The 62,052-nt window shown below is 35.2% G+C and overlaps 2 protein-coding genes across 2 annotated transcripts; both read left to right on the forward strand.

Annotated features, from left to right (window-relative positions):
- Positions 1 to 8,533: 8,533 nt before the first annotated feature.
- Positions 8,534 to 25,628, forward strand: LOC121408087 (cytosolic iron-sulfur assembly component 2B-like). The gene is made up of 5 exons (XM_041599426.1): positions 8,534 to 8,868; positions 16,168 to 16,247; positions 16,652 to 16,777; positions 21,142 to 21,187; positions 24,766 to 25,628. The coding sequence occupies exons 1-5, from the start codon at positions 8,742 to 8,744 to the stop codon at positions 24,861 to 24,863; spliced, it is 477 nt and encodes a 158-aa protein (XP_041455360.1). The 5' UTR covers positions 8,534 to 8,741; the 3' UTR covers positions 24,864 to 25,628.
- Positions 25,629 to 31,460: 5,832 nt separating this feature from the next.
- On the forward strand, positions 31,461 to 60,197 carry LOC121408088 (DDB1- and CUL4-associated factor 11-like). Its single transcript, XM_041599427.1, has 15 exons — positions 31,461 to 31,713; positions 33,532 to 33,617; positions 34,085 to 34,116; positions 34,590 to 34,682; positions 36,007 to 36,071; positions 37,602 to 37,805; positions 39,477 to 39,520; positions 40,401 to 40,527; positions 42,854 to 42,911; positions 52,898 to 53,083; positions 54,380 to 54,533; positions 55,360 to 55,472; positions 56,319 to 56,358; positions 57,712 to 57,818; positions 58,755 to 60,197. The coding sequence occupies exons 1-15, from the start codon at positions 31,619 to 31,621 to the stop codon at positions 58,962 to 58,964; spliced, it is 1,614 nt and encodes a 537-aa protein (XP_041455361.1). The 5' UTR covers positions 31,461 to 31,618; the 3' UTR covers positions 58,965 to 60,197.
- Positions 60,198 to 62,052: the final 1,855 nt, after the last annotated feature.

A 62,052-nucleotide genomic window follows, 5' to 3' on the forward strand; every position in this document is an offset into this window, starting at 1 on the left:
CACTTTAGCCATGATCAGGCCGAAATCGGGGTTTCATGCCATTTTCAAAGTGCCCCCAATAAGTTCAGTCACCTTTAAAGAGGCTCAAACTCCAGGAATACCAAGTTCTAATAAATCCAAAGCGATACAGGTGGCACAAAAATTTTTAATCCAGGGGTTAATTGTCAGGCGTCCATTAAAGACCCATGCTAATTGCGGCACTTTAGCCATGATCAGGCCGAAATCGGGGTTTCATGCCATTTTCAAAGTGCCCCCAATAAGTTCAGTCACCTTTAAAGAGGCTCAAACTCCAGGAATACCAAGTTCTAATAAATCCAAAGCGATACAGGTGGCACAAAAATTTTTAATCCAGGGGTTAATTGTCAGGCGTCCATTAAAGACCCATGCTAATTGCGGCACTTTAGCCATGATCAGGCCGAAATCGGGGTTTCATGCCATTTTCAAAGTGCCCCCAATAAGTTCAGTCACCTTTAAAGAGGCTCAAACTCCAGGAATACCAAGTTCTAATAAATCAAAAGCGATACAGGTGGCACAAAAATTTTTAATCCAGGGGTTAATTGTCAGGCGTCCATTAAAGACCCATGCTAATTGCGGCACTTTAGCCATGATCAGGCCGAAATCGGGGTTTCATGCCATTTTCAAAGTGCCCCCAATAAGTTCAGTCACCTTTAAAGAGGCTCAAACTCCAGGAATACCAAGTTCTAATAAATCAAAAGCGATACAGGTGGCACAAAAATTTTTAATCCAGGGGTTAATTGTCAGGCGTCCATTAAAGACCCATGCTAATTGCGGCACTTTAGCCATGATCAGGCCGAAATCGGGGTTTCATGCCATTTTCAAAGTGCCCCCAATAAGTTCAGTCACCTTTAAAGAGGCTCAAACTCCAGGAATACCAAGTTCTAATAAATCCAAAGCGATACAGGTGGCACAAAAATTTTTAATCCAGGGGTTAATTGTCAGGCGTCCATTAAAGACCCATGCTAATTGCGGCACTTTAGCCATGATCAGGCCGAAATCGGGGTTTCATGCCATTTTCAAAGTGCCCCCAATAAGTTCAGTCACCTTTAAAGAGGCTCAAACTCCAGGAATACCAAGTTCTAATAAATCCAAAGCGATACAGGTGGCACAAAAATTTTTAATCCAGGGGTTAATTGTCAGGCGTCCATTAAAGACCCATGCTAATTGCGGCACTTTAGCCATGATCAGGCCGAAATCGGGGTTTCATGCCATTTTCAAAGTGCCCCCAATAAGTTCAGTCACCTTTAAAGAGGCTCAAACTCCAGGAATACCAAGTTCTAATAAATCCAAAGCGATACAGGTGGCACAAAAATTTTTAATCCAGGGGTTAATTGTCAGGCGTCCATTAAAGACCCATGCTAATTGCGGCACTTTAGCCATGATCAGGCCGAAATCGGGGTTTCATGCCATTTTCAAAGTGCCCCCAATAAGTTCAGTCACCTTTAAAGAGGCTCAAACTCCAGGAATACCAAGTTCTAATAAATCCAAAGCGATACAGGTGGCACAAAAATTTTTAATCCAGGGGTTAATTGTCAGGCGTCCATTAAAGACCCATGCTAATTGCGGCACTTTAGCCATGATCAGGCCGAAATCGGGGTTTCATGCCATTTTCAAAGTGCCCCCAATAAGTTCAGTCACCTTTAAAGAGGCTCAAACTCCAGGAATACCAAGTTCTAATAAATCCAAAGCGATACAGGTGGCACAAAAATTTTTAATCCAGGGGTTAATTGTCAGGCGTCCATTAAAGACCCATGCTAATTGCGGCACTTTAGCCATGATCAGGCCGAAATCGGGGTTTCATGCCATTTTCAAAGTGCCCCCAATAAGTTCAGTCACCTTTAAAGAGGCTCAAACTCCAGGAATACCAAGTTCTAATAAATCCAAAGCGATACAGGTGGCACAAAAATTTTTAATCCAGGGGTTAATTGTCAGGCGTCCATTAAAGACCCATGCTAATTGCGGCACTTTAGCCATGATCAGGCCGAAATCGGGGTTTCATGCCATTTTCAAAGTGCCCCCAATAAGTTCAGTCACCTTTAAAGAGGCTCAAACTCCAGGAATACCAAGTTCTAATAAATCCAAAGCGATACAGGTGGCACAAAAATTTTTAATCCAGGGGTTAATTGTCAGGCGTCCATTAAAGACCCATGCTAATTGCGGCACTTTAGCCATGATCAGGCCGAAATCGGGGTTTCATGCCATTTTCAAAGTGCCCCCAATAAGTTCAGTCACCTTTAAAGAGGCTCAAACTCCAGGAATACCAAGTTCTAATAAATCCAAAGCGATACAGGTGGCACAAAAATTTTTAATCCAGGGGTTAATTGTCAGGCGTCCATTAAAGACCCATGCTAATTGCGGCACTTTAGCCATGATCAGGCCGAAATCGGGGTTTCATGCCATTTTCAAAGTGCCCCCAATAAGTTCAGTCACCTTTAAAGAGGCTCAAACTCCAGGAATACCAAGTTCTAATAAATCCAAAGCGATACAGGTGGCACAAAAATTTTTAATCCAGGGGTTAATTGTCAGGCGTCCATTAAAGACCCATGCTAATTGCGGCACTTTAGCCATGATCAGGCCGAAATCGGGGTTTCATGCCATTTTCAAAGTGCCCCCAATAAGTTCAGTCACCTTTAAAGAGGCTCAAACTCCAGGAATACCAAGTTCTAATAAATCCAAAGCGATACAGGTGGCACAAAAATTTTTAATCCAGGGGTTAATTGTCAGGCGTCCATTAAAGACCCATGCTAATTGCGGCACTTTAGCCATGATCAGGCCGAAATCGGGGTTTCATGCCATTTTCAAAGTGCCCCCAATAAGTTCAGTCACCTTTAAAGAGGCTCAAACTCCAGGAATACCAAGTTCTAATAAATCAAAAGCGATACAGGTGGCACAAAAATTTTTAATCCAGGGGTTAATTGTCAGGCGTCCATTAAAGACCCATGCTAATTGCGGCACTTTAGCCATGATCAGGCCGAAATCGGGGTTTCATGCCATTTTCAAAGTGCCCCCAATAAGTTCAGTCACCTTTAAAGAGGCTCAAACTCCAGGAATACCAAGTTCTAATAAATCCAAAGCGATACAGGTGGCACAAAAATTTTTAATCCAGGGGTTAATTGTCAGGCGTCCATTAAAGACCCATGCTAATTGCGGCACTTTAGCCATGATCAGGCCGAAATCGGGGTTTCATGCCATTTTCAAAGTGCCCCCAATAAGTTCAGTCACCTTTAAAGAGGCTCAAACTCCAGGAATACCAAGTTCTAATAAATCCAAAGCGATACAGGTGGCACAAAAATTTTTAATCCAGGGGTTAATTGTCAGGCGTCCATTAAAGACCCATGCTAATTGCGGCACTTTAGCCATGATCAGGCCGAAATCGGGGTTTCATGCCATTTTCAAAGTGCCCCCAATAAGTTCAGTCACCTTTAAAGAGGCTCAAACTCCAGGAATACCAAGTTCTAATAAATCCAAAGCGATACAGGTGGCACAAAAATTTTTAATCCAGGGGTTAATTGTCAGGCGTCCATTAAAGACCCATGCTAATTGCGGCACTTTAGCCATGATCAGGCCGAAATCGGGGTTTCATGCCATTTTCAAAGTGCCCCCAATAAGTTCAGTCACCTTTAAAGAGGCTCAAACTCCAGGAATACCAAGTTCTAATAAATCCAAAGCGATACAGGTGGCACAAAAATTTTTAATCCAGGGGTTAATTGTCAGGCGTCCATTAAAGACCCATGCTAATTGCGGCACTTTAGCCATGATCAGGCCGAAATCGGGGTTTCATGCCATTTTCAAAGTGCCCCCAATAAGTTCAGTCACCTTTAAAGAGGCTCAAACTCCAGGAATACCAAGTTCTAATAAATCCAAAGCGATACAGGTGGCACAAAAATTTTTAATCCAGGGGTTAATTGTCAGGCGTCCATTAAAGACCCATGCTAATTGCGGCACTTTAGCCATGATCAGGCCGAAATCGGGGTTTCATGCCATTTTCAAAGTGCCCCCAATAAGTTCAGTCACCTTTAAAGAGGCTCAAACTCCAGGAATACCAAGTTCTAATAAATCCAAAGCGATACAGGTGGCACAAAAATTTTTAATCCAGGGGTTAATTGTCAGGCGTCCATTACTCTCTTATCCAGTGTTTATTTTTCCAACCATTACGTCATTTTAGGTACGGGTCTAAAGGGGATTCCCGAAATTCCTGGATCCCATTAGACGCGCGCTTCCTAATACACGTAATATGAGGACCCTACGTAGACGGCGGTATTCCACAATGGAGCCACTACGGAAATTAAAATACAAGGAGCAAAATACCACAATCGTGTAAAAAAGTAAAAAAGGTAATGAGTGGAAACGTGAAATACCATCATGAAAATTCAGGCATGTCAGGAGCGTGTTAGGATTTTTTTCACCCATAAAATTAATTTTCCCGATCTGCCCCTCAAATTTGATTTTTGTTTGCTTTTTGGAAGGCGTTTTCTTAGTAGCGTAATGAGCCAAAAATTTTGAGGGGGTTCAACATGGAATATTGCCTAAATTTGATAAAAAGTTGCGAGCGGGCGCAGCGAGATAGCAAAATTTTGACATTTCAATCACAAAATCAAAGTTTGTGTGACTTTGAAGTAACATTTGAAAAATTATAGGCCTATATTTTTTACTTATTCCTTTTCTTTTCTCCCCATTTACTTTGGGGGGGGGGGCAAAACGCCGATGTCATGTCTTAGCTTTGTTCTTAAAAAAACAACTTGAAAAAACATGTAATAATCTCATAGCCCTATTTAAAAAGTGCGAGCACGAAGCACGAGCTGAACATTTTGTGACCTTCATGATTGTTGTTCTCAAAATTGAATATAATAATTGGGCAATGTTTGCGAACCTGAATAACATGCGTATGTAGAAAGATAATTACTGTGAGCGCGAAGCGCAAGCAGACATTATTTTAATATGGGTTCTGGCTTGATCGAAAAATAACCTGTGGAGGACGATTTGCACTTAGTCATAAGACGATACAACTTTCAACTTGTAGTTCAAATTTTTTGACATTGTGACTTAATAGATTGTCATTCTAAGCAATTTTAGAAATAAACGGTAAATTAGGTTTAAAAAAATACAACAATTATTATTGATGCGAGCGCGAAAAATTTGTGATTTCAGATCTAAAACTGGGACGCTTTCTTCATGTTTGTTAAATCATAAAAGGGATGTTCAAACATTAATGCCAGCGCCAACGCCATATTATTTTAGCACGTTTTGAATAAATAATGAAGCTGCGTAACTCAAATCACTCTAATCTTCCTTTTCCTCTTTCTAAGCGCGAAGCGTCGATATTCCTTTCTGAAGAGCGAGCGGGGACAATTTAGTTATTAGACATTCTTGTACATTACGAATGAAAATGTAATTAGCCTTATGATTGAGTGAAATTTGTTGATAGTTATTATGAGGCAAGTCAACTGGATGCTTTAAGCACTTTTGAAATTATGAATAGATTCATGAGTTGATATATTTCTAACTATTAACGCGAGCGCAAGTTGCGAGATGATTTTCTTTTCATAAACGTAATAAAAGTGATTTTAAGATTGTTTGTTACAGAATAATTGATATAAAGAATATTTTGAAATAAACTAAGACAATTATGTAGACCCGACTTGGCAAATCAAATAATACCAGGACCCATCACAAAAAGTTGCAAATGAAATTCACATCATAAAAAAAGAAAATTTTACAGAGCACTCTTGACAAAAATCAATTGTAAATTAAACAAATTAATAAAAGCTCGATGTCCAAGATGAAAAATGTTTCGTATATTGACTTCAAAACCAGATAAAGCAATATATTATATCAGCCTATTTAGCAAGATATGTATCTCAACGAACAGGCCGTGCGAGCGCGAGTGAAACTTGTTTACATTAAACTTTGAATCAGTTTCCAAGTCTTCCCTTACCTTATCTTATTCCACTGGCGTAAATCCGTATTGATGGGTGGGGGGGGGGGGTGACTGAAATATTTTGGCATTTTTTGCAATCATGTATTTAGATATGCAAGGAATTGTCAATAATATGTCCACAGTGGTGTACCTTGGGTCACGGCATTGTGGGGGCACCAGCAAAATATTTGAATCACTGAGCGCACGAAGGGCGCTCATTTGACAGTTATACTGACCTAATTGAGAAATTTTAAGGACAATGTCATTAAACGGATATGTATCTCACTGATCAAATAATGCGAGCGCGAAGCGCGAGATGAATTTTTTATATTCACACCTAAAAAGGGACATTATAATCAAATTTGGTTCTCACGATAGGTACCTGTCTTGTTAAATAAAGCGAGCGCGAAGCGTGAGCTGAAATTTTCGCATATTTTGACCCCAAACAGCGAGATTTTAAAGAATATATTTTAGAAATCCATTAAGAGTATGCATATCTCACCATAGTCATTTAATGCGAGTGCCAAGCGCTTGCTGACTTTATTAGAATTACATCTGAACTCATCAAACACTTTTTGTAGTCATTGCAATCATGATTATCATACGCATCTCACTAATCAAATATTGCGAGCGCGAAGCGCGAGCTGAAAATTTAGACATTTTTGATATTCAGATCAGAAGAAGGGACATTTTAAGGACTGATTTTAGAAATTCATGAAGAGCAGACATATCTCACCAATCCACTAATGCGAACGAAATCAGGGACAGGAAATGTATTATGTACGAAGATCTTAATCACTTTTTGAGTCATGTAAAAAAAACATATGTCACTACATAAAACAATGATAACTCAAGTGCTAGGAAATATATTTGGTTTATATTGACTTGAAAATAGGATGTTTTAGTACTTCAGGATTATATATCTCGTTAAACAGACAATGCGAGCACCAGGAACAATGGAGACGTAGGCCCTGGGCAAATTATGTTTCATAAAGTTATGATAAAAATGTTTCTTATGTAATGTAACATAACATAATTATAATATAATGTAACATAACATTATAATGAATAATATTTTACGTTTCTCTTCCTTTCTCCCTCTTTTCTCATTTTCCCCCTTTTTTTTGGGGGGGGGGGGGTCAGCCAATGGAGAGGGGGGGTATGTGCCCCCCGTAGTTACGCCACTGTATGTCCATATGGCAAATACCCCTCCAATATTATTATTTTTCTTACCCCATGATGGTTCAATGGTTTTATTAGAGATTACATAAAAAAAAATTGACTTTCCATCTTAATCCCTTCCCAAAGACCCCAACATTGATGAAACGGAAGAAACGAGAGCTTCTCTTCAATGTTATAATAAGGGCATAAGTATTTCGTTTGGAAATCGTGAACTAGCTCTTTATTGGCATTTTATGATTCAATAATATTGTTTTATTTGTTAAGCGGTATTGAAGGATTTTTACCATAAATAAAGCAACAATCTCTTGTGATTTTTTTTTCATTTTCTTTCGTAAAAAGTGGGGGATGTTTGTACAAGCCATCCCCCCCTCCTCGAAAAGTGGGGGGATATATTCCCCATCCCCCCGGGATTTACGCCAGTGTCTTATTCACTCGTCTCCTTCTATTTTCTCCTTCTTTCTTCCCTCCTTTCTTTCCCCTTTTCTTTTTTCTTTCTTTTCCTGTTTTGTTTCTTTTTTTCGGGGAGGGGGGGGGGGCGCCTCGGGTTTCCCCGCCCCTTAGATCCCCCTATGAAAATTGTGCAACTATACCGGACAATTAAAGTTATGAGGTCACGTTACTTTATTATTGCTTATTAGTTTTATTGCAATTACAATCACAAGCATAATCACAATTTTAAAATGTCTTTGGTAAAATTAATGGACTGAAATCAGGTAGCAAAAATGGATTAGAAGGGGTGGTAATTGGGCCTTCCATTATTCATATCATTTTCCTGGGTAGGTCCAATTAATTCGTATTACATACATATTTCAATAGCACATCATATTCAATACATTTTTAAAACTTTTCTTATCTACCAAATAACAGTAAAAGAAAATCCTGCTTATCCGCATTTACATATTAATATTATAAGGGTTGAGATTTCAACACATTTCCCCATTAGTGGCATATTTTTTAATGCTAACAGCCTCAGTACTAAAATTAATAATCTAAATACGATGCTTTCATTCGAGTATGCAAAGATGTATTCTCTAAACAAATCAATCTTAAATCATGAAGAGTTCTCAAAAGTTCGGGCATCCACTTATTGCTTCTTCTTTCACGGCAAAATGTTTCTTCTTCCTGCCGGTATTTCGCCGACAAGCCATGTTCGGTTGGATGTTTGAATCTGTAATAAAAGAAAAAAAAGGTAGCAACTAACAATATTGGTATTATAAGGGTTAAGAGACAACTTCAATTGAAAATAGAAATAAGGGTCTGCGAAAGAGAGACTACACAATATTAGGACGGGAAATCGCCGTGTGTTCACATCGGCGGAAATTGGACAATCTGTGATATCGCGATCTCAAAGTGTCTGCTGAGTCTGTCCGCTCGCTTCAGGTTGGTGTCCGTTCGCGTGTACGTGTGCATCATGTGGAGCTTGATTTTCCCGCGGGTTGGAGCTCACAGGGCCGGCGCGCCGGCCACGGCATGCATGCAACATGCAGCACATGATGCAGCAGCGACCGGTATACGGTAGAGCAGCTAGTACACCGCCGGTGCACCGGCAGCGAGCCGTACCGTGCATGCATACCGGGTATGGTATACCGTACGTGAGTCTCGTTCATTCAAGTAAGTTCTCAAGATGTCGGGGCGTGAACAACTGGATAATGTCAACCCCACGATTCATGGAAAGCTTGATGAAAGACACATTCTACCAGCCGAAGAAGATGATGATATCGACGATGCCATCGACACAAGAGAAGTGTTTGATATCCTTTAATTTACGTCAATATCATATGATTAAAATTTACAGAACTTAGTCTTTGAAGGCCGATTGAAGGCCTATTGGCATCCATCATGTCCATTCATGAGCCCTGGGCTGGGGCCCGTTTCTCAACACCTGACTTGGATATAAGTTAGTAATATCAACCAACCACGGAGTTAGTTCTAATCTTACTAAACCCGTTTCACGAAAGGCTTCCTAACTAAAATACCGGCCAAATCGTGGTTTTGGAAACCACTCATAGATTTATGTACGCGCATTTGTGTACAAAGTGAATGGAGGTGGAAATAGGGAACCGTGCGTGCGACTGAATAAAGCGCTGCTGTATGAAGTGAATGGTGGTTACCTATATCACGATAATGCCAAAATACCTTGGTATCGATACTATCGGTAAAGAGAACAGACAAGACGTAGCCTTAGACTTAGTCACAAAAAATAGCATAGGCCCTAAAAAGAACAATTAGGACCTATGACAAAATTGCTAATTTTGATGAATTGGGACATACCGGTACATCTTTTCAAAATAATAGCAGAAGAAAATTATATATTATATACTAAACCATGAAGATTGGAACATTCAATTACTGAGAAAATGAAATTATGAATTCATTTCATGACTAAAAAATCACATGATGCAGATGTTGAGATGGGTGTATACCCCCGGGATATCAAATTTTGATAGTTTACGGAAGTAAACCATGATGGTTTTCTTTGTATAAATAAATGATGATGATTATACAATCTTTTTTATGATTCCAAACATCACCAAAATATAGTTTAAGTTGTTTAGATCTTTAGATACCAAAATTATATATGCATGAAATAGAGATAGAACTTATCCAAATGTTATTACGGGTCTGAAAACAACAAATACGAGTCCAGTTATTGATGGCCTGATGTGATGGGATCTTTATTGATTCAATTATTTTACTTTTTCAAGATGGATGGAATTGTGACATTTTAACAACAGTTTTTATAGTTTTTTTCTTTGTATTTCAATTATAATTGAATGATCTATCCCACTTGTTTGGTGATGTAATTTCAACTTTTATGATCGATTACATAAGATTATAATTGTCAAAGTTCGAGGCAATTATGCATGGCATAGTCTACCCACATGATGCCACTACGTCATTGAGAAAGAAGTTATGACAGGTTCGGAGGTGTCATAAATATTTAGTGAGGTTGTTGTACCTGATCTTGGCAAAGAGGGCTTCGTGAAACGGTTTGCGAAAAGGTAGCTCACTATCTCCGATTTAGTCAAGAAGTTAGACTTATCACTGTGTTGAGAAACAGGCCCCAGGGAGCTCCGGCCCGTTTCGCGGGCTGGAGCCCGGGAGTTGACCGTGCAAAACGAGGGAGACACTGGGGTAGATCATTAGGGTCTCAATAGTAATCTTAATAAAATGTGGAAACAGAAATTATGCACTTACCACAATTATATGGATGAAGGTCTATCGTGACACACAAATACTTACATCGAGGTAAGATTACAGTACATCGAGGCACAGACTTGAACCTCAAAAAACAAAAAGTTCTGTCGCGATACCTCTCCTTAACAAAATGCCCGATCGAGACCGAGGCTATATTTTTTTTTTTTAGGTTCCAGTATTTCTTCTTCCAGGCTGGTACAGTCCGCCACTGGCGTATTATCGTACCTTTTGCCTGGATGTCAGGGTTTATTTGACGATAGAGCTTCATCCTTAATTGTGGTACATGCATAATTTCTGTTTCCACATTTTAAGATTACTATGGAGACCCCAATCTACCCCAGTCCCGTGTCTCCCTCCTTTTGCACGGTCGACTCCTGGGCTCCAGCCTGCTTCGCTGGGTTAGATTCATGGGGTGTCCTAGACCTAGGCTAGACCAAAAGCTTCAGTCTCTGTTAGTGTTATGTTGGCTGTTCCGCTGAACTCCGTTGGCTTCACTCACCCAATACATGTACATACTGAAGTTCTAGCTCGATCTTTACAGGGACTCAATCAGTCAATGGCCATATATTTATAGTTCGGATCATAAAACAGGGAAGTGAAGTTGCGCAACGGCCGAAGTAAGCCACTATTTTTTCCCCTTTTTAATTTTTTCCCCGTTTTGGTGCATTTCAGGCCAAAAACGGAATAATAATCTTTGGTTTGATAGTTCTTTTTATACATTTTTATGAAATATAGACAAAAATCGATGAGCCCTGTCTGGGGGATATTGCATGGTTAACCCCCTAATGGCTGCCTGCTCGATAGAGAGCCATCTGTGTACCAGGAGAAATAAAAAAAAATTTAAAAATGTTTTAAAATTCCTTGAAACAGACAGCTGCCAGCTGTCAAGGGGTGTCCTAGACCAAAAGCTTCGGTCTCTGTTATGTTGGCTGTTCCGCTGAACTCTGATGGCTCCACTCACCAAATAGAGAGGAGAAATAAAAATAACAAAATGTTTAAAAACTCCTCGAAATAAACTCTGCGGATATATTTAACTTGTTTCTTGTTAGTGTTACAAATGCTAGGCTAAAATTTGTAAAAAAATTCACATTTTATTAAAAAAACAATTGAAATAATATCAAATTGACGACAAGATCTTAAACTTTAAAATTATTGACAAAAAATGTCTCAACTAGGAATATTGCCGGTGTCATGATCTCAAAATTCTTTTATCCGATGGACGATTGCTCGCTGTGCTGGAAATCCATTCTGAAAAAGTGTGACCTAACTTCGCAGACCAAAGTTTTACATAAGGTTCAGTTCTGGACGCAGGATCTTCTGTTCTTCTATGTCCAGCTCCTGCCTCCTGGTGATAAACAGTGATTCTGAAGAATTTGTCCTGAGGAAACTTAATGTAATTGAATTTAAATACAAAGTTAAGTTTCTGAAACGTCATCGTACCTTTCGAAGTATAGGGATCTAGCTCATGAAACTTAGACGTAAGGGTAATACAGCATGCTCAAAGGTCATTTAAGGTCAATGTGCTTTCGTGATGTTGGGGGTACATGTACCTGTTGAATTGCCATCATAATTTTGAAAGTGTATGAATCTATGTAATGAAACTTGGACATAAAGTTAACCAAGTATCACTGATCGTCTTGCATGAATGTTAGGTCACATGATCAATGTCGAAAGTCATTTAGGGTCAATGAACATATAATTTTATCATCATATGGGCATATAAGTAGCCTTTTTTTGTGAATAATAATACAGTAGTTTTTGTCTCGCATGTGAAGCAGAATGAGACTAAAGGCACCGCTTTTCTGACAGCGTCAACACCAAATCTTAACCAAAGGTTAAGTTTTTGAAATGACAGCATGACTTAGAAAGTATATGGATCTAGTTCATGAAACTTGGACATAAAGTTAATCAAGTATTAGTTTCAAGTCACATGACCAAGGTCAAAGGTCATTTAAGGTCAATGAACTTTGACCTAGTTGGGGGTGTTTGTTGAATTACTATCATAACTTCGAAAGTTTATGGATCTGATTAAAGCTTGCTCACTTCTGTTCAAAATAATGAGGTATCACTGAACATTCTGTGCAAGTTTTTAGGTCACATGACTGAGGTCAATTAACTTTGACCATGTTGGAGGTACGGTATTTGTTGAATTACCATCACAACTCTGAAAGTGTATTGTTCTAGTTCGTAAAACTTGGACATAAGGTTAACCAAGTATCACTGAACATCCTGTGCGAGTTTCAGGTCACATAACCAAGGTCAAAGGTTGTTTAAGGTCAATGAACTTTGGCCATGTGGAGGTATTTGTTGAATAACCATAACTCTGAAAGTTTATGGATCTATGTTCATAATACTTGGACATAAGAGTAATCAAGTATCACTGAACATCTCATGAGAGTTTCAGGTCACATGACAAAAGTCATAGGTCATTTCAATTCAATGAACTTCGGTCATGTTGGAGGTAATTATTAAGTGGCTGTCGTAACTTTCAAAGTTTATGGTTATAGTTTATGAAATGTGGACATAGGGGTAATCAAGTATCACTGACAAGTCTTAGGTCACATGAGCAAGGAAAAATATCATTCAGGGTCAATGAACGTAGTTTTGTATCACTATATAAAAAGTGTTTTTTTGTGAATAACTATTTTATAGAAGTTTTCAAAGTCAGCACTGCTGCTATATTGAATCACGTAATTGAATCATGCAATTTCACTCGCCACTTTTTACGTCGCCATATCAGTTGAGCGGATTTTCGTGACCACTGAATTTGGAGACCAAATACAATATCGTAAAAAAACATCAAAATAACCCTCCCTGAGTCGTCAGACTCTTGTAAAAAAAAATAAATGTAATATATTTGGAAAACAGACGTTTCCCTTTTGAATTTTGACGGTGGTTTATTCTGTGATTCGATTTTAAGGCGCGCGAGAGCGATCGCGCGCTACATGCGCGCCTTAATCCTTTTTTGGTAGCGCGATTAATAGCGCGCCTCGCAATCGTTGACCTGCGCGGAAATGCCTAAAGTCGCCCTCGAAATCACCCAAAATCATGCTTATTGCCGAGTGAATAACAACTCAATATGCTCGAGCTCCACTTACCATTTAAAAATAATCCAAAAACCAACACTCAAAGTCATGAATAATCCTTAAAAATAGCGCGAGTAGCGCAGTTTCAATTGCCGACGTTGCGTTATTTTTTCTGTACCACGTATTTCCATACACATGGTACCAACTACGGAAAAAAAATCAATGCAACGGTCGGGAAACAGTTGCATGTATAGGGGTCCATTATGACTACCACCATGTGCAATTTCAAATGCACATGTTTCCCCTACAGATATCACGATTCTGTGATTAAATAATTCGAATTACACAGGAAATAAATCCCTGAGACTTGTAACCTAGCATTGGTGAGTTGTCATTCGGCTTTGCTTTTCAAAACGGCTTAGGCCTATTAACTTCCAAAATAAGTTACCTTATTTATTAATTATGACTAAAAAATCATTTATTTTCTTTTCTAGGGGATGAGGTATTATATCAGATAATAAATCATCAAACAAAGGTCCATCTATTTTACAAGGCTGGCGGCAGGCTCACGCATTGGCGCTTTTACTAGCTAGCCAGTTAGAGCTCTGTCTCTGGGGACAATTCACTCAGTAAAGGCCTCAATGATGGTGATTTTCTGTTTCAGACAGAGTTTACATTTCATGAATATTATTCAAAACTGCCAATAAAGTTTGATGATTTCTTCATTGTCATGTATATTTAAGTTCTTAATGAATACATTCTCACCGAATTTAGACTCCCCAATAGAGAAATGAAATTTTCATGGAGATCTGCGTTTTCAAAGAACTTCAGGAAAAGTTAGGGGATGTGGGCCTTTATTACATGTACATGGCTGAGTACAAGGTATTGTACTGGAATAGATGGAGTAGAAATTAGATATTGAATTCATTTATATCCAAGTCCAACTCACAGTCACACACACACGCACTCACCCACATCCACCCACACACACCCACATCCAAGATTCTAAGCATGAAAAATAACTTTAAAAATCATACAATATTGAACAAAAAGTAATAATTCATTAACAAGTGAACAGGTATATCCAAGTCACACACACACACACCCACATCCAAGATTCTAAGCATGAAAAATAACTTTAAAAATCATACAATATTGAACAAAAAGTAATAATTCATTAATAAGTGAACAGGTATATCCAAGTCCAACTCACAGTCACACACACACGCACTCACCCACACACACCCACATCCAAGATTCTAAGCATGAAAAATAACTTTAAAAATCATACAATATTGAACAAAAAGTAATAATTCATTAATAAGTGAACAGGTATTCTCAAAATACAAAAAAGTAGCATTTAAAAAGAGCCCCCGAAATGCAAAAGTAGCCCCCGAAATTTGCCAAAAAAATTAAAATGGAGCCCCTGAAAAAAAAATTGTTAGTTACTTAACTTTAAGCCAAAGTCAAACCTAACTCAAACAGGTTTTGATAACACACAATCTAATTACAAAACATTGTAAAACGATTACAAATACTTCCTTTGGTTGTTGATTGTAACTTTATAGTACATACATTTCCTCCATCTGTTTTGTTAATTGGACAAAAAGCTCCCCTTGTATGTTGAAGAAGAGCTTTTTGCAGTGCTCCTCTACCGCTCTCCTTAAAAGATCTAGGAGAGCTATTTATTGCTCCCCTCATAATTATAAAACTGAGTCCCTGTGGTTTATTAAAAGCTAAAAATGTCGATTTTTTTGCATATGCATACATATATATGTTTCATATGGTTACCATGCTCTTTCCAAATTCTTTGCTGCAGTCCTTCACGTTTATAATTTTGTGGAGCTCAATCAATCGCTCTCCTTATTTTTTTGAGGAGCTCAATTGAGCTTCTCAGAATCGCTCTCCGTGAGGAGCTAAAATCAATTCATTACAATACATGTATGATAAATTGTAGATTTTTCTTAACATTGTTTATATGCAATAGCTGTGTTAGCTATTAATTAATCTGTGGTGAAACTAGGCCTGGGTCACGTCAATACGTTTACAAGATGTCGTACGCGCTCCTGCTAAAAAAATGAAGAAAAAAATGAGGGAAAAAAATGCTAAAATTTCACATTTTACATCTTTAAATCCATGAAATGGCTTTCTTTTTTCCATAATTCCTTGAAATTACTTTAATTAAGTTGAAAACTATCAGAAAAATGAAGAATATTCACCTCTTTCCCGACTCTGATTTGAACTTCCCTCGGTAAATATTGTAGTCCCACATGTAGACTTCCATGGTGTTGCCATGAAAATCTACATGGGACTGCAATATTTACAGAGTTTAAATTAAAAATCAGAGTCGGGGAAAGAGATGAATATTCTTAATATTTCTGATAGTTTTCAACTAAATCAAAGTAATTTCAAGGAATTAAGGAAAAAAGGCCATTTCATGGAATTAAAGATGTAAAATGTGAAATTTTAGCATTTTTTTTTTCATTTTTTTTTAGGAGCATGATTTTTTGCTCTCCTTATTTTTTTTTAGGAGCGGGGTAGGAGCGCCGGCGCGATCGCGCTCCTCAAAAATGAAGGTCTGTTGCTGGTAAAGACTACTATCTTATTTCCTTCTCAGACAGTTAAGAACAATTTCAGAGTCAAATTGGCAGATGAGTTAAACCTCTACTTTGAGAGATTAATGGCTACCTGTATTTAAACGACAACTTTATGAATAAAATTTGACTTCAGAATATGGGCCATTGGGTTTATTTCCTGTTTATTTGTATACAAGAGAAGTACTCAGTTTTTGTGATCTATGTCATATTTCCTTGACTAGATGTTAACATTTGATCAGAAACATCAATGACCCTGAGCATCCTCTGACATTGGAAGAGTTGAATGTTGTGCAGCAAGCTGAATTAGAGGTATATCTGAATTCTTTTCTTACTTGTTTTAAGTGATGTCACAACTCACAGTGATTTCATTATTGTGTTAAGAGTCATGCTGTATGAATTTACAAGTTTGTCTAGATTATTTGTACTAACTTGTCATATTTTGCATATTTACTCTTTAATAGACTTTGATTTACTCAGATATTTACCACCTTTCAACCCTCCCTTAGAAATTGTCTTTCTGTTTTAACATTTTTTCTTAACACCTGATATCCCACTGGCTTTGTATTTCTATGTTAGAATGTTGCCAAGCATTGTTGCCCCATGTATGGATGAGCCCTGATGGTGCTCCATTATGTATGTATATGTTCAATCATAAAATTATAAAGGTTATTGAATGTACAGATTTGTTCTCTTCTGATCATTTTTTTTGTCAGGTTGATGATCCTGGTAATGTAGTGAAAGTGACCTTTACCCCCACCATTCCTCATTGCAGTATGGCTACATTGATTGGACTTGCCATTAGAGTGAAGCTTATTAGGTCATTGCCTTCTAGATTTAAGGTAAGGAAGATGGGCTGCAATGCTATACAAAAGGGTCTTAGGCCCAAGTTTTCCAAATTGACCTTTCAATGGTACTTTGGAGAGTAAATTCTGTAGAATCTGAATATTTAAACGGTTTTCAGAATTCCACTTTACGTATCTAAATCGAATGATTTTGAAAATACTTGTTTTGGGTGCACACGTGTTGTGCTAGTTTTTCCTGCATTTCATGTTGCATATTGAAAAGAGGAAATTGTGCTTCGCCATTTTCGCTAAGATTTCAACTTGACTGGCTGAAACGATCCTTTAAAATCGGGAAGACTCTTTTATTTGACAGAAGAGAAAATGTCATGTTCATGTTCCTATTTTTTGACACGAAATTGCATCAAAATATAGGCCTTATTACACTGAGGTGACACTGGACGACCTTGACAATGCCAGTAAATATTGGAGTTAAGCTCAGCATTTTCAATCAGTCCATCTTTAAAGATGAATGATTTATTTTAAGTAGAAGGATGAAATGAAGTGATAGAGTTGAGAAAGATGGAGGGAGTCAAAACTGGTGATAGTGAGAGAAAGGGAGAGAGTGAGGGGGGGCTGGGATGGGACAGGGAGATGAAAGAAAATGACAAAAAATAATATATGGAGAGAGGGAGTGGGAGTGCCATTTGGGACATATTGTGGTAGCTGGGCCCCATCCTCAATGAATAACAGAAATATGATAACTGTGCTAACAATAACAAGTAATAAAGAAACCTTGATTTTGGGAGGGGGGCCTTGGTAAATGATATGCAGAGTTATCATAATATCCTTGTATGAAAGAAGGCCCCAGATGGGGCGGTGTCATCTTTACTGTCGTGCGTATTTGACACCAAATTTAGAAATTATGCAGATCATGTTTGAGGAATTTTTTTTTTTTTGGGGGGGTAGGACCTTGTTAAATGACATGCAGAGTTATCATAATATCCTTGTATGAAAGAGGGCCCCAGATGGGGCGGCTTCATCTTTGCTATCGTGCGTATTCGACACCAAATTTAGAAATAATGCAGATCATGTTTGAGGAATTTTTTCACATCTCTTTTATTTTCCTATTTTTTTCTTCATTTTCATTATTGTAGTTATCATTTTTTCTTTATTTTTTATTTAGTTTTTTTTTAAGGGGGTGGGAAGGGTCCTTTTTCATTCACTGAAATTTCTATTTAATTACCCCTCCATATGTAAATGATTTCACATCATGCCACGACAGAGTATTTTCAACAAAACAGGATATATGATTCAGACAAAATTCCAAGTAATTGCATGAATGCAATTAGGCAACAGACAGAACATCAAAACAGCATTTTTTGTCATTCAAATTAATTTCACATTGCACATTCATTTTAATCATTTATCTTCATTTTATTATCAGAACAAGAGTTCCAGTACCCATCAGATATCTGTACCCCCTATAGATGACAAAATTCTACTTAGGATTTGAACTCAACTATTCAATCGTTGATAGCCAACCATAAATGCAAATTATTTTCACAACTTATTAACTATATTTCTTTCAATCACAGACAAAAACACTGTGATATGATTTTTTTTAGTGTATACATCATCATTAAAACCTATTTCATTGGATAGGGCATAATGATCTGAGCATGCTAAAACATCCGTAAATATAATGTTAATAGTTACATGATAGGTATGAAAATAATCAGTCATAGAATGGCATCCTTTGAAACTTAGATGAGAATTTTCACATCCATAATATAATGAACCACCAAAGTACTGGATACAGTATCCCCTGCAAGTAGTTCATGCCTCCTTAATCATCTGGTATGGATGATGCTGCAAGTCATGCTAGGTAATCTGATTGAATGTGCTCAGGGTCAACTTAAGCTCATTCCTGGGAAATGAGATGGTTGTCATGTTTGGCATTCTGTAACACCTGTTGAACTGTATTAATGTTCAGTTCACTTCCTGTTCTTCCTGAATGTCTTGCATTGAGGTTGTGACTGGTTCCCGTTCTTTGATATTTCTTAACATTCTGAGCATAATTTTTCTGCTGGGACAGCGGACATCAGGGTAATGATAGCGAGACACTTGCAGAATGTTAGCCACACTCTGAGTTCTTGCATACTCAGTGACCAAAAATGATCTTTGCTAAGGGGTGAACGGAGTACGAGCCAAAATTTTTACCGCCTTGTGAAGGGCTCAACATCGGTAACTGCTTCCATACCATGCAGGCCCTTATGTATGCAGGCATAACAAGAGGACACATTTTTAAATCTAGCAGCCATTGTCCAATAAAAGGCAATGAGACATTTTTTTCTGTATATGTGATTTTAAAGCCTTCATAAAGTTATGATTTCTAAATTCTAAAAATTGTTCACTTTTAAAGGTTTGAATTCATTGTTAGTTAACTGAAAGAGTAGAATAGACCTTGATAACATGAAATAAAAATTATAAAACAAACGTATGGTGAAGATTTTATCTGAACTTCAGTCCTTATGTGTAAAACTTGCAATGAATATTTTTCATTAAATGGTGTAAACTTTGATACCACTTCTCAATCATGAAATAAGACTAGATTTTAATTCATCATGAAGACGAATTAGGTTGTCTGTCATTTTCTATGGAGTTGATTAATTTCAAATAAATATCACTATAATCTTAATCTTCATTAATGACACTAGTCATTAACATCCTAATCATCATTTGAGAAAATTGATCTCATCACCCATAGATCTAGATTACCCTTAAAAAATTGATTTTAATCTTGTTTATTGTTCAATAGTTTAACGTTTATTCCTTTTAATGGTCATGAAGGACCATGTGCGAAATGTTGAAAAGAAAAAAAATACTCATGTTCACCCTTGGCTCGAACCTGTGCCCCCGTAGTCATTTGAGGCGCAAGCCTTACCGATTGGGCTACAACATTTCCCCTATGCAATATACAAGAATCTCAAATCCAATTTTGCAAGTGAATTACTGGCATGATCCCCGCATCTGATAGGAAAATGGAGGGAACATTACTAAAGCTTAGAATCTCAACTACATTATACCCAAAGCTCAGCATGAGCCGACGATAAATAATGGAGATATGGCTCGTGAATTTAGGAATGTAGAATCCAGTTTTGAGAAAAAGTCATCTTCCATAGAGATTAAATGCAAAATGGCATGGCCCTAATACTTGTCATTTTTAGGATAATCCATTTATCAAAATTAAAAAAAATACTGTAATTCAGAAAAAAAGATAGCCCTCAGCTACATCATATAAATAAATTGGCGAAAATTGACCAACATTTACAGAGTTACAGTCATATTTGCATAATTATGACGTCATAACATGCAAAATGGAAATTTTGAGTTCTGACGATGACGTCATGATATAATAAGGATCAAATGAGATATGAAATCATATCTATGACTATTACACTATCAATACATCAAAGAAATTTTGGGTCCCCTTTCGTTTTAAAGAACTATAGTGAAATTTTTGTATGTTTTTTGCCAATATATGGCATATAGTTAGAGCTGGCGTGCACGCATGCATTAAACTTTGATCGGGGCTCTATCATTTATTAGTGGTTGTAGAGAGCTGATCGAGTTATCAAACTGCTTGGAATTATATCATTAATGCATCTACAGAAAAGAAAGCTAATTCTACATTGCATATTGATAAGCAAAAAAACGCGCACGTATACGTGAACGCACGCAAAATGTTGGAAAGCTTAAAAAATACCGAAAATTAATCACAGATGATTTTGAGCATTTTTCAATTTTGACACGCTTTTCATGACCGCTTCATGACCTTTGATGACATCAACAGGTGACCTTTGACTTAAACTGCTGTAAATATGATTGATTATTGAGGATCCGTTATGTAGATATGATCATATTAAGTTCACAAAATGGCGCCTAGATGACGTCATCATGACACGACATTGAAAAACTTATGACAACATGTCTATGATAGAATTCATAGATGATGAAAAATTCAGCAAAATTGATCTAGCCAATTCTGAGAAAAGTTGGCGACAAACATGGTGCTGAAAATAAATAGAGAAATATATGATATAGAAAATTCTGAGGAAATTAAGAGATGATCTGTCAGAGACAGAATACCTAATGAAAATTACTGAAGGAATTTTTGTATGCAGCTTTCAGATGTGCTTTCAAACTGCTAAATTTATCAGAAAAGTGTTCAAAGAGCCTTGATTAAGAAAAAAAAAGCTTTCAATCGAGGGTGATAAATCTTTTATTCAGTTAAGAATGAGTCACACAAAATTGATAAAAAAATTTTTTGTAAGATGAAATTTCAGAATAATATTTGAATATAGATGATTTAGAATAGATATGACTAATTTGTAACAATTTACTGCATTATATGTTTTCAGGTTGACATCAACATCAAACCAGGAACACATGTATCAGAAAATGCAGGTACAGTATGGATGCTATTATAATCACAATAATTACAAAAACTTTATATGGTTAGTTTTTATGTAATTTTTATATTTCATTATTATATTTTTATGATTTTTGTACGCCCGTCTCGACGGGATGTATTATGGTATCACGCTTAGTATCCATCCGTCCATTAACTTTTCCTTGTAAACGCCATAACTTCAATTTAACTTAACCTAGGCTCATATAAATTGGTGTGTATGATACTAGCATAGATCCCAGGAAGCCTATTGATTTTGAAGTCAGTCTCAGTGACATATTTTCACCGTACCCTTCTGCAGTCCTTGTAAACGCGATAAGTCCAGTTTAACTTTACCTAGGCTCATATAATTTGGTTTGTATGATACTACATGTAGCTTGGATCCCAGAAAGCCTATTGATTTTGAAGTCCAAAGGTCAAGGTCACAGTGACATGTTTTTGTCTCACCTGCGAAGCAGAGTGAGACTATAGGCGCCGCTTTTCCGACGGCGACGGCGGCGTCAACATCAAATCTTAACCTGAGGTTAAGTTTTTGAAATGACGTCATAACTTAGAAAGTATATGGACCTAGTTAATAAAACTTGGCCATAAGGTTGATCAAGTATTACTGAACATCCTATGAGAGTTTCATGTCACATGACCAAGGTCAAAGGTCATTTAGGGTCAATTAACTTAGACCATGTTGGAGGAATCAACATCGAAATCTTAACCTGAGGTTAAGTTTTTGAAATGTCATCATAACTTAGAAAATATATGGACCTAGGTCATGAAACTTGGACATAAGGTTAATCAAGTATCACTGAACATCCTGCATGAGTTTCACGTCACATGACCAAGGTCAAAGGTCATTTAGGGTCAATGAACTTTGGCTGAATGGGGGATATCTGTTGAATTCCCATCATAACTTTGAAAGTTTATGGATCTGATTCATGAAACTTGGACATAATAGTAATCAAGCATCACTGAAAATTTTGTGCAAGTTTCAGGTCTCATGATTAAGGTCAAAGGTCATTTAGGGTCAATGAACTTTGGCCGAATCGGGGGTATCTGTTGAATTACCATCATAACTTTGAAAGTTTATTGGTCTAGTTCATTAAACTTGGACATTAGAGTAATCAAGTATCACTGAACATCCTGTGCGCGTTTCAGGTCACATGACCAAGGTCAAAGGTCAATGAACTTTGGCCGAATTGGGTGTATCTGTTCAATTACCATCATAACTTTGAAAGTTTATGGATCTGATTCATGAAACTTGTACATAAGAGTAATCAAGTATCACTGAACATCCTGTTCGAGTTTCAGGTCACATGATCAAGGTCAAAGGTCATGTAAGGTCAAAGAACTTTGGCCATGTTGGGGTTTTTTGTTGAATAACCATCATATCTCTGTAAGTTTATTGGTCTAGTTCATAAAAAGTGGACATAAGAGTAAACATGTATCACTGAACATCTTGTGCGAGTTAGAGTAGTATTCAAAGTCAGCTCTGCTGCTATATTGAACCGCATGATGCAGGTGAGACGGCCAGAGGCATTCAACTTGTTACCTTACCCTGCTGCAGTCCTTGTAAACGTGATAACTACAGTTTAACTTAACCTAGGCTCGTATAATTTGGTGTGTATGATACTATAGCGACACTCTTGTTTATTATTTATTCAGTTTTGTCTCGCCTGCATAGCAGGGTGAGACTATAGGTGCCGCTTTTCTGATGGCGGCGGCGTCAACATTGAAATCTTAACCAAGGTTAAGTTTTCTAAATGTCATCATAACTTAGAAAGTATATGGAACTAGTTCATGAAACTTGGACATAAGGGTAATCAAGTACTACCGAATATCCTACCTGAGTTTCACATCACATGACCAATGCCAAAGGTCATTTAGGGTCAATGAACTTAGACCATGTTGGAGGAATCAATATCGAAATCTTAACCTAAAGTTAAGTTTTTGAAATATCATTACTTCTAAAGTATATGGACCTAGTTCATGAAACTTGGACATAAGAGTGATAGTATATTACTGAAAATTCTGCCTGAGTTTCAGGTCACATGATCTTGGTCAGAGGTCACTTAGGGTCAACTAACTTTTGCCATGTTGGGGGTATTTGTGAAATTTTCATCATAACTTTATTTTATGGATCTAAACCCCTCAAAAAAAGTTTGAAAATCTGTGTTTAGCCATTAATTTCTCCCAACTCCCAATTTTACGTCATTCAAAGGATCATTTAATTTTATTTAAAATGATACCATGCTTGTTATGATCATGTCATCACAAAAAGAGTAGGATTCAAAAGTTTTGGATGAGTTCTGAATTGAAAAGCTGCAAAACAAGCAAAAAAAAGTTTGGAAATCTGACTTTGGCCATAACTTTCTCCAAACTCCCAATTTTACACAATGCATATTTTATATTATTCAAAAGATCATTTAATTTTCTTTAAAATGATACCATGCTTGTTAAGATCATGCCATAATGAAAAGAGCGGGATTCAAAAGTGTTGGATGAGGTCTGAACTGAAAAGCTGCAAAACAAGCAGAAATAGTCATGAAGGGTCCATACAGAACATGATTCTTTTGTCTGTGTCAATACAGATGAAAATCCATTCAAATCAAGCCCCTGCTTCTGTAGAGATGGTTCTGTGAGATAACATGATTTGAGTTGTGGTTTGAAATACCCATGCATGTTTATTTGTTTGTTTTTTATGTGTTTGCTTGTGCAGAGGTGTGTCTGATTCCATGTTAATCTTAAGGTGCATGAGAATAATGAAAAGAAACCGCTGAGAAACTCATCACCACTGAAAAAAAAACATTGGCATTCAATATTGTGTCATTTTGAAACTTTTAAATTTTGACCTCCCCCACATTTCATGGCACTGCACCTCTATATGAATGATAATCTTATCATGTAGGGTATCATTTTAAAGAAAATTAAATGATCTGTTTATTGATATTAATTACACATTGATATTTTCTAAAACCGATGTGGAATTATCGATCAAAATAAAAAGAAACCGCTGAGAAACTCACTCATCACGGAAAAACTGCACTGCTGCTATATCGAATCGCGTAATGCAGGCGAGACTGCCAGAGGCGCTCCACTTGTTATTATTTTATTTTTGTTTTTGGAGGCGGCATGGTCATAGTATATTCGCATTCCATTGCAACATAAAACTGGGGGCATCACTAAAAGGTGGACACCATGCTTGTACACACAATAAAACATGTAAAATGGGTTTTAAAAATATAAAAATTAAAGTGGTTTACTTTCCACTAGCCTTGTCTTTGTACAGCAAGATGTGTTTACAACAAGGATAAAAGCGAATGAAATCAAATCAACACCATCATGGATTCTGAGGATGTAAAAATTATGAAACTTGGTAGCATTAAACATAATTAATTGTGTATTCTTTGAATGTAAATAACATTTTTTCTAAAAATTAATTTGCCTACAATAAGGCTCATTCACCTTGTTTGGAAATGACAAGGTTAATCAGGAATCAATTGTAATTATTGCCTAGAATCTTAGACTCATTAAATTTCTCCAGTGTTAAAATTAAACAATTGGTTTTCCTTTTGTTTTTCAGTAAACAAGCAACTTGCGGACAAAGAGCGAGTAGCTGCTGCACTGGAAAATAATCATCTTCTTGAAGTCGTAAATCAGTGTTTAACCCAAAGAGACTGAGATGGATGTTGTAGGCTGTGAGAGTTGCTGCTTCAACGGAGAAAAGTTGTTTTGAGACTATTGAATGATTGTTAAATGCTCTATGGCTATGCTGAAGTGAGCTGATTGGAAGACAATTGCACAGTGACTAGTGACTGCGAGCCTATACGGATGATGTGGAAGACTGATTCGTCCAAACCTGAGCTTATGGATAATAGCCTTCTGGAGTAATGATATGAGGTGGAGCATGGAGTTTGTTTCTCCTTGGTCAAAGATTTTGCAGGACTTTAAGATCAAAGTAGAACTGAGAGTGATTTATAAAAACGATGATAGTGGTGGAAAAGATGAGTTTCTATGATCCATGATATTTGGTCTGGAGTCGTTTGCTTCCTTAGAAGAATCAGCACATTAAAAACAAAATCCCAACTCCTAGCAGACTACTTTAAAATTCAGACTTTCAACCATTCTAAACCTGAGACCCGATTACAAATCTAAGTATCTAACCCTATATTATTGCCTTAGATTAAGATATTTTATGGCACTGCCACTTTTCAGTAGTTCATATTTTTATATTACACAGGGAAAAAAATGGTCTCCAAAATTCTTCAAGGCCAAATGAGAGGGCAGTAAGGCCAATGCAAATGGCATCCTGAGACAGAGCAAAGTATGTCGGGCTACTTGGCCTTTTGTGAAAAGCATTGAACTGGAATTCTTAGTCTATCGATTAGTTTCAATTCTAACCTATCTGAAAGGATGGATGAATTGTTTTGAATTGAAATTATTTATTGAAATATACATGGATGTGCATTTTCCTTGTGAGTTTGATAGATAATTAAAAGGAATAATGGATATGTATTTTAGAAACAAAATGATGCGTTCTATTCCAAAAGAAGCTAAATCCACACTAAGCATTTTTTTAAAGTAAATCAAACTTCTACTAGGCTTGAGTTTTTATGTTTATGTGTTTTTTCTAATTTAACTGGGCTCTTTGAGAGCAGGACATGGGGGGGGGTCTATTTGCCCCCCTCCCTTTGTTGAGGATATTTTGCGATCATTAATGGCATTATATAATTCCATTTAAACCTGCCATAGAAAAATAATTACACATATTTTCTGTTGAAAACACATTTTGAATTGACGTTGTACTCAATATGTTTTTAAGCAAATTTGGCATGCATTTTATGTTGCATTGTTCTTTTCTTCCCGGGCGTCGCAAATTTGGTCTCAAAAGATGCCCAAGACTTGAAAGTCAAAAGTCACCGAGTGGCGTAAACAATTTGGGCGCGGCTTAGTTGCGAAATTCGTTGAGGGGTAAAATTGATCAATCCCCTCCCTACTTTAAATGAGGGTTGTACGCTAATGACCGGGAGATTACAGTTAACCGGCAAGGGTAAAAAAAAAAAAAAAAACCTTCACCAAAAGCTACAAAAAAATTGCGCAATTTGCATCTTTAAAGGACAAGTCCACCCCAACAAAAAGTTGATTTGAATAAAAGAGAAAAATCCAACAGGCATACCACTGAAAATTTCTTCAAAATCAGATGTAAAATAAGAAAGTTATGACATTCTAAAAGTTTTGCTTCATTTCACAAAACAATTATATTCACATCCTTTGTCAGTATGCAAATGACGAGACTGATGACATCATTCACTCACTATTTCTTTTGTATTTTATTATATGAAGTATTCCAATTTTCTCCCTGTTTTCATGTGAAACAACGATTGATTTCTCCCTGAACATGTGCAAGTGAAACAACGATTGATTTCTCCCTGAACATGTGCAATTTGCACATGTTCAGGGAGAAATCAATCGTTGTTTCACATGAAAACAGGGAGAAAAAGTGCAATTAGGATTGTTTAATACTATATGGTTCAATAAAGTTGGTCCTTCTTGTAAAATCTGTAAAAAAATGAAATATTTTGTAATTTTCTCTATTTATTCAAAACAACATTTTTCTGGGGTGGACTTGACCTTTAAATCCATGAATTGGCCATCTACTTTCCATATTTCCTTGAAATTGATTTGATTTAGTTGAAACTAACAAGAAGAATATTCATCTCTTAACTGATATTACACTCGGTAAATATTGTCTCACATGTAGACTTTCAATAACTGAAAATGATCATTGATGGTTTTTGATCGTTTAACACTCTGTCAACACCACGAAAGTGTATATGTGGGACTACAATATTTATCAAGTGTAACATCATAAAATGATCTGTCAGAGTCAAGATAGAAGTGAATGTTCTTCATTTTTTCCGTAGTTACCAACTAAATCAAAACAATTTCAAGGAAGTATGGAAATCAGATGGCCATTTCATGAATATGAAGGTGTAGAATGGGAAATTTCAGTAACTTTTTGGGAAGGTTTTTGCCTCCTAGATATGATTAAATGATTGTAAAAATAGGTAAATGTTTATGCTTTTAACATTTGTTTGAACAGCATTTACATATTTTGACTCTAATATCCACTGTTTATTTTAATGTACATGTATATGGCCAGGTAATTGTCATTAATCTTGCAATTAATTTTACATTTTTGAGATTTCAATTTTCTTTGATTAAGCTCCTTTTAAAATGAAACCTTAGTCAAATGTCAATTTAAGCCCAATCAAAGATATGTAGCATCATTATAATACTGCTGGTACATGAAACATCTTTTCTTTGAATCATATCTACACGTATTTCAGAAAGTAATTATGTTATTTAATAATTAGGAATTAAATTATGCATATTTATTCATGAAAACATATTTAACATCAAATTTCACGTGAGTAGAAAAAAATTGACACCGTCTTACAAGTTGTGTGCCATCGCAATGCTATACCTGTATGTCATGAATATGCATATTGAGTTTCTTATGTAGGGTCTACAAATGCATTATGTTACATTATCTGTAAGTTTAACTGTACTACATGTATCTATGATTAGAGAGTTTTTTAAACTAATAAAGCATATGATTGTAATTTTGTACCTGGTGAATTTCACTTTTTACTTTTTTTAGTGTGTAGAATTGGCAAAATGTTTTTTTTTTTACATGCAGACAAGCAGCTGAAACAGAGTAGGACCTACATCTAGGTTGAATTTAGACCAAAATTTTATGTTCTGTTTGTTTTGATATTTCAATCAAGTGAGAGAATGGGTAAAAAAAAATTATCAAATAAACAAAATTATGGTTTGTAGATAAAATCAATGGTAGGTCAATAGTCAGTAGGGCACGGTACATGTATATTCAGGGTGGGTAGTGCCCCCGGGGGGGGCACTCAACCAAAAAAGTGGTGGGGGTGTGCCGCGGGCGAGGCAAAAAACGGGCCTTGGAGCGGGCTTACTGTAAAAAGGAGGGTCCTCGGAACAGGCTTTGGAACTACAAATGTTTGTGAAAACGGGGGTCCTTGGAACGGATCTCCAGCGTGTGAGTGCGTGTGCATTATGGAATGGGCAATCGTGCATGATGCAGCTGCGATAATAACTGCGAGCGTAAAACACAAGCAGCTAAATGGACCTGTTAAGGACTGTTAGCCGATATATAATTTCTATTCTTCCAATTAATTGGCATCTTGTTATACAACTCGTTAAGAGAAAATAAATCAATAGCATTTAAACCTTTTCTGGCAAAGAAAAAAAATCGGTTCTCATTTTGCCATCTGCGTCAGCAACTGATGTGTTTAACTAGAAAAATGTTAACCTTAAATAATTTGTCATAAAAAGAAAAGGTCCTTCCTTTGATATAGGTGTTGTTTAATTCTTTTTTTAAGTTGTTAGTGGGTCTTCATGATTTTGTGTAACAAATCAAATATTATAAACAATACAAGCGATTTAAGAATAAAAATATGAAGAAGAAATAAAAACGCAGCATACACATTAGTTTACATTAGAAAAAGTACAGCTTATCAACAGATCATAAGTGATAAACATGTAGTAAAAGCAGTCGCTTTGTCTCTTCTGCATTTTGCTCATCTCTATAGTACAGTAAAGGCAAGAATGTTATGTCTTACAACTAAAATCTCCATTTCTGAAAATGGCTTGTAAGTTTATTATTTTTCTTGGTGATACGATATTCAATGTCCTTGTTAGAGGTCAAATATGCTATATAACCACCAAAAGTTTGTGGTGTGTTCTTAAATTTACAAATATTAATGATATTTAGGCAAACGAAACAAATATGTAAGGAATTTATCAATATAACCGAACATCTTTTCAACTTTTGAAACATTCCGTAAATCAGGCTTTTTGGTTTCCTTAATAATAGCTTTCTTAACTTTATCTCAAATGAGTTTCATAACAGGACATTCCATAAAAAGATGTAAATAGGTTTCCTGGGTCACTGTTACCAAATGAACAATTAGAGGAGTCTTTAATTTTATCCAAGAAATTATTCAAACCTATATTGCTTTATGAAATAGCTTGAAATAAAAAGAGCACACACGTGTCAGTATAGTGGACTTAAAGTTATTTACATGAACCTCCCAATTAACCCAATCTTTGTTATGGAGATCATTCCAAAAAAAGCTATACGTTTTTCTGGAACACATGGTTTAAATAAAATACTATATGCATATTTGGGGAGTTTCTGAGTTCTCAATAGTGTGACTCTGATTTCATCAAGAATTTCATGTGGGGTTAAATCAGAGGTAACTAAATCATTTTCCATTAAAAAGTTGTATTTCCTCCTATCCTGAACATTTATACCAGTCTAGAATAAGCTGTTCAAATAGTTTTTTACCAGGATGAGGAGGATTTAGTAAATCATCAATATAAATAATACCTTTATCTGACCATTCCTTGTGTATGATTGTTTTGACTTTGAACAAATGTTTCTATTAAACCAAATACAAGAACCAATTGAGGAAAAGGGTGTATCATATTCAGCATGGGCTTATGCAAAGAATTTCTCCCTAAATATATATATATATATTATATATATATATATATATATATATTTATATATATACACGATGTTTGGATAGACTTGGTCAATTGACTTGAGCTTGGTGTATTCAAAATACTTTCCAGAGCATATGTTTTCCATAAATCATCCTGTATACGGGCCTGTATATTACTAAAATCATTCAATACAGAAGTTTCAATAGGCTTCCACATGCTTTTATAACCATCATCAAAAAGCATTTTAACACATGACAATTTTGTGCAAGACAAAAAGTGTAGGGATCAACCATTCTTAAACCACAAAGAGAAATCATTACACATGTAGTAGTCTTTTGACCCTGTCATTGCCACCACTCCACATGTGTGTGAAATTATTCCACTTTAAACCATTATCAGAAAAGGGGAATAACTGAGAATCTTTCTTGGAGCCAATCCATATTGCTTCTGATTTGGATATATTGAGCTTACAACCAGAGCAAGCAGAAAAATTAATCAAATATTTAAAAGAGGATTCTGAGCCATCAATAAAACATATGGAATCGTATGATTGTTAAGATTTATTTAGTTTTCACTATGCATTTCTCTGATAAACAAATTCCTTTTCTTTTAAGTAATTCCAAATATCCAAAAATTCAAAGTAGAGGTTAGGTGCATTGATGTTGAAATCTGTGGGATTGTAATTACAAAGAAATATTAAGCTCCCTCCTATAGATCTGAATATATGTTGGAAAAATTGTGTTTCCTTATTTCCCACACCAAGAAGTCTTTTTATCCACATATACGCTCAGTACAAACCATGTATTTTAAATTTAACATTTTCAAAACTCCTACATCATAATTTGTGTAAAGAAAGTTCCTCTTTAACTTATCATGACCATACATTCCAAAGGAAATTAAAGCAGATCTTTTCTACTTCTTTGAACACACATTGTGGTACAGACATAAGATACATGTTGCAATTTTGATATTCCAATGGCTTTAATTAACTGGATTTTTCCAAATAGTGTTAAATTCCGTTGCTTCTAACATTCTTTTTTTTTCTTTTTTTTTACTCGGTATTTCTTTATAATTGATTCTTATATACAAGAGAAAAGTATATATCCCAAGCACCTTTACAATAGGAACCAGTTTTCCTAACGAAATACCAGACAAGTTACCACTATTTTGACTACAATTAAGAACCTAGTTTCATGATATAAGTCCCAATTTCCCTATAAGAAGAATTCAATATTTTTATAGATTGTTTGTATCATGTAAAAAATTGAACAATCATCTGCATACATTACTATCTTTATTTCAATATCACCTATGGCTATACCTTTTAATGTTTGCTCATTTCGAACAGCCACTGCTAAAGTTTCGATAATTGATTAAAACAAAATATATGGAGAAAGGGGATCTCCCTGTCTTACTCCCCTACCATAACGTTATATAATTATTTTCTCAAAATCAACTGCAACTAAATAGCCATACTCTTTTGCATAAAATAAATTATGATATCATCAGTAATTCTCACTGCTTCTCCAATATTTCTATCTGGGAGATACCCAACTTGATCAACATTTAATTGCACTTGTAACAACTGTATGATGAAAAAATCCAAACATAAAGACTTTTGAAGTTTTGAGCAGATAATAAAGTTGAAATATTATAATTTGTTAAAAAAGATTACCGTTTAACCCCCGTCCGAGTGTCGTGTATTGCTGCCCTCTACGGTATATATGCCATTACTTAACTTTAGCGATCGATTGCGTATATCGTAAACATGTCTTGTGGTTGGCTGTCGTTTTCTGGTGGACGTTATTTTGCAACTCGTACTTTCTACGAAGTGAGATTGGTTTTGCCATTTTAGGATCTCCATTAATTTTGCAGATGAAAGGAAACAGTTGATGGGTTCGAGAGAATCTTCACATGTAGCAGAAAGGAGAACCATGGCTGATGAATCCGAAGATTATTCGGCAGTGCTTGCTTACCTGCTCAGAAGGTAGGAGGGGGGGGGGGGGGGGGACTCAGCTAGCTCCGGAGCCCAGGCAATGTTAATTACACAGCTCCAAAATATATTTCCCGAAACGAGCTCCAGCAATGTTTACACAGCTCCAAAATATATTTCCCGAAACTGAATCCCAAATTTCCTGAAATTCAAAGATAATTCCTGGAATTTTCAGTTTGATTTTATTTTTAAACAAAAATCGGGCAATAATAATATACAGCGAGCCGGAGCCTGGCCTGTTTCACAAAGATTTAAGTATGACTTAGTTTTTGGCCTAGAGTCGTACTTAAATACCAAGTTGCGTACAGTATGAAAGGCTTGACCGCATTGGACATTGGTCAGATCGTCTCAAGAGGACACGCACTAATGCGTATCTGTCAATATCTTGTACGCGTCGGCATTTTAAGTGTGACTTCAGTCATACTTAAATCTTTGTGAAACACCCCCCAGGTGCATGGCCAAAATCAAGGGATTTAGCATTTCTTTTTATTCATGCCCTCTTTCAAATTGGGAACAAAAATTTTGAACTACGTATGGTGGTAAATAAATCATTTATTTAAATATAACCTGATAATTAATAGTTATGTTAATTGAAATTTTCAGATTTCCCGAAATTTCCTGAAATTTTTTCATTTCTTGAACCATTCCTGGAAAAAGTCAAGATTTCCTGAAATTTCCAGAATTTCGGGAAGAGTGGAAACACTGAGCCCAGGAGTCAGGACTCCGTGTAATATAGTCGCCGGGGGGGGGGGGGGCTGCTACCCACCCGTGTCCTAAAATCCCAGAAATGCACCCTAAACGGCGTAACTACATTAACGAAATTTGCAACCCTGATCTGGCGTAACCCTTAAAAATAGCCACCCTATTGGCCTTAAGTGTACCTCGAGCGAAGTTCGTGCAGGCTCCACTCCACTTCACTATCGCTACACTACACTCCACCTACCCGAACTTTGAGACGGTGAACTCGATCTGATATTCCGAGTGACAAAGCTGTGATTTTATGGAGGGAAAATGTAAAATTCATGCAAGATAAAGATCTTTAAAAACAAAACTAATATTCTTACTTTGCACAAAGTTTCACTTGTTTTCCATGCTTCTATCAGTCTCAAAATTGGTGATTTAGAGCCAACATGAAGTTCCTCACACGTATCAATAATTTGCTGCCGATTTCAAAACATTGCATGCGCGAGGGTCCGAGCTCGGACCTCATATATAATTAGTCATTTTAGGAAAAATAAAGGTACTGTATTTGAGTCTAAAAACCTTTTAATTATTTACACGATGGTAATACCCATAATATATAAGAAAATATATTTTGGGACCATTTTTACCCTGTTCGTGAAATTGGAACAGCTTATGACATGTGACCTCATGGATCTAGTCATTGAACCATCAAAGAGTAATCAAGTATCACTGATCGTCTTGCCTGAGTCTTAGGTCACATGGCCATGTGAAAAGATCATTCAGGGTCAATGAACCTAGTACCAGTATTTTATGAATTTTTTGTGAATGATTATTTTATGGTCGTTTTCAAAGTTAGCACTGCTGCTTTATTGAATCGCTTAATGCAGCTGAGACTACCAGATGCTCTCCACTTGTTTTGTAATTCAGCAAATGGGTGAACCTGTAAAAGAATTATGAAACTATTATAAAATGGCTGAAAAATAAAGCAATATAGGACGTTTCTACGTCATACCACTTTTGCTTTCACATTTTTTATGGGAGTGGGATTGAAAAAAAGAGTTCTTTTTATTATTTTTTTAGTAATCATAATTTGCATTTTTTCTTTATTTTATTTTCTTCTTCTGTTAGTGGTCAGATCCGACTGCTCTCTCCCCATTCTGCTGGTTTTCTAGACGATAGTGATGATGATGATTATATTGAATGTTGTCCTGAAAGTAAGTATTATTGATGTCTCAAATCTGTTAGATTAACTTGCAGAGGGGAAGTTTGTGTATGCACATTATAAATGAGAACATGTAACCCAAAACAATTGTATATCAAAGAACTAGGAATGGAGATATCATAATTTGATGAAATTTATATACAGGGATTACAAAAAAAAGTTTGACAAATTGACACTAGTCAATGAAATTCACAATTCTCTACTCATATATTGAAAAGTGATAGGATGTGAAAGTCAATTTAGAGCTACATGTAGATTGCTTTCAGGGAGTGGATAAAATGCATCTTTTGTCAAATTGGGTGTAATTTCAATAGAAATATATGGTTCTGATTGTGGTGGTACATTAGTGTTGGTAGGAGTAGTTTGAAGTAGTACATGTAGTATTCTGTAGTCTTAGTAGGAGTAGTAGTCCTCTCTTCAATCTCATAACCAAGAACAAATTGTATCTTCAAATTCCAGGCGATCCTTCACCTGACACAAGCAAGATTGATGTAAGTTTATAAGTTTGCAACATTATATTCTGTAAAGTATATATGAGAAATGTATTGCCTTCACCTGTCATTCTGTCATTAATGTTTCAATGTTTCACAGGTTACATATCTTTTACTTTGATCATGGGGGGGGGGGGTTAAGAGAGATATACGTATATCATTACTCAATCACGTACAGTGTATATAAGAGAGGTGTCTAAGTGATTTTGTCAGTGTTAATAATATGTAATGCGCCAAAACCACTCGGCAGAGTGCCCAAGGCGCAGTGAAAGAAATAAAGAGAAAAGTACAAATATGATAGTAATAGATTTTAAAATTCTATTTTATAATGTTATATTTCTTTTTCTTTATTCCTTCCTCTTTTTATTTTTCACATTTTAAATGTGTATTACATAAATGGTCTGAAATTCATGAACACAGAATCCTTAGTAAATTGGTCAATCTTAATTTCTTGCATATGATTCTAATTGTAGACGAGTGATTTGAAACAGGAGATGCTGATTCAAGCAGGCATTACCCATAATGCATCACTCCCAACATCTCATGTCACGCAGATGCTTCACAAGGTACGTTCTGTCTGCTCACCGTCAAAGCAAGAGGGATTAAGGATTACCCTTCAATATTGTATCAAATCATTTTACTTTGATAGAACTATCTGAATCCGTAATGTAATGATTTCCATGAAATCAGCTTCTAAATTATGTGCTCACTAGCTTTGCACATGGAAAAATAAAACAAAGCAAAACAACAAAACAAAACTGGCACAGGTCAGACCTTGTACCTAGTGTAATGACAGCCTGGGTTTATATGGACAAAGTGCAATGTGTGTAGAGTCTATCAAAGCAAGGATAGTTTGTTTACTTATTGCTGCCAGAGAAACTGCAAGTCATCTAAGATGCCCCATGGAGGATTAAAGCCACTCAGATTATTATTTGCTTTGCAAAGTGGACTGTCATGTTGTCAAATTTGTCTATTTTCATTCTAGTTTGTTTGTCTTTATTGCACAAAAATAATTTTGTGTAACTGGTCGATTTGAAGCAACAAAGTAAAAGTAATACTTATATGTTAGATTACAACTAATACATGGTTACCTGGTAATAACAAATGCTATACATGTTGGGGGTATGTGTTGAATTGCCATCATAACTAAAAGTTTATGGATCTAGTTCATGAAACCTGGACATAAGAGCAATCAAGTATCACCAAACATCCTGTGCAAGTTTCAGGCCACATGACCAAGGTCAAAGGTAATGCAGGGTCAATGAACTTTGCCCATGTTGGGAGAATTTGTTGAATTGCCATCATAACTTTGCAAGTTTATGGATCTAGTCCATGAAACTTGGATGTAAGAGCAATCAAGTATCAGCAAACATCATGTGCAAGTTTCAGATCACATGACTAAGGTCAAAGGTCAGTTAGGATCAACAAACTTTGGCCATGGTGGAGGTATTTGCTGAATTGCAATCATAACTTTGAAAGTTTAAAGATCTAGTTCATGAAACTTATACTTAAGAGTAATCAAGTATCATTGAATGTCCTGCATGAGATTCAGGTCACATGGCCATGGACAAAAGTCATTTAGGGTCAATGAACCTATTTTTTTATAATCATATGATTTTCTTTTTAATAACTATTAAATAGTTGTTTTTCAAAGTCAGCACTGCTGCTACATTGAATGGAATAATGCAGGCGAGACTGCCAGTGGCGCTCCACTTGTTATGCAATGGGACCTTGAACATCATTTCAGGGGATAGCTTAGTTTTTTATTTTGCCATATTTGTCTGAGGCTCAATGATTTTATGACATATATATATATCTATATTGCAAATAATCAAATTGACATTGCAGATGGTAGACTTTTTATTTTTTTTAAATTTTCATTATTAACAGAGGCAACTTGGAAACTGTTGCAGGAAAGGATTTACCCATAATGACCGCTCTCAGGTTGGGGCAGTGTAAGTATTGCTTAGTAAATTCTGATAATTTGTTCTGAGAACGAAGATTATATTTAACATTTTGTTAATGCTGTTGTTTTTATTCTCAGGAATTCTATCGATATTGAGGTCCGACAGTCAAAGGTGAAGTCGCCACCTTCCACTTTTCTTGCTTGACCGATATCTCCATTTTCCGCTTTACAGGCGGGCGTATTATGTGCTCACCTTAGCAACACTCTTGTTATAAGAACAGATATGTGTCAGTTATGTGTTTCACAAGATCTACATTGCCAAATGTGTTTCCTAAAAGAAATGATAAAGTTGTTATAATATGGTGTGGAACCTGGCAGATAATAGTATTTTACAGCAAATACCACACAATTCTTTGAGCTTGGTGTTATGCGCCTGTAATCCAAGCTTCATTGGGGAAATTACAAATTGATGCAGAGGTTCACATTCAAGCCCTGGTCACGCCTTTTGGATGGTGACGCTCAAGGTCGGTCCCAGACGTAGCTAATCATATATCCGATTGATAAACGTCTGTTCAAAACTCAAACATATGCTCTGAAATCTGTAGTCCAGTCTACTTGCATTAATGATATTATCATGATTGTAGCCTTTATAGGCATCACTGAGAAGACAAGACAATATGATCTGATATGAAAATGATACAGCTTTATTAGGTGATGATGTAGCTTGAAGGAATGCAGTGGCTATATTTTTACTAGTTGGAAATTTACCTTTGTGAATCATGAGTGAAATCAAAATGCTCAAAGGAATGATATTGAGCCTTAAACTACATTATGTTTAATACAATTTGGGTACTATTATCTGACAAATTTGGCACCTAGCTCTTATACAATTAGATTAAACAAAGCCAATTGTAATGCAAGATACGGATGTGCACTTACTTCCATTCATAAACACAAGGCAGAAATCCAGACCTTTTATCTTCACTACCATGACTACAATATGGTAAGGGTTCAGACTGTGTAGGGGAGGTGCAGCACAGGGGAGGGGGCTTTTTATTATTTTGCAGCCATTCATATTTTGTTTTCTTTTATTATAATCAAAGGGTGGCTTCTATGTTTATTTTTTTGTTGGATTGGCAGGGACGATGAGTCTAATAAAGATTAAGCCTTCAAACTATAATTGTAGTGGTGTCTAACCAGGAACATTGACAAGCTATTCATATTACTTGCTGCAAATTGTGGTAATGCTCACCATCAACTCCATGGCCTGTCTTGGAATGCACTTATTATATGAGAAATATACATGATTTAGATAAGTTTAAGACTTCCCTAAACAAGTATCTGTTTAACTTGTAATGAAATTCAGTGCCCAACACCCTTTACTTACTTTCTAATTTCTTTCCTTTGTTTCTTCCAAGTGCATAGGGACATGCGTTGCTATGTGTTATGCACTATAAAAGAACTGAATATTATTATTATTAACATCCATCATCATCTTATTCATCAATTTATTTAGATGAATGTAGAGGAGATCAAATTTTTTAGTGATTTATTGTTGAATGTGTTTATTTTAATACAGTTTTCTACCAAATCACCAGCGAACTGTTGCTCACTTTCCTGCAAAGGTTTTCTGTGGAACATATTCTATGGATGGTTCTGTCTTCTTATCAGCTTGTCAAGATCAGGTTATTAGGATATATGATGTCAAGAATGGATACTTTAAGAAATTTAAAGAAATCAGAGCTAGAGATGTAGGATGGAGCGTTCTAGATACAGCCTTCAGGTGAGTGAGGTTTTATTTCTATGTTACAAAAATAAGAAAGATATTGTTTTTTTGCAGTAATGATGATGTTGTTGGCAGGGTTGGTGGATTTAAATCATGTTCATCATAAATCATGATTTAAATCACTTCCATTTAAACATGTGTTAATGATTTACAATTTTTGTTGTTGTGGCAGTATTATTTCATTACTCAAAAGAGAAATACTTCATCAACTTTATATCATCCAAACATGAATAAATCCTTTATATCTACTCAACACAATTTAAATCAAGTCAATAGAATCAGGTTAATCTTGCAAAACCAAAGATGTACATGTAGCCTGTTAACACTTAGACCCCAACTCCACTTGCAAAATACAAAAAATTTTCCCTGTGAAAATTTTCTTTGATGATACTTTGATAGTAAAAAATACATGTAATTTCTTTTTTCTGTATGTCACAATCCAAAAGTGTTTTTAGATAGCAGTTTTTAAGAAAATGTAAGAGTAAATAAATGGTTATTGGCAGTTCTTCTATTTTGATCATTCACATGAACTATTTTTGCCACGTGTCAAATGGAAGATTAATATTTTATCACAATTTGCAAACTGAAAACAAAAACAGCTTTTAACACAACATTAGAAAATAGTTAATTAAGCACCAATAAGTATCAGTTATAATTAATGTCAGATTGAAAAAATACTCCTTTTGTAATGTACATGAAGTCTTGCTGCAGTTTGTATCCTTTGATTCAAAAGTAATCAAACTCAGTATGTGTATGCTTCTTAGGTATCACATGAATTTGGGGTAATAAAAATATCACAATAACGGTTACAGTCCGTAATTCTGAAGGTTCGTAATTCTGAAACACGTAAATTGCCTATACCTTGATGTTCGTTTATCCAAAGGTTCATTAATCCGAAAATAAATGAGGTTCGTAATTCCAAAGTTTTGTTAACAAAAAACTAAATCTGTGGCAAAGCCGAGAAAACAGGAAGGGCAAGCGTGGGGGGAAGGGGGTGGTGGAAACACTGTTGCTGTTCAGTTGTTATGAGGATGGGAAGGCAGGGATGGCGGAATGTATTTTTGATGGGGGAGGAAGCCTAAAAGGCACTTATATGTCAGAGGTCATTTAGGGAACTTCGGGCAATGTTGGGGTTTTTGTTGAATTTCTTTTGTAACTTTGAAAGTTTATAGAGCTAGTTCATCAAACCTTGACAGAAGATTAATAAAAGTGTCTCTGAAAATCCTGTGCGAGTTTCAGGTTACATAACCAAGGTCAAAGGTCATTTAGGGTCAATGAACTGTGGGTATGTTTGGGGTATTTGTTGAATTACCATTGTAACTTTGAAAGTTTATGGAGCTAGTTCAAAAAAACCTGGACAGAAGAGTAATCAAGTATTACTGAACATCCTGTGCGAGTTTCAGATCACATGACCAAGATCAAAGGTCATTTAAGGTCAACAAACTTTGGCCAAGTTTGGGGTAATTGTTTAATTACCATCATAACTTTGAAAGTTTATATATGTAGTTGAACTTCTATTCAACTTCTTGGTTTGTGTGTAAGCCTCTCTCAAATATAGCTCTCCTCTGCAATTTTGAATTACATTTTTGGTGATTTTATGAACTAGTGAAACCATGAATGTCTATTGATTTTGAATACATTATTATTTTCATCGTCTTTATTCTACAGTCCTGATGGCAACTACCTCATATATTCTAGCTGGTCTGATTGTGGTAATTATCACTAGTATTCATTTATCCTTTATTTACTTTATATGCCTCATCTCACATACACCAGTCAGTTTTCAGTCCTATACTATGTTTGATTTCGCCTCTGTTATTTGGTTTGGTTTGTTGGTTTGTTTACAGGTTGCCAGTGAATAGAAAACAATATTGCCCGTAACCCTTAAAAGCCCCCCCCCCCCCCGCATCGATGTAAACTATTTTTTTTTACGGTTGAAGAATTAATGTTCTATTTGATGATTTATTTTTCTTTGGAGTTTTGCGCACCTTTGGATACCAAATTTGCATGCCCCTCATACATTTACATAGTAACTTAGTAAGGACATATTTTCACATGGCATGTTAAAAAAAAATATTTTGCACTTGTTTGTGTATAAAGTAAATTGGGACAGGAATGAATATTTGAGATAGTGTTTTGTTATTCGATCCAGTTTTGTTATTCGATCCAGTGTAGTTGATGATGTCATTTGTGGATAGAATTTTTTTTCATAACAAATAATACTTGCAGTGACAGTGGGTCAACTGGTCAATTGATTAAAAATATGTTACAGAAAAAAGCCATATCTTTGATGAATGTGACCAACACTTTGTTGGTACAAAGTGGCACCCTGACAGTTTTTGTGTACCAGTATATTTCATTCCAAAGTCTGTGTTTATTTTGTGTACAGTTTAAATTACAATGTGACTTTTCAGGGATATGTTTTTACTGTTGTATTTATTAGTTTTATGTTTTGCCTTTTTTGTTTTATTATGGATATTATTGGTAAAGTTTTCCAAGATTTTTTAAGATTGTCAGTTTGGCTGGTCTATCTTGAATAATAAAAAGCCCCTTTGAAATTAAAATATATGCTTGTGTATTTTTTATGTTTAGTACACCTATGTAACATCTATGGTGATTACGATACACACACTGCCCTCAACCTGCATCCATCAACAGAGGGCCATTTCTGTGCCTTCTCTGTCCAGTTTTCTAATGATAATAAAGAGATATTGGCTGGGTGAGTCCCTAAGCTTTCATTATATTATATCATTAATATTTCATTCATACCAAGAAAACTGACTCCAAACTGATGGACGGTATGTGATTGGTTATAATGTAATAGCTTTTGTCAGTTTGAACGATATGCTGATGTGACTGGGTTGTGAACTAAGATTAGATTCACACATAAAACATTATCAAGTAATCAGAAATGGTGATTAACACAAGGTTATCCTCAAAATGATGCTTTTTGTTCAATTGTTGAATTTGGGGAAACTCTACGTTGCCAAAGAAGGGTAACCAAATTTGTTCATGTGTTCCAATGAAAAATGGCCATAATGATAAGTGAAATAGTAACTATGTGTCAACTACTTTTCTACCTTGAGACCGCTTTTGTTTGTAATCAGTCTTCTGTAAATAATAATGGTTATAATTTACAGCATAGGGTCATGCGTCATGAGGTCGCCCCCTTTTGCGTTACATGGTGATTTTTGCTTTCGCGACACACTTTCAACTTAAAAAACATTTATCTGACAAAGTATACACCCTATGATAGCAAAAGTATACATTTTCTGAAAGGAAATTGCACAAGGAATCCAAATCTGCACTCAAAAATGGCATTAGGTGTAAGGCAACAGTTTGACATGGACTTGAATAGGGAAATTCTGATATTTTTATTAATCTCATGGTTTTTGTCATAAAATTTTGTGTAGTCCCCCTATGACAAAAATAATGCTATATTATGACAGAACACATTCAGACCTTTCTAACCATATATAATTGTGTAGGGTTCATGTTCAATTAATGATCTGAAAATTGACCCCGACTTTAGCCAAAAAAAATCATGCGTTTCAGGAATCGTATACTATATATCAGGTGTTATAATGCTTGCAATACCATCATTTGTTTGGTTTTCTTTGCCTTGTACATCAGAATTTTTAAGTTATTAACATTTTAAAAGGAATTGATGGTACATGTAGGTACATAAACAATTCAAAGGAAAAGTAACAATTGAAATGTAAGTTACACAATTTGCTTACCAAGGCTCTTATTACAATGATCTGCCAAGTGATGATGACATGCAAGAGACAATGTCTATACAATGTAGGTTCAGCAGTAAAGACTGAAACAAGTTTGCAGATGCTGTACATGTATGTACAAACATACATAAATTTATATGACTACTGCAGCTTCATGAAAGAAGTTTCTAAAGTGCAATTGCACACATTATATCCACATAGTCTGCGTTTGATAGTTTAAAGCCATGGTGGGTTTTGATGAGTTCAAAGCTAAAATATAGTATGCAGTCCTTTGGTATGATAGAATTTGAGGTAGGTTATGTCCATTTGACCATTTCACACAGACACTCTTTGTTCAATAATGTCAGTGTGTGTATTTAGTGAAATATGTATACATGAATGTGTAATAAGACATCAGTGAAGATGTACAAACTTGGTGCTTTTAAGAAAATAATGCTAAACCTTCTAAAATTCGTAACACATTTTTTGGATGTTTGAAGGTCATTGACCTTTGTCAGTTAATAATTTGGATGATTTGCCTTAATACTGAGCAGTATTTTCATCCCCTCAGAATTGTAATTGATGCAAGTTTTGTGCTAACAATAACTGTCATTCAAATATGTGTCAATCTGGAAGAAATGTCAAAATTAAGACATTGCAAATTTATCAGATTTTTATGTTTCAACCTTATCACACAGGTCTATGACATGGCCAAACCTACTTTTCAATCATTAGACAGTAAAGTAGAGTATGTTAGCTTTAATTTGATACCAAGTTTGTAGGTTTAGGCCAAGTTTTGACAAAAATATTGATGTTTTCCCAAAAATTGCACCAAAAATTGCATTTTCCCATTGACTTTGTACAGGCGGCGCCGCTTCCGGGTGCGCCGCTTCCGGCACCACCCCTCATCACCTCTGATGTCCTGACTTTTGAGAGCTATAACTCAAGTTCTATAAAGTCTACAGCAATGAAACTTTCCAGGCTATTGCCTTATTAATTCAGCTTTAAAATGATACTAAATTTGTTGGAATAGCCTCTATGGTTTTGAAAATAATTAAGAATTACTATAGCACGAAGCCAAAATGTGTAACAGCACCACCCTTTTTGGGGGGCGAGCTCATGACGCATGACCATATATGATGTATTTCTTTTTTAAGAAATCAAATAGAATGAAAGAAAGAGAATAATTATTATTTTGAAAGGACATCTATTTGACAAATGATCAGAAAATAAAGCAAACTTCTATTTCCTACAAATGTTTACTCCCTGACTGTACTTTGGATCACAACATCAGTATCTGTAATTCCTTTAAATTTCTGCCCACAGAGCCAATGATGGTTGTTTATACATCTATGACAGAGAAAAGAATGATAGAACATTGAGGGTAAGTTATATATTCTATTACTTTCTATCCCGGAATATACATTTAGTTAGTAAACTGTAACCCTTAAAGTTTCAAGAATACTTGTGATGAAAATGACAAAATCCTAAATGGGGATTGTCTTGAATTTTGAATAGCTATTGTAGTTAGACTTGTAATTGGTTGCAATAAGAGGACAGAGGTCACATGATATGACACACTTAATACATGTAACTCTGCAACCATGATTGTAGATGCACTAAAGGGACCTACATTGTTATGGTGCAGTTGGAGATCATGTGGTAAGGTCAAAGGTCATTTCAGGTAAAACGTAAGAATTTACCTGCAAGACCCTCATAACAGATAACTTTGCAATCGTGTCTCACTTTTCAACCAAAATTGGGTTGTAGCTGCACTAAGAGGACCTGCATGTTACAGTGTCGTCAGAGGTCATGTGATATGGTTAAGGGTCATTTGGGTCAAATGCTCAAAGTGTTTCCTGCAAGAATCTTTTATGACAGATAATTTTGCAACCATCATGGAGTTTTCAACTTAACTTTGATAATAATAGTAATAATAATAATGATAATGCTAACATTTATAGGGCGCTTTATACAGGCATTTCAAAGTGCACAGGTGGGGTGACTAAAGTAAACAATTAAACCATTAAAAAAAAACATTCTGGTGTTGAAAAAAGAGATGAGGAATTTTTTTAGCTCATCCGGCCTGAAGGGCCAAATGAGCTTATGCTCTGGCGTCCGTCATCTGTCCACATTTTCAAAATGCTTCTTCATCGTCATTTCAAGTCTGATTTCAATTCAGTTTGCTTTATATGATAGCACTAGCATAAATCTAGCAACATCCATGGCTTAGCCAGGTTTATTTTTACACTAGCGATCTCAACCCGGACTATCACTTTTAGCACTGCATTTGCTTGGCTAATCCTGCTATTTGCAGGGCCAAATAATCTCATACTATAGGTGGGTTTGGCCCACTTTGCAAAAACGCTGTGTAAAAACAAAGTGGGCTAAGGGTAATTCCGTACAAAAAGGTGTGGCTAAATGGCAATTTAGCCCCACCTATAGTACAGGGTTAAGGAAATTTTTGCGTTTGTAAAAACCATATAAGTGGAGCTGCATGTTATGGTGTCGTCAAAATTCATGTGTTAAAGTTTACATGCAAGACTATCTTATGACAAGTACCTCTGCATATGTTGTAATGGCAACCAAACTCGGGTGATAGATGCACTTGGGGTGCATTCATGTTATGCCTTGTTGATAAGGTTAACTCGAAAGTCATTTCAGGTCAAACGTTTAAAGTTTGCCTTTTAGACTCTCTTATGACAAGTAACTTTAAAAAAAAACATCACTCACTTTTCAACTTAGCTGGGGTTGTATGGACCTAGGGACCTGCATGTGCTGGTGCTGTTGGACCTTATGTCATAAAGTCTTAGGTTATTTGATTTCATATGTTAGTGTTTTTCAACATGTTGAATTTTTATACGCCCGTCTTGACGGGACGTATCATGGTATCACGCTCGGTGTCCGTCTGTCCGTTCACTTTTCCTTGTAAAAGGGATAACTTGAGTTTAAAGGACAAGTCCACCCTAACAAAAACTTGGTTTGAATAAAAAGAGAAAAATTCAACAAGCATAACACTGAAAATTTCATCAAAATCGGATGTAAAATAAGAAAGTTATGGCATTTCAAATTTTCAACAAAATAGTTATATGAACGAGCCAGTTACCTTCAAATGAGAGAGTTGATGACATCACTCACTCACTATTTCTTTTGTATTGTATTATATGAACTATGAAATATTGTTATTTTCTCGTCATTGTCATGTGAAATGAAGTTTCATTCCTCCCTGAACACTTGGAATACCATTATTTTAACAATTTGTGCTTCAGGCGAGGAGGTCCTAATCGTCAAATTCGTAAAAATTGAAATATTGTATAATTCAAACAATAAAAAACAAAAGAAATAGTGAGTGGGTGACATCATCGACTCTCTCATTTGGATGTAACTGGTCGTTCAGGTAACTATTTTGTTGGAAATAAGCGAAACTTTGAAATGTCATAACTTTCTTATTTTACATCCGATTTTGATGAAATTTTCAGCATTGTGCTTGTTTGATTTTTCTCTATTGATTCAAATCAACATTTTTCTGAGGTGGACTTGACCTTTAACTTAACCTAGGCTCGTATAATTTGGTTTGTATGATAATAGCATGATACACAGGAAGCCTTTTTATTTTGAGGTCAAAAGGTCAAGGTCACAGTGACGTATTTTCATCGTACCCTTCGGCAGTCCATGTAAACGCGAATACTTCAGTTTAACTTAACCTAAGCTCATATAATTTGGTGTGTATGATACTAGCATAGATCCCAGGAAGCCTATTGATTTTGAGGTTAAAAGGTCAAAGGTCAAGGTCACAGTGACGTATTTTCATGGTACCTTTCTGCAGTCCTTGTAAACGCGATAACTTCAGTTGAACTTAACCTAGGCTCGTATAATTTAGTGTGTATGATACTAGCATGGATCCCAGGAAGCCTATTGATTTTGAGGTCCAAAGGTCAAGGTCACAGTGACATATTTTCATCGTACCCTTCAACGTTCTCGCCAGTGTAGAACACACGCGTCACATGCGACACACGCAAATTCCACAAGCTCCTGGTGCATCACGCGCAAAAAGTGAGCGACACGGGCAAAAAAAAAAATTATAAAAAGTGAGGGAAAATCATCGAAAATAATTGTTGCATCATTCATCATCAATCCTAAAAAATAAAGAATGTTTCAGAATCATTTCGGCAACAGACAAACTACGATCTTATCACTTGACCGGATAATATCCATGCATAGACACTGGCGCATTTCCACTTCCAGCCGGCTAGCCAGCCACCCACCCAGCCACGCTAGCTTTGCCAGCCCGCTGGCGCGGGTAGCTAGCTGAGCCAGAGCCGGACCTGCACGCAATGTTTGGAACTGAATTGTCCGCGATGCGACGTAACTTTTCATTTTTACATGATACCGTATTCTGATAACTTTCAAGAAATTTTGATTTTAAAATGAATTGTTCCATATAATTTTCCTGGTAATTACTTGCTAAGTATATTCTTAACGTTCATTCTCAATTTCTGCTGTCATGTAACAACGAAATAATTGTTGAAATTCTTGGATGTATGAACTGTAATAGGCTTGGCCGGCCAGCGACGTGCGTATGGCAAGCTATTTTAACATTTTCTGATATAAAAAATTATTAGATTTATTGATATCAAGAATTAATTTCTTGAATTCATTTCTTGATATCAAGAACTCATTTCTTGATATCATAAAACGATTTCTTGATATCAAGAAATTAATTCTTGATACCAAAAAACATTTATTTTTATATCAAGAATTAATTTCTAACTTGATATCAAGAATTCATTACTGATTAATAATCAGAATGATTTTTTGCAATAAATTGACGATCGAATTCAGAAATGAATTCTTGATATCAAAGATTCATTTCTTGTGATATCAAGAATACATTTCTTGATATAAAAAAATTATTTCTGGATATTAAGAATTCATTTCTTTAAAAAAATCAGATTGATTTTTTGCAATACATTGACGCTCGAAATCAGAAATGAAAATGAATTCTTGATATCAAGAATTGATTCCTGAATAAATATCAGAATGATTTTCTTGATATCAAGAATTCATTTCTTGATATCAAGAATTAATTTCTGAATAAAAATCAGAATTATTTCTTGCAATATATTGATGCACGAAATCAGAAATGAAAATGAAGACCTTGATATCAAGAATTAATTTCTTGATATCTTGATATCAATAATTCATTTGTGAATAAAAATCAGAATGATTTCTTGCAATATATTGATGCATGCACAAAATCAGAAATAAAAATGAAGATCTTGATATCAAGAATTAACTTCTTGATATCAAGAATTTTTGATTGAAAATCAGAATGATTTCTTGCAATACATTGACCCTCGAAATCAGAAATGAATTCTTAATATCAAGAAATTAATACTTGACATCAAGAAATTAATTCTTGATATTAGAAAATGTGAATGAATGTTAAAACGGTTTGCGATATACATGTGGATGATTTTGTGAAAGGAAAAAAGCGAGATCCCGGGAGTGAGATGTTAATGTTATTTGTATGACAGCTAATTGCTGGATTCACCATTTATTTTTCATTCTTTCATCTAAAACAGACTATAATTTCTTGTATTGTTTTTCACATGTGTGTACAGTTCTATTGATTGATGTTCTAGGGGGGGGGGGGGGGGGTGGCGTGAGATCGATGTTTAGGTATTTTTAATCGATATGTCATGCCAACTCCCCCGCCCCTAGATCCTGCATCGTACAGATCAGAAATATGCCTAAGACTTTGCAACATCTCTCTAAAGGGAATTTGAATTGCAAAATGATGAAAATGGTCAACACATTTTCGAAGTCTCAACCTGAAAAAAAAATAAAGCATGGTAAAAATGAATAAGTGATTTTCCAATATTTCCCAACTGAAAATTAACTTACTGAAAACACACGTTCGTGATACGTAGGTGTCATTTTCAAGTGACCAAACATTAAAGCGGGAGTTCACCCTGACAAAAAGTTTATTGTAAACATAGCAGAACTTAAACATAATGATAAGCATTGATGAAAGTTTTACGAAAATCCATCAAAGACTTTAAAAGTTATTAGAATTTGTATAATTTTTTTTTTATTTGTATAGTCGCTGATTGAAAAAAAAAATCAATGAAATGTCCGTCACCACCCAAAGCAATCGCTCTCATGGCTCATGTTTTAAAATGACCTCAGTGGCTGCCCAAATGATACCCAAGAGAAACGATTTTCATCTCATGTTTACCTGATTTAATGGTTCAGCAAATCTTGGCAGATTATCTAAATTTGTTGTCGAGTGTCCTGATGACAGATCGAGCCCAGCTGCTTCACCCAAGGTATTACGCAATGTACCTTATATGACGAAGGAGGTATCACTTGCTTTGGCTGTAGCTTCATTTTTTTATTTCTTAAAGAGTTCATAGCAAAAGCCTAAAGGTATATAAAATATATTTTAACTCGTTAGGACCTCAAATTTTTTTAAAACATTCCTAATGGATCGTTCATTAATCTGACATTTTTGTGACTTCTATTTCGTTTTATTTTCTTTCCCGCGGTTGTCAGAAAAATGCGTGATTTATATTTATTTTTGGAGAACGGGAGTCCGTACCGAAAGGTATATTAAATATATTTTAATTCATCAACACATCAAAACAATGTTAAAACATGTCCTGATAGATCGTTCATTAATCTAAAATGTTTGTGACTTTTGTTCTTTTATTTTCATTTCCGCTGTTGTCAGAAAATTGCGTGCTTTATATTTCTTCTCGGAGAACGGGAGTCTTCAACTCAAACACCTCAAAACAATGTTAAAACATGTCCTGATAGATGCGTGATTTATATTTCCTTTCGGGGAACGGGAGTCCGTACTGAAAGATATAATAAATATATTTTGATTCATCAACACCTCAAAACAATTTTAAAACATGTCCTGAGATAGATCGTTCATTAATCTTAGATGTTTGTGACTTCTGTTCTTTTATTTTCATTTCCGCTGTTGTCAGAATAAATGTGTGAACTTTATTTCTGAGAGAGTTCAAAGCGAAAGGTATATAAAATATATTTAAACTCGTTAGGACCTCAAAACAATTTTAAAAACATACCTTATCGATCGTTCATTAATCTGAGTGACTTCTATTTTGTTTTATTTTCCTTCCCGCGGTTGTCAGAAAAATGCGTGATTTATATTTATTTTTGGAAAACGGGAGTACATAACAAAAGGCATATCAAATATATTTCAACTCAAACACCTCAAAACAATGTTAAAACATGTCCTGATAGATGCGTGATTTATATTTCCTTTCGGGGAACGGGAGTCCGTACTGAAAGATATAATAAATATATTTTGATTCATCAACACCTCAAAACAATGTTAAAACATGTCCTGAGATAGATCGTTCATTAATCTTAGATGTTTGTGACTTCTGTTCTTTTATTTTCATTTCCGCTGTTGTCAGAATAAATGTGTGAATTTTATTTCTGAGAGAGTTCAAAGCGAAAGGTATATAAAATATATTTAAACTCGTTAGGACCTCAAAACAATTTTAAAACATACCTAATCGATCGTTGAGATGTTTGTGACTTCTATCTTGTCTTATTTTCTTTCCCGCGGTTGTCAGAAAATTGCGTGTTTTATATTTCTTCTCGGAGAACGGGAGTCCATACCGTAAGGTATATCAGATATATTTTAAATCATTAACACCTTAAAACAATGTTAAAACATGTCCTGAGATAGATCGTTCAATAATCTTAGATGTTTGTGACTTCTATTCTTTCATTTTCATTTCCGCTGTTGTCAGAATAAATGTGTGAATTTTATTTCTGAGAGTTCAAAACGAAAGGTATATGAAATATATTTTAACTCGTTAGGACCTCAAATTTTTTTAAAACATTCCTAATGGATCGTTCATTAATCTGACATTTTTGTGACTTCTAATTCGTCTTATTTTCTTTCCCGCGGTTGTCAGAAAAATGCGTGATTTATATTTATTTTTGGAGAACGGGAGTCCGTACTGAAAGATATATCAAATATATTTTAATTCATCAACACATCAAAACAATGTTAAAACATGTCCTGATAGATCGTTCATTAATCTAAAATGTTTGTGACTTTTGTTCTTTTATTTTCATTTCCGCTGTTGTCAGAAAATTGCGTGCTTTATATTTCTTCTCGGAGAACGGGAGTCTTCAACTCAAACACCTCAAAACAATGTTAAAACATGTCCTGATAGATGCGTGATTTATATTTCCTTTCGGGGAACGGGAGTCCGTACTGAAAGATATAATAAATATATTTTGATTCATCAACACCTCAAAACAATTTTAAAACATGTCCTGAGATAGATCGTTCATTAATCTTAGATGTTTGTGACTTCTGTTCTTTTATTTTCATTTCCGCTGTTGTCAGAATAAATGTGTGAATTTTATTTCTGAGAGAGTTCAAAGCGAAAGGTATATAAAATATATTTAAACTCGTTAGGACCTCAAAACAATTTTAAAAACATACCTTATCGATCGTTCATTAATCTGAGTGACTTCTATTTTGTTTTATTTTCCTTCCCGCGGTTGTCAGAAAAATGCGTGATTTATATTTATTTTTGGAAAACGGGAGTACATAACAAAAGGCATATCAAATATATTTCAACTCAAACACCTCAAAACAATGTTAAAACATGTCCTGATAGATGCGTGATTTATATTTCCTTTCGGGGAACGGGAGTCCGTACTGAAAGATATAATAAATATATTTTGATTCATCAACACCTCAAAACAATGTTAAAACATGTCCTGAGATAGATCGTTCATTAATCTTAGATGTTTGTGACTTCTGTTCTTTTATTTTCATTTCCGCTGTTGTCAGAATAAATGTGTGAATTTTATTTCTGAGAGAGTTCAAAGCGAAAGGTATATAAAATATATTTAAACTCGTTAGGACCTCAAAACAATTTTAAAACATACCTAATCGATCGTTGAGATGTTTGTGACTTCTATCTTGTCTTATTTTCTTTCCCGCGGTTGTCAGAAAATTGCGTGTTTTATATTTCTTCTCGGAGAACGGGAGTCCATACCGTAAGGTATATCAGATATATTTTAAATCATTAACACCTTAAAACAATGTTAAAACATGTCCTGAGATAGATCGTTCAATAATCTTAGATGTTTGTGACTTCTATTCTTTCATTTTCATTTCCGCTGTTGTCAGAATAAATGTGTGAATTTTATTTCTGAGAGTTCAAAACGAAAGGTATATGAAATATATTTTAACTCGTTAGGACCTCAAAACAATTTTACAACATACCTAATCGATCGTTCATTAATCTGAGATGTTTGTGACTTCTAATTTGTCTTATTTTCTTTCCCGCGGTTGTCAGAAAAATGCGTGATTTATATTTATTTTTGGAGAACGGGAGTCCATATATAACGAAAGGCATCTCAAACACCTCAAAACAATGTTAAAACATGTTCTGATAGATGCGTGATTTATATTTCCTCTCGGAGAACGGGAGTCCGTACTGAAAGATATATCAAATATATTTTAATTCATTAACACCTCAAAACAATGTTAAAACATGTCCCGATAGATCGTTCATTGAACTTAGATGTTTGTGACTTCTGTTCTTTTATTTTCAATTCCGCTGTTGTCAGAATAAATGTGTGATTTTTATTCTTAGAGAGTTCATAGCGAAAGGTATATATGAAATATATTTTAACTCGTTAGGACCTCAAAACAATTTTTAAACATTCCTAATAGATCGTTCATTAATCTGAGATATTTGTGACTTCTATTTTCTTTTATTTTTCTTTCCCGCGGTTGTCAGAAAAATGCGTGATTTATATTTACTCTTGGAGAACGGGAGTCCGTAACGAAAGGCATATCAAATATATTTCAACTCAAGCACCTCAAAACAATGTTAAAACATGTCCTGATAGATGCGTGATTTATATTTCTTCTCGGAGAATGGGAGTCCATAACGAAAGGTATTTCAAATATATTTTAAGTCAATACAGCTCAAAACACTTTAAAACATTTCCAGACAAAAAGACCCATACATTTTTAGATAAACAGCAACTTAACATTTCAACATTTTGCCGATATCAACTCTAAGTTAGGTATTGGTGTGCGCCGCCGATTAGAACAATATTACAGTGAACTTCGCGGATTGGCAATGAAACTTGACTTTACCGGGATCAAATCATCAAAGCACATGTGAAAATCAAAACATCACGTGTAAAATCGGCCACCACCGAATCGGCGGGTTTGTGACACGCGTAAGAAAAATCCTGGCGAGAACGCTGGTACCTTTCTGCAGTCCTTGTAAACGCGATAACTTCAGTTGAACTTAACCTAGGCTCATATAATTTGGTGTGTATGATACTAGCATGGATCCCAGGAAGCCTATTGATTTTGAGGTACAAAGGTCAAGGTCACATTGACATATTTTCATCGTAACCTTCTGCAGTCCTTGTAAAAGCGATAACTTCAGTGCAACTTAACCTAGGCTCATATAATTTGATGTGTATAATACTAGCGTAGACCCCAGGAAGCCTATAGATTTTGAGGTCAAAAGGTCAAGGTCACAGTGACATGTTTTCACCTTACCCTGCTGCAGTCCTTGTAAATGCGATAACTTCAGTTTAACTTAACCTTTAGGCTCATATAATTTGGTTAATCATATCACAAAGAATGTCTCTAAGCGCTTAATTTTGTATGATACTGTATAGATCTCAGGAATTCTATTGATATTGAGGTCAGACAGTCAAAGGTGAAGTCGCCACCTTCCACTTTTCTTGCTTGAACGATATCTGCATTTTCCGCTTTACAGGCGGATGTATTGTGTGCTTGCCTTAGCGACACTCTTGTTTAAAAACTTTTGCTCCCTAACACTTCTTCAAAAACTCTTTTTTCTCTCTAAATGACACTTCATCTTCTGGAGCATTCAGCTATACTGCACCCACAAACACATCTAACCTTCACACATGTGAAATATTAGTGTAAAATGTCATATCAAAGGGGTGGAATAGGTACAGTGGAAAGTGAAAGGGAGTAGCAATAATGAAGCAGTCCTTCTCTAATTTTATTTGATATTAATTCTACACCTGGGGCCTGTTGCATAAAACTTCTGCCATTTTTAATGTGTAATTTTCAATGGCATAATTTTGTTTGCCAGCGTTTTTGCTCATTTGCCAGAGTTTTTTTTTTATGGCAAAATCTTTTTGGGCCCCAGATATTTAACAATTATGTTTGGATACAATTCTGTTGTATTGCAAAGGAGAATGCAATATTTCTAGTTACATGTATTTTTACAAGTGGGCGAGACACAATTTTACCAATGCCTTGTTAGAATAATCTGTCAATTTGATTGCATTGTCTTGCAGATAGAGTCACATGAAGATGATGTGAATGCAGTATGTTTTGCTGATAGTTCATCACAGATCTTATTTTCTGGTGGAGATGATGGTCTGTGTAAAGTCTGGGATCGACGCACATTAAGTGATTCTAACACCAAACCTGTAGGAACTCTAGCTGGTCATATGGATGGTGTTACTTACATTGATTCAAAGGTAATTGTAAAATTCCTCCATTGTAGTGTTTAACATGGGAAATTTCGAGTGTAGCTACTGGAAATATTTCAAAAATATTCTTGTTCATGATGGTCATTTGCTCATAATGAGGTGGATTTTTTTTGAGGGTGTGGGATGGGGTAAACAGATCTGTAAAAGCCATATCACATAGTTCTGTGCAAGCCTTGCGAGTGAGTTGCCATCAATCACAAGGAACTAACCTGTAACATAGTTTTGAGCATGTTCAAACAGCAAATCAGACATGTGTGCACTCCTGCAGGCAACTGCATGCGAGATATTGTCATCGCGAGTGACCTGCAGTATATAAAAAATTATCACCCGCAAGTCACACGCAAGGTTTGCATGGAACAATGTGACAGGTCATTAAGAATGTAAAACTTGCAAGGTTTTTGTCTCGCCTACATAGCAGAGCGAGACTAAAGATGCTGACGGCTGCAGGGTCAACATTGAAATGTTAAACCAAGGTTAAGTTTTTGAAATGGCATCATAACTTAGAAAGTGTATGGACCTAGTTCATGAAACTTGGACATAAGGGTTATCAAGTATTACTGAATACCTGCCTGAGTTTCAGGTCACATGATCAAGGTCAAAGATCATTTAAGGTCAATGAACCTGTCAATGTTAGTGGTAATTATTGAATTGCCATCATAACTTTGAAAGTTTATGATCTAGTTCATAATACTTGGACATTAGTGTAATCAAGTATCATTATACATCCCGTGCGAGTTTCAGGTCACTTGACCAAGGTCAAATGTCATTTAAGGTCAATGAATTTTTGTCCATGTTGGGGATAATTGTTGAATTGTCATCATAACTTTGAAAATTCATGGATATAGTTAATGAAATGTGGACGTAGGGGTAATCAAGTACCATTGGTCATCTTGCACAAGTCTTAGGTCAAAATTTGTTAACAATCTAGGGTCCATGAACGTAGCATTTATATCATCATATGAATATTTTTTTTTGTAAATGATAATTTTATAGTCGTTTTCAAATTCAGCACTGCTGCTATATTGAATCAGGTAATGCAGGGAAGACTGCCAGAGGAGATCCACTTGATTTCATAGAAGAAAAATGTTTTCATTCTGCAAGGCCCTGCATTTGTTTTCAGCTAAATATTTGCTTTTGAGCACCGTATTCAAGTTTAGCATGAGCTGATCTCGTGAGTGAAAGTTTTACTTTTAAACTTTGCCTTATGTTATGTAAACAAATGGATAGTTATGCTAATGTGATCTTATTATTGCAATGGAAATCTACAAATCTTACAATTATTAGGGTGATGGTCGTCATCTGATAACCAATTCCAAAGATCAATCTATAAAGCTATGGGACATGAGGTGCTTCTCACCTAGCAATGTAGTGGAGGCAAGCCGACGAGCAGTTGCTCAACAGCACTGGGATTACAGGTGGCAGCAAGTACCAAAGAAATGTAAGTTTTTGTCTCACCTGCATAGGTGCCGCTTTTCCAACCCTGGTTGAATGGCGGCAACAGTGATGGTGGTGTTGGTGGCAGCAACGGCTGTGTCTTCAACATTGAAATCTTACCCAAGTTTTAAAATGTCATCATAACTTTGAAAGTATATGGATCTAGTTCATGAAGCTTAGACTTATTATAAGAGTAATCAAGTGTCACTAATTGTCTTTGAAGAATTTCAGGTTACATGTTTAAGGTCAAAGGTCATTTAGGTTCAGTGAACTTTTCCCATGTTGTGGGTATTTGTTGAAATGCTGTTGTAACTTTGAAAGTTTATAGATCTAGTTCATCTAGTTCTCAGTTCACATGGTCATTATTAGGGTCAATGAACCTATTTTATTATCTGAATGGTGTTTTTGTGAATTATTCATCTATGTTGTTTTCAGAGGTAGCATTGCTACTACATTGATTCGCATAAGGCAGGCAAGACTGCATGAGGATTTCAACTTGTTTTTATATTCCAGATTTTGGAAAGCTTTCCATTACATGTTGTCTCACAATTCAGTACTGTGACTTCCTATTATCTTCAAAAAAGTTCTTGGATTATTCCTTTTCAAATTCAAGGTGATATGAATTATAACAATACCAATCTACACCCGCGCTTGTTGTTTTGAATTATATTTCAGCAACGTGCTGGACTATTTTATAACTTTTAATATCATTTGCATATTTATCAATTCAGTCACTGTCTTCTCAATCTATTAGAGAAATAACAAATGAAATAATAGCTTTTGATGAAATAATTTCTTAATTCTGTCTTAAAATATTTATTTTACTGCAGCCAAGAGAAAGAGAGGAGTGAAAGGAGACACGTCACTGATGACCTACCGAGGTCACGGGGTTCTCCATACATTATTGAGGTGTCGGTTCTCTCCTAAATTCTCCACTGGACAGGTTTGTTTATATATCCCATCACTTCATAGTAAATGTGATGGAATCTATGGAAATAAGTATTTATTAATATACTTTATAAAATACTATCATACTAGACCATTCATTGATCAAGATGGATTTATTGAATCATAATCCCACTATTCAGACTTTTCTTTTTGTGCTAAGAAAGATCCAAGGATCATTACAGTATGATACAAACTCTAATTTGACAGAAGACTCAAAGAAGTTTGTTCTCTTTTGTTAGGTGAAGTAATGTCATGTTACTTGTCCCAGCCCACTTCAATTTTTAAGGCCATTAACAAAGGGCAGGGGATGTTAAATCACATCCACAAATCATGGTGGTACATTTCAAGATTTTATTATTGAGATGGAAGTAGAAAATGAATATGGCATTTAAAAATGGACAAACATATGTAACAGTCTTTGATGCAATTTATTTTGTGACAAGAAAATTTTATATTATATTGCTAGATTTTAGTTTTTGTTCATTCTTGAGTTCTAGACTTTTTGTATTACCAAAGGTCTTTTCATTTTAGACTATTTAACTGAATTCATTATGGTGCTAACGCAATTGTAAATATGTCGAGGTCTTGTGTGGCATACCACGTCTCCATTATTTTGATGTTTCATGTGATTTGGAAAACAAAAGGGACATAAATCTCAGATGGCGTCTATCTTGATAAATAAAAAAATAAAAAGCCCCTCTTTTTCAATCCCCCCTTTGGCTTACTTAGCCTTACGTAGAGTAGGTGTGATGTTTAAATTGTATGAAACATTTTTGGACTGTGTTATTGTAATACATAAATTAACTTCAATTTGGTTGATTATTTTCCATCTTTTATACAGAGATATGTGTATTCAGCTTGTGCAACTGGAGCCATTGTTAGTAAGTAGTTTTTTTTTTAGTTTTTTTTTGAAAATATTTGTGATGATATAAAGCTACAATTGATGTCATTTTTTCATATAGCTAATATGTTTACATAACAGTCACAAAAACATTGTAATAATGGTTTACGTATATCTGTCTCAAGCATCAAGTGATGATTTCCTAAACAGCATTGAATTTCTCTTCCTCATAGATGTTTTGAAAATGATATTCATATATCCTATATTCATAGGAATAAATTTCTGTCTAAAATGCCTTGTCATACAGCTTCAGGATCAAAATTGAAATTGTTATCAATCTTTAGACTTGAAAAAACATAAGAGATGTAACTTTGTCTTTTCTGCTTGAAGATATATGATAATTTAGGGTTTAACATCTCTCCTGTAATTATCTTTGTGTCCTATCTCTCTCCCCTTAGCCTTGCTCTAATTCCCTCTTTTGCTTATCTCCATCTCTCATTTCTCATTCCTTTACCTCTAACTTATTCCCTCTTTACCTTATCTCCACCTCTCATTTCTCATTCCTTTACCTCTGTAACTTATTCCCTCTTTACCTTATCTCCACCTCTCATTTCTCATTCCTTTACCTCTGTAACTTATTCCCTCTTTACCTTATCTCCACCTCTCATTTCTCATTGCTTTACCTCTGTAACTTATTCCCTCTTTACCTTATCTCCACCTCTCATTTCTCATTCCTTTACCTCTGTAACTTATTCCTTCTTTACCTTATCTCCACCTCTCATTTCTCTTTCCTTTTATACCTCTGTAACTTATTCTCTCTTTACCTTATCTCCACCTCTCATTTCTCTTTCCTTTACCTCTGTAACTTATTCCCTCTCTCCTTTATCTCCACCTCTCATTTCTCTTTCCTTTACCTCTGTAACTTATTCTCTCTCTCCTTTATCTCTACCTCTCATTTCTCTTTCCTTTACCTCTGTAACTTATTCTCTCTTTCCGTTTTCTCCTCTGATTCTGAAGGAATCGTGTCAGTCTGGGTATGTTCTCATATTACAGCTTTTTTCATTGTTGATGTGAGCCTTACTTGTACCTAGTGTGACTCTTTTTTACTTTTACCCTTTTTCTTAAGTTTTGATTGTATGTTTGACTCAAATGTGTTGTGATCAACAACTATATAGTTGCATTTTACTATTCCGTATTACATGTATGTTTTTTTTTGTAAAGTCACATGGATTGGAAATTAAGACCTTGGGGCTATAGTTATTTAGTTAATCTTTTTCATTTCCTGGCATCCATGTGACTCTCCTTATCATATTTTTTGTATTTGTTGTTTATGTGTTTTTTTGGCTGAATAAATAAATAATGATCATGATTCTCTCTTTCTCTATTTGCACAGTTTATGATATCTTAACAGGCAAAGTAGTGAGCAAGTTACCTGGTCATAGTCAGTGTGTCAGAGATGTATCATGGCATCCGTATGAAAACAAGATAGTTAGCTCAGGGGTGAGAATAAGCATATATATTTTCATTATAAAATATCTCTTCATAGATATCTCTTTATAAGTATGTATTCAACATACAAACATCTCTACAACATTATTCCTCACAAATGATGAATCATGTGTATAATTTTTCTTGTTGATATGCATAAAAAATCTTGCTATTAAGTAAAAGATATAATAATTCATAGACCTCAATTCTCAAGATTTAAATCACTTCTGTCACATTACATTACTTCCTTGTAAAATTTACTAAGAATTTTTGGAATTGATAGGTTATAACAGTGAGTTAAAACCTTGTTTGGACATTGTGGCAATTATATCATGAAGGGATTGATATATTGATACAACTGTTAATTTACCTACACCAGGGTCTAATTCATTGCATTATCATTTTGTAAGATTTATTGATGGTATACAATGTTAAACACATAGAGGTTGACTGGCATTCTGTCTTACAGAGATCTGCCGGATATTGTAATAACCTTTTTTTTTTTGCTATTCATTATTTGATTTCATCATTGATTGATAAATTGCCCTTCAAATAAAAAAAAAAGAATTGTCAAATTTACCAGTTTGAATTCCATCATGTTTCTTAATAATGAAGAGTCCACTGGGTAAGGGTAGGGATAGAATTTTTTTGATGTAATTAGTGATTTGTCAAATCATTATAGATTGACCATCACATTCAAATGTGACTGATAGGGCCAGAAAATGATAAATTTTCAGTAAAAATGACTAAATTGAGATGAGGACGAGTAGGTATTAAGTTAATACTTGACAATCAGTGTTTATTGATGGAAAAGTTCTTTAATTCAATGTTAATGAACATTAATCAGAAGTCACACATTCTATGTTGCGCAGTACTAACTGACTTTATTACTTGAGATAATTTGATCCAATATGAATAATGAGGTTGAATACTTGTTGTTTTGCACAGTGGGATGGTAGTCACATGATACATTATTACAAGAGAGCTCGTAACTATGAAGATGATGACTCTTCAGATGAGGATTACTATCCTGAATCAAGCAGTGATGACGATGATGATGAAGATGATATCTTTGAACCATTGAGACATCCTAGGAGACGTCGTAGCAGACGCTTGGCAGAACAACGTAGACAGAGATCACATATCGGATGCCTTTGATAACAGTTATAATGAATGTTTTTACAGATATGTGGTTACTGCCAGGGTTGTGAGCATATCAAGACTGTTACAGCAGTACTTCACCAAGTTGCAATTCATTTTAAATCATGTATATTTGAGCGAGTTGCAGTGGAGATCATTGAATATGATGACTAACAATTGTTGCCTTAAATACTCTGATTCACCAACTTGAATCAAATCATGAGTGATGCAATACCCTTGTATGCACAGCACTACTTGGCAGATTTGTGAGGATGGGGATGTTTGTGTCTGTCTCATTCGATGCTATAAACATAGCAAGTGCTGATATGTTGTCCTTATGTTATACTCCTTTGTATCATACCCATGATTAACACTGTAGCCATGCAGTGATGAATGGGTAATTTCATTCATGTCCATAAAGGTTGATGTACATTGTTGAAAATCTAATCTGACGAAGCTAAATTTTTGTGTGAACAGACCGTCCAATTGGCTGATTCAACACCATGCTGAATCAAGGAGTGTTTATGCTTTTCTTTCAGCCTTTTCAGGTGACAATCTGAATGATAAAAGGTGTTGTCAATAATTATGGTGTTACATAACACAGATCAATGAATTAAAAGTACCATTACACATAATGGCTTATGAATGTATTTGGATAAACATTCATCTCTTCATGGGAGCGTTAGTCAATACCTCCTATATCCTATATAGATAGATGTTTCTAAACTGTTTAGACTTGTCACACTTTTGTAAATCTGTTTTCAGATTAAATGGTCTTCACTCCTTCCATCCATTATCACAGAGATAGTGGAATGGTTTGGAACGTGTGTGTGTAGTGGGGGGGGGGGGATGGGGGACTGAACATTTGTGGTTACTGTACCTCCAGTTCTACAGCATTGTATTTCATTGCAATGGGTTAAATGTTATTTAATTTAGGTAGCATTTAAAGGGAAAGTCCTCTCCTATTGATTTTCAAATATATGCATTCTGCAATGCGTCCACTAATTTGAACAATATTCATTTGTACAAACAAGTGGACCTTAAGATCAAAATTGATTTCTTTGTAAATTTTTATAGATAATTTCTTATACATGACTATAGCTTGAAATATGATAATGACATTCATAGCCAGGGGGATGATGACATGCTTCTGTAATCCAGCACAAGCCTGCAAATGAATCGGTTGATAATGGCTCAAAGCTTGGTCCTGTTTATTTATACCATGTGTTTAAGTCCAGTCGTACATGTTATTGGTTGTCATTTCTGATTTTTAAAGTCAAATCAGAGAAATCACAGACATATACATTCATTCCAAATTTTCTGTGATATCAATGAATGCATCCTTGAAGGAAACTAATGTTTTAAGATCTGGTGAATTTAATCTCAACTCTCCCCAAAACTTCATAAAGTCTTACTTGATATTTTGTTTTGATTTTTTTAATGATTTTTAAATGATTTGAATGATTTTCTGTAAAATTTCAAATCATACACATTAAATGAATGTATGTACAACCTAGAAACTACTCTTTATTGTGAACTTGATTCCCCCCAAGATATTTTCCATTTTATTCATAATTTCCCATCATTTTTGGACATGATCCTGTTTTAAATGCTTCTTGCAACCTATAACATTGAAGACAATGTTGATTTAAATATTTCCCTTGTCAGCTTATTATATTCTGAACATGTATTATTGAGCAAATATAGTCAATTATCATGGAATATAGATGTATTGATTGACATTTTATAAATGATCTGTGTATAATACAGTGATTGTTTTTTAATGTGTTATGAAATAATTGTTGACAGATAAATCTTCCAAATTAGTTACCTGACAGATTTAACAGACTTTTTAGTCAGTTTAAGGAAGACTAGAAAATTTGAAACCTAGAATCTAATGAATAGGTGGAAAAACATGACATGATTGAGGGATCAGACTAATGTTGAAAAGTAATGTCTACTTAACCATTTTTTTTTCATATTATGTATTTGAAAGCCCTGGATTTTGTGTGAATCATTCTTTTTAACTTTTCCTTCATTAAAAAAAAATTAAAATCAGATTGTATTTAATAGCGATGGAGACTATGCAAATAATCTGTTCTAATTAATAGAGTAAAATCCTTGAAGGATACTAGCTTTCTATCATATTTGTGGAAGATTGCGTGTGAGATATATATTATTTTCTCTGGTAAAGTGTAACGCTATAACCGTTATGCACTTGAATTCACCACAGAGTCTATTAGTGATAAATGATCAATATTTAGAGATTATTGACTGGCCTTGAGGGGAATTTTAAATATATGACCCGCAAAAGCCCTTTTTTCTTGAGGCCTCATTAAGTGCAATATATTTGATATTCCCTCAAATTGGAGCCAGTCAATAATATTGAAATACAAATCATGAAAGTACATGGAGATAGTTAACCTTTAAAAATAGGGTTTTTATGTCTTTTTTAATAATAATAATGATAATAATCCACATTTATATAGCGCTTAACATATTTATCAGGAACTCTTAGCTTTACCATTGCAACATAATTATAAGCAGGGATGTAGGGAAGGCTGGTACTTCTAAGTCAAGAAACCGCTAGAGGCCACATCCTATAGAATTTTTACTTGCGCCTCGGGCCAAGGTCAAGGCTGACAAAATTCACCTAATGCCTTCCTTGAATACATCCCTGGCGGTTGTTTCATAAATCTGTTCATTAGTTAAGAGTGACTTTAAGAAGGACTGGTGATCCTTTCTTGTGATAATTGGTATATTCATTGGCGATGGTTAAGATTTTGATATTGATTCCCCCCAGCATGGTCTGAGTTCATTGACCCTAAATGACCTTTGTGACCTGAAACTCCAGCAGGATGGATGTTCAGTAATACTTGATTAACCCTTTGTTCAAGTTTCATCAACTGGGTTCATATACTTCCTAAGTTATGACATTTCAAACACTTCATCTTGGTTAAGATTTCATTGTTGACGCCGCTGTAAGAAAAGCGGCGCCTATAGTCTCGCTCTGCTATGCTGGCAAGACAAAAATAACAAGTTGTGATAACGCGATTTTCTCAATCGATATTTGGGGGAGGGGAAGATAATAATAATTACAATGAAT

This window comes from Lytechinus variegatus, chromosome 2, assembly GCF_018143015.1.
Source record: "Lytechinus variegatus isolate NC3 chromosome 2, Lvar_3.0, whole genome shotgun sequence".
NCBI lineage: Eukaryota > Metazoa > Echinodermata > Echinoidea > Temnopleuroida > Toxopneustidae > Lytechinus > Lytechinus variegatus.

What these genes read in the sequence shown, in the direction of transcription:
- LOC121408087 (XM_041599426.1), top strand. Translation starts at nt 8,742, where the DNA reads ATGTCGGGGCGTGAACAACTGGATAATGTCAACCCCACGATTCATGGA. An exon ending in CATTGCCTTCTAGATTTAAG is followed by an intron (nt 16,778 to 21,141) that starts GTAAGGAAGATG and finishes ATATGTTTTCAG; the next exon opens with GTTGACATCAACATCAAACC. An exon ending in ACATGTATCAGAAAATGCAG is followed by an intron (nt 21,188 to 24,765) that starts GTACAGTATGGA and finishes TTTGTTTTTCAG; the next exon opens with TAAACAAGCAACTTGCGGAC.
- LOC121408088 (XM_041599427.1), top strand. Translation starts at nt 31,619, where the DNA reads ATGGGTTCGAGAGAATCTTCACATGTAGCAGAAAGGAGAACCATGGCT. An exon ending in CTGACACAAGCAAGATTGAT is followed by an intron (nt 34,117 to 34,589) that starts GTAAGTTTATAA and finishes TTCTAATTGTAG; the next exon opens with ACGAGTGATTTGAAACAGGA. An exon ending in TTACTTACATTGATTCAAAG is followed by an intron (nt 53,084 to 54,379) that starts GTAATTGTAAAA and finishes TACAATTATTAG; the next exon opens with GGTGATGGTCGTCATCTGAT.